At 46.2% G+C, this 72,089-nt stretch overlaps 1 long non-coding RNA gene across 1 annotated transcript; it reads left to right on the forward strand.

The window, feature by feature from the left end:
• Positions 1–8,798: 8,798 nt before the first annotated feature.
• On the forward strand, positions 8,799–54,998 carry LOC146860655 (uncharacterized). The gene is made up of 3 exons (XR_014979194.1): positions 8,799–8,921; positions 12,763–12,838; positions 54,152–54,998. It is a non-coding gene; the product is annotated as an uncharacterized LOC146860655 (long non-coding RNA).
• The last annotated feature ends 17,091 nt before the right edge of the window (positions 54,999–72,089 follow it).

The raw sequence follows: 72,089 nt of genomic DNA on the forward strand, positions 1-72,089 counted from the left end.
TGGCAAGTCCATTGCACATAAGTTGCACTTTGCCCTCAGCCCCTCAGAAAACCTTGACCAATGGAAAAACAGAGGAGGACTGGACCTGCTGTCTATGACCGCTGTGGTGATCTAAAAGACAGTGCCTGCTCCCATTTGCACCCAGGATTACGAAGTTGACTGACCTCCTGTGTGGCCAAATGGAAACCAGTCAATGAGAGAACTTCGCTGAGTGTAAAATTTGAATTTGATGGTTTTCCTGCCAATTCTAACAGCGTCAGTGGGATCTCGAACAATGTACAGGAGACTTCAAGAGGACTTTGTCAGAGACAGCCTTCTACCTTGCCCCGCTGGAAGATTTCTGCTTCCAAAAAGTAGACTAAGTCCAAAGGTAAGTTTGTGATCAGGTCCTTGAACTAGACTTAGGGCCTGATTCCAAATACGGCGGTTCCAAGAATGCCAATCCCATGGTAGCGGTCTGACCACCGCCTCCTTGGCAGTCCAACTGCCCAGTTACAAGGTTGGCGGTCGGACCACCACAAGCCTCATGCAAGACCACTGTCACTGCCAGGATCCTGCATCCAGACGGGGCAGTGGGGAAAGCGGGGCTGAATGGTAGCGATGCCGATGCTGGCACTGCCTTGCTGATTACACCCTACTTTTCCTCCAACCTTTTCATGGCAGGGACATGAAAAGGTCGGTGGAAAGGCAGGTAGGAGGCCCCAAATAAGGTCCCAGGGTGATTTTGCCCATTGTGGGTTGTGCATGGGGCATGTGTTGTGCCTCCCTACATTTGCACACTTGTGTATGCATTGAGTGCCATGTACAACATGGTGCATGACACACAGTCACCCAAAGTACAAATGGTGCCACAACACCGCCAGCCAGATGGTAAACTTGTAATGCGGCGGTTGGGATGTCGCCGGCTTGGAGCATCCCACCCTTGGAGCTTCAGGGGCATCATGGTCAATTTCAAATTGTGTGTCGGTCCTGGTCTAATTACACATAGGCACTATGCTGTTTCTTGGCACATTGTAACCTAAAGAATTTAAAAATTCTTCTCTCCTGAACTCAATAGGATTTTTAGGCCAGATGTACGTTGGTAATTGTTTGCGATTACCAAATTGCAATTTTTTGCGATTTGTACTCGCAAACACTAATTTCTAAATGTGTCTTTGACACATTTTGTGATTCCCAGTGGGTCGAAAATAGACCTACCTTATTAATATTCATGAGGTAGGTCTCGGTTTGTGACCCATTGGGAATCACAAAAATCACAGGGATGGTGGCCTGATGGGGTCAGCTGACCACCATGTCTGTGATTGCTTTTCAATAAAGCAATGATTTTTTTTTTTTAAATGCAGCTTGTTTTCCGAAATGGGATGCTTTTCAAAAAGAAAACTGAAAATTTTCTTTTCATTATTTAAGAGTAGGGGTGGTCCGTGGGGCCATTGCCCGCTCTTAAAAATTGTTTTTTACAAACATCAACAAAGGGGATAGGGTCCCATGGGAACCCCTTACCATTTGCGAATGGGTTACCATCTAATTGAAGTAGGCTGTAAAATGCAAATGTTTTGCAACTGCATTTCGATCCCAAAACATTCACACATACTACTGCAATTCAGTATTAGGAAGTGATGCCCTAAACATGCCCCTTCCTAATACCGCATCTCAAACTCAACTTAAGTAAGATTCAGTAATAGGTTACCAAATCCCAAATTGGGCCTTTGTACATTGAAAAATACCTTTTATTTGTTTGTAAATGGCACTATTCTGCGAATCGGGTCGTTTGCGAATGAAAAAAAGTTTGTACATCTGCCCCTTCATCATTTTGGTGTCATTTCTCTTATACAATGTTTCTTGATCTTCAGATGTTGGTTGTGGGAGTTTTATCGTATTGTGTTTTGACTTTCTATCTATTTTGATATTGTTAAATACTTCACACATTTTCCTAAGTTCAGCCTGTCTTGTCTGTTGCATGGCTACCATGGTTTGAGACTGTTTAAATTAATGAAACTGTGTTTAACCAGCAAGATTTTGGGACTTATTACTTGGATAGGATTGTACATTTCCCAACTAATAACCTATTTTATTACAGGCGTTCAAAAGTTAACTTGAGGCTAGCTAAGAATGTTTGTCCTCAAACCAGGAACTTTGGGCCCAACTTAAAGTTTTGGAGACAGGGTACTCCATTACAACTGTGGTGGGGTATCCAGTCTGCCAAACCCTTGTTCCACCCACTCTATTTCGAGTTGGGCAGACTGTTATCTTTCTGGTGGCAGTGCCCATTCTGGATTGGCAATCGGAACGCTTAGGGTCTCACTGGAGCGGGGAAGACTCTTAAGTCTACATCTATTTGTAAATCTCCATTCAGAAATGTTGAATAAAAGAAATCTGAAGTTTACTCTTAGTGTATCCATGTGAGTAGATCCGTACATGCAAACTTACTTTTGCAAATCTTGTCCGTAGTTGCTGAGGGTCTAAATTTGAGTGAACTCCACAGAGTTCTGTACACTCTGGTGTTCACTAACAATCTAATATTGAAGTGCTCAGTCCTTTAAGGAAACCATCTCTTAAGAAAGTCTGGTAATGTTCACAAGGTAAAAGTGATCAACCATGTTTTAAACACCACTCACTACAATGTGTCCAATGCCTTTAATAATTAGATAGGGTTGATGCTTTTTTAGAGACTTGGACATCTTCAGCAACCTCAGTAACCTAAATGTTGTAGCCTTTCAGAAATTATACTTTAATCACCGGGATCAATAAAGGAGGCAGGTCCACTGTGTAGAACAATGGAGAGTCCCACATCGTTCTCAGAAGAAGAAGGAACAAAGGCTACTGTGGAGCTAATAAAAGTACTGAGCCACTGCCCTCCTGAATCTTCCTCAGCACCTTGGCCAGGAGGGGTAATGGAGGAAATACATACAATAGCCACTAGATAGGTAAAGCATTCAGTGGTAGTGCTTTTGGACGTCTATAGATGGAGAACCTGGTGTGGGTGATCATCAGATGTGGACTAGGTTTCACCTATCTGTTTTGGTTTAGTGCTAGGTCATTTTGATTTCAATCCAGGCTACATGTGGTTAACCTTTGAATGGACACCTTACATTTGGTGTGTGTACAGTTATATTTAGACCTCGGGCAGGCTGTGGACTTCTTTGTTTGCCTCTTCATCACATTTGCCTCGAAATGATAATATTTTCAACACTTCCACCACCAATCTTATTTAGCCAGAATCCATCCAGATGCAGAAGAGCTACTCAACCTTTTTGCATGTCTGCTACCCATTCTGGTAGCTGGTGTGGATGCCAGTTTCTGTGGGTTGTCTGTATGGGTGATCACGTCCGCTCACTCTTGCTTTTCTTCTTTGATGGCAATGAATGCAAATAAGGCTTTGATATAGATGTCTCTGGCTTGGCACATGTTTGTCACATGTCTCAGGCAGAACATTGCATGAAGTGTGATCCTTGGTTCCTTTGGGAACTTATTTCTTGACTTGTAGAATTATAATCTGCCAATTTTGCTCTTATTTCCTCCTGTTGAGAGTCATGCATGGACGTCGCCTTGGGACTCACAGGCTTCTTGCCATGCAATCCACAGAAGAAACAACTCAAAGTTAGGACTAACTTCGGAAGCGAAACCTGTGTTCAGTTCATCAATGGCAGCTTTGTAAAAGGCCTGGGCGTAGTTCGCGGAGTTTTACTATGTGGAACTCAGAGAAGTTACAAAAAACTCTGCGAAGTTCCGCAAGTGGCACAGTGCAGTGCGAACTGCAGTTTGTGCTGGTATTCCTGCCACTCGGGTTGAAATTCTACCCGAGCGGAGGCTTGTGCTCGCAAACTAACCATTCGCGATCGCGAGTGGGGAAAAAACTCAGCTGCACATCGTGAAACTGAGTTTTCTGCGCTCCGCGAGTTCAGCGGAGTGTGGAGTGCAGAAAACTCCTGAACGGAGCGAAGTTCAGCACCCAGGCCTACTTTATAATCATCATTGACACCTGTGTTGGGGATGATTTTAAGAACTTTCTTCCATGGCAGTCTCTCACCACAGCAATAGTCTCTACAGTGGCAGTAAAAAGCAAGCTCAGGCAGGTGGTCCACATTTTGCATTGCATACCATTGTAGAATCTTAAGGTGGCACATTTTATCAAACCCTGAGGTTGATCAACTGTAGACACCTTACTGGTATTTGGGCCTTTTTAGAGACTGGAGAGTACTGTGGCCATCTTTCTGCAGTAGGCCATGATTTCCACAGGAAGACCAAAATATTCAGAAGCTAAAATTGCACCAGCTCTTCCATATATTTTTTTAAGGTAGGCAACAATGTGAGAGCAGCACAATTACGTACCATGGAACTTGTGTTCGTTGGATGTGCACATACCTTGTATATGACTTGAGAGTTGGGACTTTAGGTATCTGCATGTTTTGATCTTTCTCAAATGAATCAATGAATGCGAGGTCAGAGCTTTGTCAAAACAAGGCCAATGCTCCCATCGAACATGCTATTTCAGTCTAACGTTCTTGCATTTGTTTAGTGGGAGGTCCTGGTAAAGCTCTTCTTATGAAAGTGATGGATAAGCACAATTAAACAAGCAGCCCAGATGAATGTAACAAAGAACCACTAAGCAAGGACTAATAGATCCAGTTCAAAAGGGAAAATAAATCTCACGACTAGCTTCTAATTTGCAGAAAAAACTCCTTCAGGATAATATAATGCCTTTGACATCTACAGCTGGATACTTCCTAAACGTTGCACATGGAGACTTTTCTTCATATAAGTCCTCTTTAGCCAAGAGCCTTTGTGGGTCAAAGTCGTCGAGGATGCTACCCAAGGTCATAAAATAGCTTCCGTTTGGACTCGTGGTGCAGATCCGGACTGACACTGAAGGGTTTTCATTCCCAGTTGCATGTGGCAGCAAGTGTTCACCGGCATTGAACAGAGGTATTCGCAAATCGAGAAAGGGGGCAATTGCGATAAACTTAGACCAAATCACTGCCATATTTAGTGCTACCCCATCTGAATGGTAACAAACTACAAGCTGCACATACTACTATTGCAAGGGGCAGAGCATATGGATTCTGCAACTCCAAGATTATCAGTTCACTGTAAAATAGTGTCCAGAGCCTGAAACCCATCCAACTACCTATTGTGAGCCCCTCAACTAACTATTCGGTGGGATCAAGCAAAAGACCAGACCAGGGATTGTTGCGGACACCTTTCTGCTAGTGGCAATGAATATGGATGAAGTGATTACTGAGACATCCCTAGATCAGTACTTTCAGCAGGTAAACCCCAACCTGTCAGTAGAATACAGAGAAAAACCTTCTGGAGAGAAACAATCGACATACCCCTGTTCTGCGACAACAGACGTCAGCTATTCTAAATGCATGACATTCTGACAAATCCCTGAGGAACACAACATCCAACTGGCCCACAATTTTCCCCAAAGAGAGACAAGAGCAGGGCAAGGATGAGAGAACACATATGGTTTCCTGGACTGGACCAAATGGTGGAAAAAGAGATCTGAAACTGTCTATTGTACATGTCCACGAGTGGCATGCATCGCTCAGTGCCAATGACAGTCAATACGCTAAGATGAGTACCATGTGACCTTATCAGTGAAAATTTCTGCCTGTCGACAGATACAGATACGTCACTGCTAGTGATAGTGGATGAACTATCCAAATTCTTTGAAACTGAATTACTGAACACCACCGACGCCGACACAGTTGCACTCTTACTCAGAAAAATGCTACCCACTATCGACTGGCCTTCGAGCTCAAAAGCGAATACGGACCTCCATTACAGTGTTCCAATGCTTCTTAAATAAATGAGAGCTTTGGCATAGGACCATCATGCCCCAATGTCACCAAGCCAAGTGCTTTTGTGTGCTTACACAATGATTCTCAGAAGAGCCTCTGAACGTAGTCAGGTTGTTGAGTTAATCGCCTACGGGTTCCTGGAGCAATACCAAAATGCACCTCTTATCACTACTAAAGTAGCCATGTCCTCTTGTTTAATTGGTCATTTCAGACTCACCCACCTTGGAGGTGATCTTTAGCTTGAGTAGGCCGAACCTGAAAATGCCAGGTGAATGACCATATAAGTAAGGGGAAAGTGGGCAGAGTATCTTTGGCCAATGAGTGTTAATTGACCCCATTCTCACACTGAAATCACAAGGGCACATTTCGTACACAGTTTTAAACCCGTTGGCTGTTGTCGCTAAAGCAAAGGGCACCTTGGAAGGTCGATGGCAAGCATACAGCATAAACAGAAATGTGTCCGCATTCAAATAATTGCCAGCAGCTGAGGATACAGAACCCTGGGAGGCGAAGCTAATAAGGGACCATGGACTGCTATCCCAAACTTGGAGTGCCCAATTCTGCACCCCTCACAGCCTACTCCCTCCATTCCACCAGGGAAGGAAGCCTGCATTAGAGAGATAGTCATCATCCCTCATGGGATTCTCGGTCCCTCTTGTACCACATGCAGGAGCTTGAGCCAAATCAGTGTCCCCATACCACCCGAGGCACAAGTGAGCACCCTCCACTCACCACTCGGACTTTGCCACCTGAACTATGATAGCCCTCCTGATACTTGGCCTTATTATGTCGGTGGGACTGCCACTGACAGGCCGTCGGTGGCGGTCCCACCGGCATCCAGGATAGCGGTCCAACCGCTGCATTATGATGCAGTCGGTCAAACCGTGGTGGTTGGAGGGACAGACCAACACCTCGGAGGGACAAACTGATGCCTCGGAGAGGCTCAAGGAGCCCTTCAGGGCATCGGTCGGACCTTCTTATCTACAATGAAGATGGTGCCTGGGCAGGCACCGCCGTAGGGATTACGACGTCCATTTCCCACAGTCTTTCATGGAAAGGCTACCAGAAAGGTACTTCAGGGGTCCCAAGCAGGGCCCGTACCCTGTGGGCCTCGGGGGCACATGTGGTCCCCCCTAAACATCCTTGAACTGTGTGCCAGACACCAAATGGTCTCTGGGCACACAGTCCACGGATGTTTCAAAACATCCCTTTTTCTATTACGCCTTGTACTGCAGCCCTGTTCTGATCGCCTAAACGGCGGTCACATCCTAATCTGGCAGGTGGGACCTACGAATACGTGTCCGGCGATCCCACTCCCCCTGCGATGGTGGTCGGATGCTTGTCCGACCGCCATCGTAATAAGGCGCACTGTTCTTAACGCCCACCAACTGACATCTTAGAACATGACCTGCTCAACTCTATTAGGTAAGGGAGGTTATGTGCTGGATGTATGTACTGTCATTTTGCATTGCTGACACCCCAATACCAATATGCAAGCCTGCAGTCTGAGACATGGCCCCTGGGCTAATATGATAAACTTTCCCATACATTAGCCCAAATGGTGGCAATAAAGCTTTGTAAGTAACCACTAGGCCTGGACGAAACTTCAATTACGCTAATTTCGTAATTTCAGGAATATTTTATTATATTTGTTATGAGAAATTCTTGAAATTACTCGATTACACCACATTGCTTTACAACGCTGCATTCATGGCAAAATGATTGCGCAGAAGCTCAGAAAAATGCAAATAACCAGAAAGCAAGCATTGTTGTTTGCTGTACTTGTGTTTTATGCACTATTCTATATCACAAAATGGTTCTTGCATCCACAATGGATGAGAGTACACATTTTGCGCCATAATATAGCGCTAAATGCGGTGCTCACATTTTGCATAATTATGCTTGATTTTGTGTATTTTTCCCAAAATGTTGCTTAATTAGTAGAAACAAACTGTGCAAACTTTGCACAACCCTAGTGACTACTCTGTGCTCTCCAACTACCACAACCACAGGACGCACAGGAGAAACCGTAGACCAGTGTTTCTTAACCTGTGGTCCGGGGACCGCTAAGGGTCTGAGAAGCCTAAATAGGGGGTCTATAACTGTTTATAAAATTAAATAAAATTAACAGATTTATGAAATATATATAAATAAAGAAGCAAATTTAAATTTGGAAATTTCAAAAACGTTCTGTAAATGTGAAGGAATTTGAAATTGGAGGCAACAAATTAAGCTGGTATCCCCAGATTGATTTGTGAGAGCAGTGCAAGTGCAATAAACAGAATGTACTTTTCATGATAATTCACCTCAATTAAATTTAGAAAAGCTCCACCTGTCTCTTTAAAATGTAGATTTTTTTATACTTGTGAATTAAAATCTTTCAACACGTGTGTATTTTCTTGACGAATGTTTGATCTGTATTTTACTTGTATTGTTTTGCATGTTAAATCATCGAAAATGCTTAGGCCTGGGTGCCTGGCTTCCAGTAATGGCTCAGTGGGGTTCCAATAATGATGCAGTGGGGGTCTCCGGGTTCAAGTAATGACTATGTGGGGGTCCACAGAAGTCAAAAGTTTAAAAAACTCTGCCGTGGATGCAAGAACATCGATCAACAATTGATCTCCAGTTTCGAAATTTGGGTGAATTGAGCTGTAAAGTTGCTCGTGCTAGTGCAGTCATATCATTTATTCAGATGCCAGCCTGGTGTTTAAGGAAGAGGCTTCGTGATTTGTCAAGTGCTAGATTGGCAATATGGAAGAAGCCACCATGCCAAGCTCGTTACCTTCTATCTGCGCGGCCTGCTTGCCAGCTTCCTCCGTTCCAGGGCCCGCTGCCATGTCTCCTGCCTCGAACCAGACTGTGTTCTTTCTCGCTCCCATGACTGAAGTGTGAAAGTCCGGGGGCTGATAAAACTGACGTGTGGGCCTCAGCGGCGGAGAAGCCCGGCTTCCAGCCATTGTTTTCCTGGTGATATTAAATTTGCTGCTGTACAGCTCGGAGGCGACGCACATTGCTGGGTCTTGACCAAGGAAGCGAGGGAGCCGCCAAGAAAGGGGCCCGAGCCTCGATGCGTTGTAAGAGACGAAGTTGCAGAGCCATGATGGAGTCTCCTCAGAGGTGAGACACTGCCAGTGGGGGTGGGTTTTTAAAGATTTATTGCATGAATCTCACTCCAAAATCCATCTCTCTGGGCTGTATACACCTTATAACGTGTATACCTTCTGCACTATGGGCCATATGTATCAAAGGCTTGTGTCGCTTTTGTAAAACGCAGCGGGGTGCAAAAGCGACACAACCCCTAAGATGCGATTTATCAAGCCACGCAAGGCCATCTTGCATAGTCCTGAGTGGCTTGATAAATACACAGTAACACAACACAGCGAAAATTGCTGCGTTGCATAGCTCTGCTACAGGGAGGCGTTCTTTGGGTTGTGCGTCAGTGTTCCCACACAAAAACCATGGATTTTGATGCATTCCCAGATGTACCATAAGCGTTAGACCTGTGAATGCGTTAAAACTGCTATGCATCCCCAGGTGAGGTGTAACGAGGAGAAGTCTCCTTATTTGTCCTAATTAGTCCCTCTTTCTATGTGTGCTGTATTCTGCAGCACACATAGAAAGAGGAAAATGCCTCTGAGGATTGTTTTTGTGCCGGAAGGTGCCTCTTGCTGTTCAAAAACAATCCTCCTGACAATTCAGGCACACTTACTATGAAGCAAGAGCGCCAGCGTTGGGGCCAGGCAGCACACTGTGCACCAGCGCTGGGAAAGGCAGGAATGTTTTCAATATGGTGCATTTCTGCCCTATCCCTGTCACACAGCGCAGCAAGATGACTTTCTACGCTGCGTGACACATTGGTAAATATGCTCCTTTATTCTTATGGCTTGTATACCGTGCATACTTTAGGGATGCTGTGTTGCTGTGTGGGGAACCATCTGAAGAACATTGGACATGAAATCTTCTACAAAAGCAATGATGGATGAAATTGCATGAATATTTCCTGTAAAATTTCGGAAAGTTCCACATAAATTTTGCGTGATTTCATATTTAGAGTCAAATGTGGTAAGATGGTATCACACATAACTTATTTTACATGAGCACACACTAAATAAGCTCTTGCGAACTATCAGCAGGAGACTGGTTGGAGCAAAAAATGTGGCTTGGTGGGATATTTTCTGCGGGAGCAAGTCTCATGCATGAATTGTCGCTAAGTAAGGGAACCCGCCAGATCCTGGTTCCAGCAGCAATTTTCCATTGAAACATACTGAATTTTTCCTGATGTTATTTTACGACACGGGGACATAATGCAGCAGCTCCCCCAGGTTGTGTGCATTTTGTTTAGAGCAGAAACCTGTAGGCAGTGAGGGCGCTTTCTTATTTTAACATCCAGCTGGGCCATAACAAAGGCCTGATTTAAAGGGCCATCAGCCCTCCTTTTGTTCAGGTATCATCATAGCTTGGAGCCATCTGGAACCTAACTCTAGATGCGAATGCTATGAAAGGAAACAAAGGCGTACAACTTGTTATCACTTCACAAGTACTAAAGATAAACTATGATCTGGAGGCATGGTTTTAACTTTGTTCAACTCCCTTTATAAGAGATGTACTTATACTGTAAGAATGTGAGATTTATCTGTGTTTGAGTAATTACACAAATAATGATTTAAATGGCACCTACTATATTTTTTTATTACATTTTTTTTTAGTGCTACTCATTCCAGCGAAGGGTCTCAGAGCGCTTCACATCACACACAGATGCACAATAAATCATGCAAGTGTGTTAATCAATGTACCGGAAATGTTACATAAGACAATGAGGGTTACAATGTCTAGAAATAACATACTGTCCATACTTGTAGACAATATATGTTAAGAGTGAATGGTTGCAAGAAACACAAAGTCAGGATATAAAACATAACCCAGTGATTGTAGTTGTCTGTACTAACAATATTTATTTTTTCCTGAAGAATGATTTCTTTGCAATCTTAGAATAACAACAAAATGAGAAAAAATACAAAGAGGATCTAAACCCATGACTTACAGTTTGCCTGCAGCACCTTGATGCCATAAATCGATTTTCCTGCTACATTAGTAGGCTTGCAACTTATGAACTGGAATTAACAAAATGACCTCAGTGTCAAAAGCAGTAGCCCATTTACGTGGCATATCATCAAGGCCATGCGATAATTATCGCTCAGCGCTCTTAGAGCGAGGATAATTATGGCCGGCTAACTCAGAATTTTATCGCGGAGATAGCATGCTATCAGCAACACTTATTTCCAAAGCGTTAAAATTCAGAGCGCAAGCTGCCAATTGTGAGATTATCGCTGGAAATACAGCGATAATCACACAAGGTATGGCGAAAGCTTGCTGATAGGGCAAGGCATACTTAGCCATGATATCCACCTTACATAGGATATCATGGCTAAGTGAGTTTTGAAGCAGGCGTAAGGAAAGTAGCGATAACAGAGGTTATCGCTACTTTGCTTTTCGCTCTGCAGGTTAGCGTGCTCATTGATAATTGGAGGAATGTCGCTTAGCGACATTTCTCCAGTTATGTCAGGGCAGGAACACCCACTTTGCATCTCATTAGAGATGCAAAGATGGGTGTTGGGGGGAAAGGGCGATAATGCAAGGATTCACGCGATAGCGTGACCTTGCTGATTAGGCGATAAAATTATCGCCGCTTTCCGTCCGAAAATGGACGCTAAAGCGGCGATAATTTTATCTCCAGGGCTTGATGATATGCCCCTACCTATCTAAATAAAATACAAATCTGTCATATGCATGTTACACAATGTGTTCTGCAGCAGGGCCATGAACCCTCTGTGCAACTTTATGAGTCAACACTTTGGCTAGAGAAAACACAAAACTCCCAGAACTGTGTTAACCACTAGAGTTATCTTCCTGCTATTATAATCCACTCACAATTTCTGGGCAAACAGTGATCTCTGCAGCAGGTGTTGTAACCCTATGAGATATCTTATAATGTAGCCCCTCTTTGTGACCAGTTAAGTAAGCTAGAACAGATTTGCTTTCACATTTGTCTTTGTTGGCAAATACTTTGCAGCTGATATATATATATATACATTTTTAAATAAATGGGTACGTTGACTGTCCGACTCTACGCCCTTTGTAACTCCACCCCCTTTCTTCTTGCCATACCTTGACCCTCTATTTTTGGTTTGACTGCTTCCATGCAAAAATTGTACACAATTGCGTATTGTAAAATATAAATTAATTGTAAGAATTTCACATAGCACCAAACTTGGAAATTATGCAGATTTCTCCTGCCAAATTAACATTTCTCCCAGGCCTATATAGATGTGTGAGCTTCTCACACTGGCCATGAATATTTGGAAATAGAGGGGTGTTAGACCTGGCTTTTCCAGCGGGTCTATCCACAAACATTTTGCTTTTTGGCCTCTTGTTTCTGACCTGTTTTTGTTGGTTTTATGACTCTGGGCACTTTACCACTGCTGATCATTTCTAAAGTGCATATGCTCTCCGTGTAAATTGTGTTTATGGATTGGTGTTTCCATGATTGGCCTATTTGACTTTCTACCCAGCGTCTAGTACAGTGCACCGTGTGTGCCTAGGGCATGTAAGTCAAATGCTGTTAGTGGGCAGGCAGCACTGATTGTGCCACCCATGCAAGCAGCCTTTTAAAAGGGTCTCAGATCTGCCACTGAAATCAAGCTATCCTGGCTGATGAAGGGTGAAACCCTGGAACCGGACCTAGGATGCTTGTTTCCGGTCCAGGCAGGACCTAGCTTGGTAGTTTAGGCTGGACTGTTCCCATGAGGTACAGGGTCAAGACTGATTTGCATATGGCCAGGTCTATGGCATGGTGAGAAAAAGAATGATGGATTCAACCCAGATCTCTTGACTGGGGGTGAATGTTTTGATTTGTTCTGCATTCCGTCCTTCAATTGTGTGTCTTTTTTGATTGGCTTAGGGGTGCCGGCGTGCTTTCTGGTTCTGCGACTCGTGCGGAAAAAAAGCAACGATGGAGAGATGACGGCTGTGAAAGGGTAAGAGGTTTTTAAAATATAGTTTTATTAAATGCCCCCAACCCCGCTGGATTTCGGGGCCCATTCGGAGATGGCTACGGGTGCGTGGAGCAGGAATGCTCCCGCCAGTGGCGTAACATAGGCCCCACAGCCCCTGGGATGCGAGGCGGCTCAAGCTCCAGGGGCCCCCCTCAGCAAAGTCCCTTGGTGGCTTGAGAGCTTCTGATTGAGTCCAGAGGGGGGCCGCCTCTATGTACTTTGCAGGGGGGCCATCCTCAATCTTTGTTATGCCACTGACTCCCGCAGCATTCTGGCTTTATGGTGTTGTGATATCTACCAAGAAACTGTGATGTGCCGGATTAAAACACAGGGTCAGAGTCGGAGACTCCCCATTTCCCCGCATGTTTCGACCAATGAACACTCACAACATCTGATCTGAATACCTGATTCCCTCATCAAGAGGCCCCCATAGAGCCTGGAGATCCACAAATAGAGCAGAACAGAAGATACAGGAATACATGTCCTGAACAAAAGCCATGCCTTTGTGTCCAGGGAAGCAAACCCTTCACAAATACACATAGAAGGCACGTGGAAATACCAATGAATATCCTCCGAAGGACACTCACACGTGATCTGGTCGAGCCATAGGGCGGTGCCTGGGACTCCGGCTCAGCGGCATACTGTGCATCTGACTGCATGGACTACTTATGCCACCCTGGGCCATGACCGACAGAGGGGCCTGGGAGAAGGTGGGTGCCAGGGTGACTTGACACTGATCTATGGCCTGAGCTATAAATTATATTGAATAAACTTTCCATCCTCAAATATTCAATCTCCTAGAAGAGGACACTCTAAGCCACAGTCACTATGGTGAAAAATAAAACTTTACAGGTTACTCACCAGGGCACCCTCAACAAGTTTGCCACTTCAGTCGGTTTCGCACACCGATGCCCAATGTGGAGGTCCACAGGATCCAAAAAAGCACAGCTGCATTCTACAGATCTCATATTGGAAGCTGCACAATCACCCAGAGAAGCACTAGAAACTAATATTGGAGAGGTGGGATTGGACATGTCAGGCAAGACCTGCGAAACGCTGTAGAGAGAATGAGTGCAGCTAAAACCAGGGTGGCGAGGACACACTCAAAGATATGAAGCAAAAACTTACCACCCTGATGGAAGTAGCAAGGACACTGAAGATGAGAACCAAGGATGCTGAAGGATGCACCAATCTTCGCCTCCTCGGATTGCCAGTGGGAAATCGCAGCTTCCTCCTAGAGCGGTGGATACATGAGTGGGCCCAGAGGATAAGCTGTCCCTATGCTTTTGAATAGAATGTGCCCACTGCATGCTGACACCAAGACCACTGTCTGGGGCCATGCCGCATCTGATCAGAACCCACATTCTCTTTTATAAGGACAGGGACAAAATCCTCACTGCCACTAGAAAGATAGTACATATGGAATACAACTCACACTGGATAATGATCTTCCCAGATTTTACAAAACAAGTCCCTTGAGAAGGTAAAAAAGAAGTTAAAAGCCAGTGACCTGCACTATATGCTAATCTACCCTGCCCCTTCTTCTTTCAGAACCGCAGGAGTCTAAGGAATTGGTGGAGAGGCCAAAAATCCAAGGCCTCCCCATTTCATCCCCCCAGTGGAGGAAAGAGTTTGTGTAGGAAAGCTCTCTTTCTGCATGGTTGCCCCTAACGTTTTTGCCAGATACCTGATGCAATTTGACTGAGTGTGCCCTGGGTCCCCGCCAATCAGGTCCCAGGGCCTGTGCTTTCCTTAAACTGTGCCATTTTTTCTGCAACCGGAACAACTCTGGCTTACCTATAAGTCCCTTGTAAGGGGTACCTGTGGTACCATGGGCATGGTAGCCAGAGAAAGGTCTCTGAGGGTAGCATGTATTATGCTACCCTCAGAAACGTCTCATCATAAACAGGCACCACTGCCATTGCAGCCTGCATGATTTAGTGCAGCTAAAAGTGAAGAGTCAACATGGCACACATCCCTGTGTGACATGTCTGCCCAGCACTGCATGAGGCCTAGGTACTTCACCCTTAAGGTAGGGGGCAATATGTCTCATGTGAAGGCCTATCTGCATGAGCAGACAGGCTCCTACAATATCTAAGGACATTCTCAGTAAAGCCATCTCGAGTATATGGTCTGGAAACAGGTCATTACGAGTTTCCTAGCACCATGATGGCTTTACTGAATCCTGGAATGTTTGGTATCAAACATCTCAGAGTAATAAACCTGCATGGATCCCAGTGTCAGATCTATTATTCCCTGCACTCAGGGGTCCTATATAGAGGGGACCCCTGAACCAAACGAGCCTCTGGTGGGTTTCTGACCACCAGCATGCCACCGCAAGACAAGTTTCTGGACTGCTGGAGTGGGAGCCTTCGCTCCCTGGGCCCAGCAACTAAGCCTTTCCTGGGCGGAGGTGTTTACTCCTCCCACAGGTCAGGAAGAGCCATCTGTAACAGGGGGCTTCAAAAGCCTTGCTGCTTTTGCAAAGCAAGCCCCAACCTCTCCGGCTACCAGGAGCAGGCCCCCTTCCTGTCTCACCCCCTTTTCTGGCAGGAAAATGAAGACCAGCCAAGAAGATGTGACCACCTCTGCCAACCCCACCCCTCAGGTGGGGGAAGGGAGGTGAAGCCCACTCTTGCAGATGGCAGGCAACCTCTAATCAGTGATAGGGATGGTGCCCACCCACCCCCACGTGGGGTGAACGCCCTATGGGTCTAGTCACCCTAAGACTGTAGCCCATTGACTACTACCTCGAGACACTTAAAACACCCCCTAAATACAATATTTAGGGGGCAGCCCTGAACCCAGAAGCTAGATTTGACATGACTAAAGGACTGAAGAGCCGTACTGCAGAAGTAGAGGACGACAACAACGGCTTTGGCCCCAGCCCTACCGACCTGTCTCATGCTTCACGAACCTCTGCAAGCTTAAACAGCTGTGTCCTGCAGCCATCAGCCTTCAAGAATCCTGGGACCTGCCCTACCTTCCTAAAAGACTCTGATCTCCCGTGGACACTGGATTTGTCCAACAGCAACCCAAGCAAGGATTCCAGAATCCAGTTGGCACCGTGAGTCCTCACCACTCGGCACCCAACGCCCATGGCCCGAGTCCGAGTGTTCCAACACCCCAGCGAGGTCCCCCCGGCAATCCTGACCTGGGTTCCTGCATTGGACAACCTCCTCTGACCTGTTCCTCAACACCTGCAGCCTCATCCTGAAGGGTTCCCCTGACCGCAACCGGAACCAGTGAGGAGAGCCCAATACAAAAATACATCCCTGAATTCACAGCCCTTTGAATCGTATGGTTCCCGACCGATGGTGTTGTGTCCAGCAACTCTTCAACTTCATCCTCCAGTCATTGGTGCCCTTTGTCCAGTCTTCTGGCTCCAGTCTGCAGTCCTTTGATCTCACCTTAACCCCAGGAACTTCCACCCCCCGCCCCAGAACTGAGTGACATGCTTGTGAGCATCCCCCAACCAAGATGCCCCTTTGCCCCATTGGTTAACATTGGCACCCTGCACTCTGCACCCGGCCGCCCTAATGCCGCTGGTGGTGCACCTTGAGTGCCAACCTGAACCTTGGTTCTACCCCCCAAAACTCAGTTACCAAAACTGTTTACTTTATATGCAAACATAACACTTCGTTTTTCTGCATGGTGGGTTTTCTCTGAAAAATATTCTGTTGAACTGTCTTGTACTACAACAAAAGTAACTTAGTGTCTTCTCAAGAGTTAACCTGCTTACTGCTGTACTGTAATGTTTAAACTGTGTTAGGGGTATGTTGCATGACAAACAAGGAAAGTAACTACAAAGTAACTAAATAGTAATCAAAAATAATTTCAAGTATTTTAAAGTGCTCACAACCTATTTCTTTGACAGAAAAGCGACTTTTATGCCTCTACAAAACCAGTACACACTGTATTTTGCAAGATATCATTGTATTGAAAGTATTACTTACCTGCTACTAAGTAAGTCTTATATCTAGACATAAAAAAATAACACAGTAATAACTTCTTATACACTACCCTCTGATAGGCCTGCTCAACCACACTGACATAAAAGAGAGTATGGTATTATCTATTTTAGCCTCTGCTATTACTCTGGGGATCCCCTAGACTTTGTGCACACTATACCTTACTTTGGTATAGTATATACAGAGCCAGCTTCCTACAAACCCATACTCAAAAGAGCATCAACGGCCCTGCAGAAGTAGAACCAGATCACAGTTATGTGCAACTGGAAGGCCACCGATGTTGGACTCAGAAGACATCACTGACATTAGAGGAGCAGACTCCCAGACCAGGCAATATACAAGTCAAGAGCCTCATCCTATTGTAGATGAATCCATACCGTAAGCTGATGCAATGGACCAAAACTTAACCATCTAAATGCAATACTGTGGATGGGCCTTTTCCACTCCCCCCTTTTTTATCTTGCACAAGAAACAGAGGGGCCATATTTTATTAGAGTAAACCCGTTCAGAGCCCAAAGGCCAAAGTACAACTCCATTTTTTGAAAATTGTCATTTTTTATTGTTGTTAGTAAGACAGGTTTATTTTTGTAATGTTTTTTTTCTTTTCTTATTGGGAGATTGATAGGTTTGGAGGTGTGGGGGACTGGTGTGGGGAACATTCTTACCTTCTTTTCACCAACCGACCAAGCTCAGTTTTAGGCTGTAGCTCATGACAAATTTACTGCACTGTTTGAAATGAGGGAGGACACGTGGATACAAACAGAGGGAATAGCCTAGACTGTTGACACCAATATCCAATGGACCAGATGAGGACCCCAAAAGTTGACCCTTTCATGGTGGCTGATACCACTGCTACACGACCTATGGGCACAGTGCGGTGTATCTCTTGGTATGTTAAAGGACTCCTTGATAAGGTAGATGAGGAATGGTGCTAAGTACTGAGAGACAATACTGGGCAGATATCTTATTGTTGCAAGAAACACACCTAATTGGAGAACTCTGCCCATGCCTCAAGATGTGACTTCAGTTCACTGGAATATAAGGGATATGGGCGGGGATAAAGAGAGGTAGCAATACTAATACATAGCCACATCCCAGTGGTAGTGGTATTCACATGGAAAGATGGAGTCCAGAGACACCACATTTGTTTTTTCTCTCTTTTCCCAATGGGAAGCTACACTTATAAAATGTTACAAGACAGCTCCAATTTTATCATATGGGAGAGATAAGCCTTACAGCAGTGAAACACAAATGTAAAATTATTTCACCACCAGGACATGAAAAACTCAAAGGTACATGTCCTACCTTTTAAGTACACTTCGTCCTGCCCTTGGGCTGTCCGGGGCCTACTCTAGGGGTGACATGTGTAATAAAAGGGAAGTTTTGGGCCTGGCAAGTAGGTTAACTTGCAAGGTTGACATGACAGTTTAAAACTGCAGATACAGGCTCTGCAGTGGCAGGCCTGAGACATGTTTAACGGACTACTTATGTGGGTGGCACAATCAGTGCTGTAGGCCCACCTGTAGCATTTGATTTATAGGTGCTGGGCACATGTAGTGCACTGTACTAGGGACTTAAAGGTAACACAAATATGCCAATCAGGGATAAAGCAATTATTAACATGTTTTAGATACAGAGCACATGCACTTTAGCACTGGTCAGCAGTGAAAATGTGCACAGAGTTCTTCAAGCAGCAACACGAAGTTCAGTAAAACAGTCAAAAACAGGAGGTCAGAAGGCAAAAAGTTAGGGGGAAGCATGCCAAGGATGGCAGGTCTAACAATGGGGATGTCACCAGAAGCAGACAAATGAAAACATTTACAGACTTGAGAGAGGAACATGGGCTGGTTGCTACAAAACCAGTTCTATCGATACCTCCAACTCAGAGACGCACTCATGCCATATATAACCAGTCTCGAGGAGGTCTCAGAGTTCAGCCCTATCGAGGCGAACTGGTGATGTCCAAGAGGAAAGTGTCTCAAATATACAAAACGTTCGTGAATACTTCACATGCCGACTACAGTAAACTCAGGGAGGCATGGGAGGCAGATATCGGTCCCTGGAACAGGAGGAATAGCTGTTTGCACTTATGGCTCCATGTGAAGCCTCATTTTCAACTATGCTACATCTAATACAGCTGCATGACCTTTATAGAACATACCTGAAGACTGAACGACTATTGAGGCTCCAGCTGGGGCCGGAATGCCTGAGAAGCAAGGCTGCCATTGAGTATTTCATACATTCTAAATGGACATGCCTTGCTCTGGAGCCCTTTTGAGCAGGGATTTTTATTACACTCTAGAGAATAATGAAACGACCAGTAGACCAGAGCCTAAAAGCCTAGTGCCTAAAATTGACTCTATTTGAAGTGAGGGCTTCACAAGGTACGAGCAGTTGCTCCTGAGACATAGTCTAACACTGAGGAAAAGAGATATCCCCAGAACTGGAGGACGCAATCCCATTCAAATCTAGATGTGTGGAAATGGGGCGTTGATAGACGCTGTATTCTTGAAATCCCACTATAGGGGGGGCAGGGGGTTCCCCAAAACATAAACAAATACAGAGAGGCTGGGAAGAGTACTGCACAGATGAGAATAATGATTGATTTACACCCACTCTTGGCTTTCTTAGAATTACATCAGGATGGACCGCCAAATGTGCATGCATGGTCGACATGCTAACACGATGTGTTAAACATTTCTGTACCTAAAAATCCAGTAAAGACATTTATTAAAAAAAAAGAAGTCAGCTATTAGATTACGTTTCTTGTGCGGCCCAGAAGGATCCAATTGTTTCGACCAGCCACTTCTTCGCTTATAACATGGAAAATAGTAGGTGTCACGTTCGGCTCTTTAAAATAATGATTGGAATAGAAAGTGCCCTTTTTTAATGGCCCGTTTGTGGAAATAATTTAGCCTTAACTATTCGGATTTCAGAACATTGGTAACAAAAAACATTGGAACTTTAAGAAGTCACTTATACTTGTAGAAAACAGAGAATTAAAGGAAACATTGAGCACCCAAACAGCAAGCCTCATCGCCCAGATGAATAACATCGACAAACCCACAACTCGAAGTCCTAATGCGTATCACTTCGCGATGACCAATAATGTACCTTTCAAAGTAACACAGTTCCAAAATAATTACCTTAAAACGGATACTGCAACGAGGGAGCAACGCGCAGCCCTCGGCCCCTAATGAACTCTTTCAAGGGGGGAGATGTTAGTTGGAAATTATTTCAAAACTCTACTGACCAGCTCAATTTACAAGGCTTAACACCTGGATGCAAAGTCAGCATGGGTCCCTAGAGTATTCAGAAGGATTGAGTAATCTAATACGGAATCTAACCAGTGTACATTGTTTTTTTGTTTTTCACAGTTGTTTTCTGTTAGAAATCACGGGTCAACAGGCACTCTAGGTACAGAGTGCCTTTGCTATGCCATAGTGTGTTGTGTAGTTCCTAAAAATACATTGGATCTGCGCATTTGTTGGACAACATAAACTAAGGGATTGGTTTCTAGACTGATTCCGGACACCCCCACAGGATATGTCAGCCTATAGACCAGCTAGCCCCAGTGCCACTTTAAGCCCACTAACCTTACCAAGGAGCGAATAGTTTCTGGCAACCATCGAACATGACAACCCTTGATCCTCCAGGGATCGTGGAAACCGTACAGTACTTTTCCCTCAGTTAATCATGCTCACTATTTCTCAAAGGGATATACAACAAGCATTTGCAATGCAATAGGTCTTGCATTAGCGAGAGTTTAAGCTATTGTCATTGTAAATGACAATGCCTTTTAGTCATGTTTTTAAAACCAAAACAGAAATACAAGGCATTGTCATTTAAAATGCCAATAGCTCAAACTCGCGTAAATGCGAGACCTATTGCAGTGCAAATGCTTGTTTTATTTGCGTACAGTGCGTACATTCTTGGGCAAATTACTTCTCACTGTTCCTCAGTTACTATGTGAGCATATAACAAGTGCTACATCAATAAGTATAACAAATTAACTGTATCTTGTCACTGTCAAATGTTATGGGCTCTGTTTTCAAACCTATTTGCATGTGTGAGTTTGAGTAACGCATTTGAATGTTACTTTTTTCCACATAAAATTATTTACTTGCAGGAAGTGTTACTTTCAGGGCTGAAACTCCCTGTATGATTGTACCAGTCTACAAACTTAGGGCCATATTATCAAGAAACGGCGATAACATTATCGCCGCTTTAGCGGCAGGAAACTGCCGCCATAGCGGCGATAATGGGCTTGATAATATGCCCTTGTGAATTCCCATAGAAGCCCAGCTTCTGGTGTGAACATGGGCTTCTATGGGAATTCACAAGGGCATAGTATCAAGCCCATTATCGCCGCTTTAGCGGCAGTTTCCTGCCGCTAAAGAGGCGATAGTTTTAACGCCGACCTTGATAATATGGCCCTTAGATACTTAAGGGCATTTCCCAAGTGCTCTCAAACGCCCTTTGCACCATGGAAATGTATACCTGACAAAGGAAAACGAAGATTTCTTTCCAGGGTGGAAAGGTCCCCCTCTCAAAAAAGCTGTGTGGGGGAGCGGGTTGGAGGTGGGGGTGGAGGGTGGTGGGGAGTAAGAAAATGAGTTTCTCCAGGGTTATTGCCCCTCTGAAGAACAAAAACCAGAAAAATACATTTTAACAAGCATATTTGCACTTGTTTTGCAGATTTTTGCGTGAGCAAGTATACACTTGTTAATTTGCTCATGCAAAAACAAAAGTCACAGTTTGCTAGGGGTACACCTGGAAACCTTCAGCTTTGCAGGTTGCCTTGCCCTATTTTATAAACTTTTTTTTAACCTCATCGTAGAAATACTATAGAGAGGATGGATGTGTATGACGTGTGAGTGTCAGTTTACAGTATACGGGCACTGAGTGTGTATATATGTTAGTGAACTTATAACACAACTCTACACACAATAATCATGTATGAAAATTACAGCTCAAGGCGAAAAGCACAACGATCTCCTCTTTGTTAGTTAACCTACCTGTTCCACTTTTCTTCCACCTCGGTCATACCTCGCTATTTCCTGTGTTACATTCGTGGATTAGCGCTGCTTTGGGATCTGCGATCTTCTCAGCACTCTCCAAAACACTCACTCATTGACAGGTCAGGCATCTCTCACTGCCAGATGCCGCCCCCGATTTCATATTTCCTCTGCTGACAGGTTATAAAGAGCCAGTATGCGATGCAAGACTTGTGAAGTAATGCCAGTTCACATGTGTATTAGTAAGATAATATCTGGCTGCAGCCAGCTGACTTGGCCAGGTCAGGGGAAGCCGTGTTTGATGTATGTGCAGGGGGAGAGAATGAGAGGCCAGGGGTACAGGAGGAGCAGTTTCATGGGACATTAATAACAGCGGTATGCAGAAGGCCTATGAATTATTCCTCTATCCCAGAATGAAAATAACTTCCATGCACTGCTGCTTTCCAGGCACCGCTGCTTCCATTGAAAAGAACAAGCAGTTCCAAGCCAGTCAGACTCACAGGGTCAGCGCTGCAGCTGCCCAATGCGTGTGTCTCTCGCTCACCTCGTGACCGGGGCTCCACAGACCCTCAGAGAGAGCTTTAAAAGCAGAAGCGCTGCGCTCAGCTCCGCGCATGACAACATGTCAGAACCCAACAAGGGCAGCCGCAAAAGTGAAATCGGCCTGCGCGGTAAATCGTGCCGCAAATTAATTAAATAAACAAGCGCGGTCCCCAAAGTGAAAGAGGACCACACTGCAAATAACAAAAAGAAAGTGCTTACCGACTTATGGAGACTGTGTAACGCCACAAATAAAAGATCTAGTCCTGATGGGCGGTCACAAAAGGAGACAGGGCGGTAACAAGGAGGGACTAAGAAGCCTCATATTGAATCGGAAGCCAGCGTTTACCAAAGACAATGCCACCAGCCAATGAAAAATAAGGGCGGGGCTTCCACTCTACTTCTAAAACATACCCTACTACAGCATGCCTCGCAGAGCGAGAAGCGCAAGCGCTTCAACGCTAGGCTCAACCTAATAAACATTGGGGACGTTTTTAATAAGCATTTATTGAACCAGCGTCCTTCTAGTATAAAACATGTTTTCTGCGACAATCAATAGACAGAAGCAAATGTAAGAGATTACAAGCACCAACAGAGTAAATAGAAGGTAGAATTCTACCATGGTGCGAAAACACAGATTATATGCAGGCATATAAACATGACAGTAATAAAGCGTACTCCTATGATGCAAAACCCTACCTAAGTGTACCTAGCATGTATGTGATGTGAAGCCAACAATCCTGCAGGGAATAGACAACCCCATTACCTGATGGGAGAGAAAAAATGATCCCGCCTTGGTCACGAGTTGGACACCCCGCAAGCGATGTCAGACCGCTACTTGCTGAAGCCTCAGCGTGCAGGGACCTCCATGTCAGTGTCAATGTAGAAGTGTCTCCTCTCCTAGCTGGTGAAGGTGTGTTTTTCTTATACCAGGGGGTAGCCTTGGGAGTTCTACCTATATCGATATGTTATGATTGCGATTATGCAAATTAACCTAAATCAATAATTGCAATTATGCAAAATAGTCCTGTCGCCCTTGGATGAAAATAGCTATGACTTTTGTACAGAGTATGTAAATCCTGTTATGAACATCATGGGCAAGGGATAAAGATATGATTGTAGGAATCCTCATGCATAATAAATGAGGCTAGTTTCAGAGAAACTAATCGACATTTGTTCAGCACGTAACTGGGTAAAAGGTCATTGCTAGAACCGTTATTCAGGGAGAGGTAGGAAAATGTAGGTAAAAGGTTTCTTTACTACTTGGGCCTTTCTTGGGGAACATAACAAGGGCTCATGAATGACGGTACCGAATATTGTTAATGGTGCGGTGAGTATAAAAAGAATGGACACTCACTTTCAGTAAAAGACATAACCTCCATATCTGTCTACATCCACGTGCTTACTTTCACTGTTCATGTAGGGGGTCTCACTTCAAACCGATGTATGGAAATCGTTGAGTGCAGCAGGTGTGTGAGCACCATGTGCACGGCTCATTAGTCCATGTTCAGATGCTAATACTCCTTGTTTGCTTCTCCATGGTGTGCAGATGTTGGGGGGAAAAAACGGAGCTGACAACCATGCTTGAAATGCGTGCAGCCAGGGGGAGAATGATTATGTCGACAAGCATAGTGCAAGCGCTGTGCAGGGGAGATTATGTCACTGCTCCTTACTTGTCTGTCCATGGTGTACAGACGATGGACCCCAAAAAAAGCATTGGCAAAAAACAATAGGTCTCACATATGCAAGAGAATTTGCCTTTACCAATGTGTTTTAGCCATGTTGCACACCAGCGTGGCTGCTGTTCAGCATGGCTAAAAGTTTGTGGCCTAGGGGAGAGTGGCGCAGAGTGGAGTAGCATGGAGAGGCGCAGAGTAGCGTGGAGTGGAGAAGAGTGGCGTGTCGTAGAGTGGAGTGTTGCATGGTTTCCAAGTTTGTTCATTTATACCATTTTAACTTCAGCAAGTTGCATCTATTCAATTTGATCCTTTCTGTCTTCAGAATACACCTTTATTAGTGCTAGCTTAATCTGTGTGGCCAAATCACTGGCACAAAATAGCGCTATCACTAATGAACGCGGGCCTGTAACCGGTGATGTGGCCTAAGCAGCAAAAGTCAAATATATACGCACAGAGGTGGTCAATGCACCTGGTTCATCAAACTACCCAGATAGCTGCTGGGAAATCACTTTCTGTACTAGGAATGTTCAACTGAATAACACCATGTGCAACAATTAAACTGCAAATACCTATAGGAGAAGTGCTATGGTGTATACCGAGGTTGATGCACATGAGCAGTTACACTTAGAAGAATATGTAATAACTCAAAACGTGGGCTTTCTGTAAAGAACATGGCAGCTACCTGTTAGAATCGAACCCACCAAAGGAGAAAACTATTGATTTCCTAACTCCTGAAAAGACTGCAAGAGAATAAGTTCTACTCTGGTGGTGAGACAAAGAACAGTACAGTAGAGACATGCAGACGTTTTCAGAACTGACCACTCTGGCTGCGGTTCACACCTTCCCAGCTTATTTCTACCCATACCTGGAGTGCCCGCTGCCTCTGGACAATCGACCAGACTCCAGGCACATTTCGGATTAGGAGGCAGAATCAACGAGCATGTCCCTCGTTTGAACACAAACAACCTGTGCAGCTGTCACTTAAACAAAGGTCTGAACAGAACATAGAAGCAGTGTCAAGACAAGCCATGGAGAAAACACAGCAAAACGCCTTTCTCCCTCGGATGAATGTCAACAGGTCTGACAATTACATGTCCTAAAACTCGGCTCAAGCAGCTGAACAGCTTCATGCTTGGGCAGCAGAATGGCTTATGTGATTAAACGAGTTGAACAAAGTGAATTAAGTATGTGGGAATCGTGTGGCTCACTTCCTAGGCATTCCAACAAAGCACTCCCTGGCTCCATATTTGACAGCGAGTCCCTCACCCCACATGAATGCATGGGCAAGCTGGAGGCCCACAGACGAGCCTTAAAAAATGCAGAGAGCAGCGGGTCAGAGAAGCACTGGGAGTAGAGACAGAAATACAGGTGCGCGTGAGGGGCAACAGAAGCAGATGGGCGAAGCAGTCTTGTTCAGTGCGGAATGAGATTGGATGCACAGAAACACACAATGCTTAAAAGCGAAAAAAGGCAGGAGTGCAAGAAAATCATGCAGAAAGACAGCTGAAAAACAGAACACTCATGGAGTGTTTCACAAAAAAGAAACAAGATTAACAAGTCCTTAAGAAAATGAATTGATTTTATTAGTGCCTTGTGACCACTGTTGGGTTTATATGGAATTTTATTTAACCAGTAGAAATTACATTATGTGTTCAGCAATGGGACCGCATCAGTGATGCATGCAACTGACGTATGATTCACATGCATGGGGAATGAATGATGAAATGGAAATCTATTTGTGGATTGGAATGCAGGAATAAAATGCATTTCAGTGACATAAGAAAGCACTATACAGGGTTGAAACAAGATATCTCCAGAGCGTGTGCACTCCGTAAGGAGCAGGCACGCACACAGTTGTCGCCGCTTGTGACCTTGGTGTGACACAAGCCCCACCCCCGTCTTGGAGGGAAATGCCATGGCTGTGGGAGGAGTTAAAACAAGGGCTCTGTGAAGTGAGTGCGAGTTGCAGGGGCAGTCTGCACTTGGAGTGGGGAGATAGCTTAGGACTCGACTCCTTCGGGTGTCGGTGTGCGGGGGGGGTGGAAGTAGGTGGTGCTGAGATGGTCCGAGGCTCAGGCTGTTCTTGGGGCTGCTCTGGGCGCTGTGGCTCTCGGCTGAGCAGATTTTACCTGTGTAGGACTCAGCATGTCTCTTTACTTCAGGTCCCAGGCTCATGTCCTTGTCCCACAGGAAGTTGTTGGGGGCTGAGGCGCAGGATGGGCTGCAAGACAGGATAAAGTGGCGCCCATCAGAGAAGATAAGAATCTGTGAAAGGAGCTCTGTGCAGGGGAGATGATGTTAATACTGCTTGCTTGCCTCTCCATGGTGTGCAGTTGTTGGATCCCAAAAAAACACCTGGAACCCACAAGCACGCTTGAAATGCATGCAGCCAGGGGAAAAAAGATTATGTAGACAAGCACAGCTCAAGCACTGTGCATGGGAAATTATGTAAACTGCAAGCAAAACCTTTTTTTTAAAGTGCCCCAAAAGTGGATGGAAACAGTACTTTGGGGATGGGTACACTGATAAGAGAAACACAGGAGGAACAACACGAGGAACAACAGGAAACAATATGCTGCACCCAATAGAAGTGGAGGAAAAGTAAGTGGCAAACACAGGAACCAATGAAAAGCAAGGGGGCAGGATGTAAGTCCCTTTAAAGATTTATATTAAATACAATAGATTTCACAAGCACAGCGCAAGTGCTGTGCATGCGAAACCTAAACATAATATGGCAATAAATTCATTTTATTGGCGTTTTATTTTGCACCTTTGCTGCACTCGCATCGGAGGGGCGAGGCTCCTCTGCCCTCATGGAGGAACCGCCGCTGCTTGGAGAGTGTTTGAGGGTAGCTTGATCTTTAGTAAACTAGCATAGAAAAAGATGGCCTAGTTTACCTTTTCTGTTGTTTTGGGCCAATAGAGTCCAAAGCTCTAATCAAATTTGAATTGCATATTTATACAATTGTGTATCCAAAGTCATCAGCAGATCGGATTCTAGGAGAAACACATGAGCCAGAGCCTGAGCAGGGGCAATCCTCCAGTTTCAGGACCCAGTGGGAGGTAAAGCTGGAGAAACGGCCTTGGGTGACTTTTGAAAGGAACAGGAGAAAGGGACACAGTAGTGGCCGACCAGGGATCTGGGACAGGATAAAAGCCAGATGGTTAAAAAAAAAAGATATCTTGAGCAGTACTTCCCAAACTGTGGGTCGTGACTGCACCCAATAACAAGCCTATATTTTCTCATAATATATGTATGTTCAAATATTGAGAAAGAACTTACAAGCAATTTATAATGTCATTTGGGGGTCTAGGGAACATGCTGCACAAAACGTAAACACCACTCACATTTAGTCTTGGTTTAAAAAATACTAGCAGTGATTTACAGCATTGAGAGTGGATGAGACATTTCTATGAGGCTTTGGGGCACGGAAGTGGAATCATGTATAGTCCTTATTGTTTTCGAATTTAAATACACCATTTTTACAACATTGTGTGCAAGTATATACTACGGGTGGCTTAAACATCTAGAGGCTCTGGGTGGGAGGCGGACTTTAAAGAATGAAGAGATAGCCCTGATGTGCAGGGGGAGGTCGTTCCAGGCTACACGTGACATGGTCATTGCCATGGCACTATTGGTTTTCAAAGACGGAGCAACATGGCTAACACTGCCTCGCACCAATACTCAGATACTGCGTATTCAGTTGAAAGCTACACCATTAAATCCAGCAACTCTCTCAATGAGACCTTCTTTCTGGCGCCTCTGTGCGCTGTAACATCTATGCCATAGTCTGAAGACTGGCCTACGATCTTGCTCGCTGTTGCCAAACTCAGCAGCTGCTGCTAGCAGACAGGGGTGGTGAGACGGGGTGGGGAATGGGAAAAAAATAGGACTAACCTGAAATGGACAGATGGCCACCTTTCCTAAATCCTCATCATCTTGAGGTCTCCAGTCCCGAATGGCAGCAGCAGGAATCACCCGGGCACACGGGTTCTCCTGAGCCAATCACAATGGTGCAATGCAGCATAGTGACCACACCGTCATCCGCTTCAGTCAACACGCATACACAGACATCACCCAAAGATTACACTGACACTTTATTTGTGGGTGAAGAACTGCTGCAGGTTTATTTCATACAACACAGTATGATAATAAAATTGGGTTATCTTACGGGCGATCCAGGGCAGGCAGCCCCTTGCTGCCCGCCCGCCTGGTGAGCCAGCACACACGGTGGGTCGATGCCCGGCAGTGTGGCACATAAATATTTGCAGATCATCCACTGGGTCACGTGATCTGCCTCCTACTCCCGCCCCCTTCTGACAGGGGCGGAGCGTGTTGTGGCCACCCCCGGTTGGTCAGGCCCCCCAACCGCCCGAAGGACTAACGGGGCGCCGTCGCGGTCTTCCCAGAACCCCCTTCGGCTCCTGGACCTTGGCTCGGGCACCCTTACTGTGCCGGACAGGGGTACCCTTACTGTACCGCCTGTCGCAGGGGTACCCTTACTGTACCAGTCTGCATCCAGATCGCCCTGTAACTCCGCCACAGCTCTGGGGAGGCTACCGTCGCTGCCAGAGCCCCCCTCTCCTACCAAGTGCTACTGATGTCCCTTGCCAGCCAATGCCTCTTGTACGTCCAGGAGGAACATGTCCATGCCTACCCTGGACAGGTGCACCCCGTCAGCCTCATAATACCCCTCAACCCTTTCTTGAATCAAAGCATGTCTGATGAAGCCATGCCCCTGCGCTCCAAGAATTTCTGCATGGACCTATTAAGCCTCCTACGGGACCGCTCTACCGCAGCCGGGGACCTGGCCCCTCTCCAAACCCTGCGGGGGACGATTTCAGACCACCAAACCTCACATGACCCCACGGCTTGGCTGATGGCCTGTAAGTCAGATTGCATTGACAGTAGCAGGGCCCTCCTCCCCCTGGCAACCAGGTCATTACCCCCCAAGTGCAAGATGATAACATTGGGCTGGACCCCTGTAACTGCCAGGCGCTGCTCAATCATGCCGCGGGCTTCACTCCATTTCATGCCCGGGGAACCCAACCACACAAGCTGTGTAGTGGCAAAGTTCTGCGACCAGTTCCTGTGGGCTGCCCAGCGTTCCATCCTCGAGATGTAGGAATGGCCTACCAACCATACCCGGGAACCTGCCAATAAAGCGATGAAACGGCCTTTAGGTAAGCTTATCTTTATTGCACACACAAAACGATGCTTCATGACAATGGACAGAACAAAAATTTGGAGTGGGAACAACGCTCCGGGTTGTGCCACAGCATTACGGACGGACATACTTCTTGAAACAGTCCGATTCCCAGCGGCCTACCCCTTTTACTCCCTCAGGGCCCAAGCCGGCCTTGGCCGCGGAAGTAGCAGCACCAATCCTAAAGGAGTGCGAGGAAAACCTGCGCCCGCACCCCGCTAGACCGGCTCTTGCCAGTAAGGCTCCCAGCAGACGCTCAAACTGAAATTTAGTGAGGGGGGACCCGTCCGCGTGAATCAGAAAGGGACCAGGGGATTCTGGACGCAAAGCAAGGTATTCCCTGACCCAGTGAACTGGGCAATACCTGTTATCCCCCAAGGTCTGCAACACCACTGTCTTCCCCTTCCCCAACTGGTCTGTTTTGGATCTGCGGATACGTAGCTCCAGTGCTGTGTTGAGGGTCACATCCGCAATCCCCAGGGCGCAATTAGACCGGTCTTCCTTAGATTTGGCCACCAGCTCGCTGACCCTGAAAGCGCCAAAGAATGCCAAGCAAAAAGCTGTGGAAAACAAGCTGGCCTCAAACGGTGAGAAAGTCACCAGGGGCAGCACATCTAAGAGGAGTTGGAGGTCGCTGTATTCAATGGGTGCCCTAGTGTCTGGTTGTCTGACCTCCTCCCTGGCCCAGCCCTTCAAGGCCGCCCTGATCTTGGATGATCCCGCGGGGTCGCCCCTACCATCTAGCTTAGCTTCGTGGCGCACCGCCGCCAAGTGCCCGCTGACCCAAGAGTGCGATCTGCCGGTCTCCCTGGCCCATACCACAAAGGCCTCCACCTGATCTTCCGCCCCTAAGGCTGAGGCACCCAGCGCCTCTCTCACAGCCCTGAAAGTTGCTAGCTGCGCGTCGTATTTCCGCCGTGTCGCCGGCGCCAGGGACCTCTCCCCCATCTTCCTCAGTCTTTCTCCCACTGAAGCAAGCGCCAGAGGTGGTCCGGGAATGGTGTCATCTCCGCCCTCGCCCGCGGCCAGGCCTCCCGGAACCGGAGCCACTGAAAGCGAGAAAGAGCATCAGCTGCCACATTCCGCACCCCCGCGATGTGCCGTGCCCTACACTCGACATTGCTGCGCAGGCCCTCCCTGACTAATTCCCTCAGTAGGCTCAGGACCAGTGGGCAAGAGGCAGTCGAGCCGTTGATGGCGTGGACAACCGCCATGTTGTCCGACCAGAAGACAACCTTCCTATTGCTCAGAGCCGCCCGCCAGAGGTGCAGTGCTACCACAATTGGGAAGAGCTCCAACACTGCCACATTCTGCGTCACCTTCTTCTTACGCCAAGCATTGGGCCATCGCATCGCGCACCATTCGTCCCCCAGAATCACACCAAAACCTTCCCTTCCCGACGCATCCGAAAACAAGCAGAGCTCCTGACTGGCTATCCAAGGGGCCCTCCAGATCACCGTCCCGTTAAAGTCCCTAAGAAATTCCGCCCACATGGCGAGATCAGCCTTCAAACCTGCGCTCAATCTTACAAAGTGGTGCTTCCTGGTGACCTTAGCCGTGGCCCCTGCCAGTCTCCTTGAAAACACTCTGCCAGCTGGAATCACTCTCGCTGCAAAATTCAACTTGCCAATCAAGCTCTGGACAGCCCCAAGGGTCGCTTTGTCCTTGCCCTGCAGCGCCTGGATGTCCTGTAACAAGCCCAGTACCTTCTCAGCGGGGAGCCTCGATTCGCCCTTTACCGTGTCCAGCTCCACTCCGAGGAAGGTCAGTACCTGCGCCGGGCCCTCGGTCTTACCTGGGGCAAGGGGAACACCCAGGAAATCTGCCAGCTCCTCAAACCGACTCAGACCCACTGCACACTCATCCGACCCACTCGCGCCAAAAAATAGGAAGTCATCCAGATAGTGGGTAACCTGCGTGATCCCGTGTAGTTCCCCCAAGGCCCACTGAAGGAACGAGCTGAAGGCTTCGAAGTAGGCGCAGGATACGGCACAGCCCATCGGCATGCAGCGATCATAAAAGAACTGCCCTGCCCACTTGAAGCCTAGCAGATGTTGACTAGCTGGATGAACCGGCAGCAAGCGGAATGCGGATTCAATGTCCGCCTTCGCCAGCCACGCCCCCCGCCCCACTCTCCTGACCATGTCAATGGCCATGTCCAGGGAGCAGTACACTACAGAACAAAGACCCTCGTCCAGCCAGTGGTTCACCGAATTTCCTTCAGGGTAGGACAAGTGGTGGATCAAACGGTATGTGCCCGGTTGTTTTTTCGGCACCACCCCCAGGGGGGACACTAAAAAGTTGTCCAGGGGCGGGCTGCTGAAAGGACCCGCTATCCTACCCGCTAGCAACTCCTTCCCCACCTTTTGGTCCACCACTCCGGGCAAATCCCTAGCTGATTTAAGGTTCCTAGCATCCCTAGACTCCATCGGCCCATTGTAGGGAATCCTGAAACCATCGATAAACCCCCCCGCCAGGAGCGGTCTGTCCCTAAGCAGTGGATACCTCCTAATGAGTGGAAGGATATTTTCCAGGATGATGGGTGAAGGACCTTTGACAGGGGCCATGTCGCTCTGTGGTGAGCCTTGGAAAGCGGGGTGCATGACTGGTGTGGGAGGGCGGGGTGCTGTCGGCGCGCAGGAGACAGAGGAGGAACTGGGCGAGAGAGCCCCCTAAGAATGGTGGTAAGCCGCGCCCCCCGCCCCCCCGGCCCGCCTCCCGCTCCTCGCGATAGGGGGGTTTCTCCCAAGTGGGCGTAGGCCTCGCGCGCAAGGCGGCAAAGGGGGGAAGGCTCCGACGGGCGGCCACTAGAATGCTGCCCTGCTGATGTCCCCTTGCTTGGGACGCGGGCAGCGGCATTGTGATTGGTCTGTTCGCCGTGGTTCGGCACTGAGACGGGGATAGGGAGGCTTTGCATGTTCCTCATCAAGCTGTGTAATGCAGCCTGGTGGGGAACATGCAAATTGTTTAGGACTGCTTGGCCGGCCTAGGAGGGCCTGCCGAACAGTCCTGCGCACTTAGGGAGGGCAAACCACTTCTCCCTCTGTGCTGCCCAGCCTCACCCCGTGAGCCAATCCTTACATAAGAAAAATACAATCATAATAATGAAACGTTATTATCATTGTATTTTTCCTTTTGAACAGTGGGTCAGCGCTCCTCTGCCTTAGTGGTGGGCCGCCACTGGCCAAACTGGAAATCATGCAGGCTGGGGCAGCATACTGGGTAGCTATGTTAGAGGTAACCCCGTTACTGCACTTGGTGTAAGTTAAGTGACAGTTTCCCACTGACATACATGATGCATGGCTTTGACTCACAGCCTTGGGAACACTTAGGATAGCTATGCGCTTTAAAAAATCAAGATAAGGTAAGTATTAAGAAGAATCTATGGGAAATAGATTACACTTACCATTATGTAGCTCACAGCGTGGGTGTGTGCGTGTCTGTCGCGTTCAGTAATAATGCCAAGATATTCTTGAACTAGTGCATGCATTTTAAAAAACAAGGCTTCATGAAATAGGTATGTGCACACAGTTTAATGATCACGCGTATTACTACGAAACTCAGCAGTACTCGGCTGGGTTTTAATGGGAACACCCCCAACCCAAGGTTTACTTCCAGGACCTGTGTTGCATTTCAAAGCAGCTGTCTCACTATTTGCGCTTGAAGTGTATGCGAGGGATGCTGAGAGGGACTGAAGAACGGGCATTGTTTTGCAGAGCCCTATGAAAGCCAAGACTGCTGGGCCCGGGAGGAAGCACAGGAACCCCTCCCCTACAAAGCCGTAGGGGAGGGGATGTGGTCCGTTGGCTAGACTGCCGCCTTTGGTGCTAGAACTCACGGTTCGAACCTCGGGGCTGCGTCCACATCCTGTGATTCTGGGCAAATCACTTAATCTCCCCGTGCCTGAATGTGTAATGTAAATACGGTGCTCGTGTAAAGCGCTCCAAAACCTTCGGATCGAGTTCTCGCTATATAAATATGCATCAAAAAAACAAAGTTTTCTTAATGATTGCGGTGATGATTGTTGCGATTAGACTGCAGTATTCCTGAGGGGCGTGTAATGGGACGGTATATCAAACGTCTGGGACTTTTCCATAGTTTATTCTGAAAGGAAGGAGTTAACTTTGAATCTGTCTGGACAGTTGATAGCAGGGTTTTAAGTGGGATGAAAAAAACTAGGGCTCTCTCAAAGGGGTGTGGCCAGTGTAATTAAGGGCGTGGCTTAAAAACTGGTCAGCTAAAAATCTGTGCTTAGGATAGTGTGCCGCCCGACTTGCATTTTGCTGTTTCTGTCATTGGCTCATTGCATCCAGATATATGATACAACAAGTAACATCATGCCAACAAGTCAAGACTATTGACTTTGTCAATGATTGTTAGTTGCATAAGATAAAAAAAGAGCAACTATGGCTTGTATACAGTGGTCGAAGTGGGGAAAAAAAAGTAGGGAAACTGTGGGCAGAGAATCAGAGGGCGGGAATAACCTGAGGATTGGATCAGTGGGCGGAGTTAGAGGTGTGGCCAGGATTGGCAAAACATCCCAATTTTTAGAATTTGTTTGGCATTTCACTGACCAGTGACAGCTTATTATGTTATGTAATACAACCAATGGATACACATGATTATTTAACGATTAATAGGAGTTATTGACATTAAAATAAATTCACAAAGTGGGATAAGTTTCTAATCACACAATGTCCCAAATATGCTTAAAAGTGGAAGCACAAGCCATTTTTTTCCGAGCCATGGAGTTTCTGTCATCAGCAATATACACAGAGACAATCAATTTTACGTGTGTAAATCACTGTATAGGAAATGTTACATAAGACAAAGGACTACAAGGTGTAGGAGTCACATGATAACCATATTAGTAGGCAGTATAGTTTAATAGTGATTGATCTGGAGAAACACAAAATCAGAATATACAAATTAATACCATGATTGGGGGTTCTCTTTAATAATCATTATTGATTTCTATCCAAATGATCACTTTTTGCAACATTAGGATAATCAAAGGCTTAGGGAAAAAACCATAAAGCTCTAGTTTATACCTTGCAGTTTGTTTGCAGCTCTTAGATGAAAGTTAATAGCTCACTGTTCTTTGTTAGGATTTTAACTTATAAACTGCAAGTAGCAAAAGGATCTTACTGACAAAAGCAGTAACCCACTGACCTATTTTAAATATGTGCACTTTGTGATGGGCATGGTACATTTTATTTGCAGCCGGCACATTAACCCTCTGCGCTATCTTTCCATGAGTCAAAACTTCCACTAGACAAAACTCCGATCTCGCTCTAGGAAGAAGTTTATTCACCGGAGTTATCATGAAATTTTTATTATTGCCGAAAATTGCTGTAGGCCAGGAAGGAAGCAGCAAGTGCTTTTAATACCATAATTTACAACAGCCCCCTCAACGCCCCCCCCCTCAAAGTCAGCACCCTTTGCAGTCACACGGGTCGCACCGCCCTAGAGCCGGCTCTTCTCAGGGGTCCTGTGACCTCAGTGACAGAGTCACTGTTGCTCTAGGGTCTGCTACTTCGTAGGCCTGCCCGGAAGACTGGAGGTGAACTTCAGTATGGATTGTTGTGGGCAAGCCTTCAAGGTGAACCCACACTTGCACATGCTAGACAACAGGGCTTTTCCGGGGCCTTGTAAGGTCTAGCATGGGAATGTGCTCCCTCAGGGGGAGTGGTCTGGGGGACTGTTCATGAAGGCTGAACCTGGTTCCCCAGTTCTAAATTAGGCAGCTCTGCCCCCAGTGCTACATCCTCTCCCCCACTGAACACCATACTGCCCCACTGAGAGAAATTCACACTGCCTTCAACTACAATCCAATTTGACCTGCTATAAACAACTGGATGCGCCTCAATTCAAATTACGCACTAGGCAAGAGCAATATGCTGCCTAAAGGAAATAGTAACAACACCCTGGAAAAAGCAAACACTCATAGGGAATGAAAGAATAAATAAAGCATGTGAAATGTAAGCAGGAACAACATGGTGAACTTAACGCTTTTACATTTATGCAGAAATCAACAAGTATTTTTGCCTGAAAACTACAGGGCCCAGAAAGGACACATTTCAATGTCCACTGCTTATATGCTTACAAAACGTAAGTAGTATGGTTTAAAAAGACCACATTCGTGAAGCCAAAGCCGCCGTACATATTTTGTTTTCCAATCCACCCATCAACCAGGCATGGCAAACTCGGTAAAGTGACGCTAATGTTTTTGATGTTTGAATAAAACCAATCTGGCCACTTTAAGAACACTCCATCTTGCTTTATTTAGTTATTGATTTTTCATATTATGAACCCTTTTATTTCCGCGGCTGCACTTTGGAATATAAAAATGTCAAAACGGCATTTCCAACAAAAGTTGTTTTATTTTTTGCAACCATTTCACAGCGGAACAAATGAACGACAGGAAGAAAGAGAGGGTGAGAACCATTTCTTGAGTCACGGTAAGTGAGGAGGAGTTAGACAGAGAGGGAATAAGGGTAAGAAAGAGGGTGGGTGACGGGGCAGCTGCCAGCGGCAGAGCAGAAGCGGACACCTTCCTTGTCTTGTCTGGGCAGGAAGCAAGAAACGGAGACCTTTTCCTTCTCTGCTCCCCGCCCGTCCGAACAGCCACTAATGCCGAGCCTTTTCTGCAGGCCTTGGATATTTCTTACGTTCCCGGGAGGCATGTTCAAAATATAAAAGTAGGGGAACGGAATCTATAGAATTAAAGAAGTAGGGGCATGCGTGCCTGCCGACCCCGCCCACTTCAACCACTGCTTGTGTATATATATTGAAAAAGCTTCCACTTAAAGCCCTGGTAACACCACCGCAGTGTTGCTGCTCCTGAGTTTCAAAAAGAGAAGGGAAATCAAGAGAGAAAATGAATCTCTTTAAAGGATTTTTCTTCCCCTACAACGCTCACCTGGCATGACTCATGCCGTAACTTCTCCACTACTTAGAAGTGAGCTGTGTGAGTGAGCACGCGCGCATCGATGTGCCCTGCTGTCACTGCAGTCCGGAAAAAACACGGATCACCTGTGCCAGGGCACAAAACAGAGCCAGATAGAGACCCGTTTCGAGGCCCCCTTTAAAAAACTGCCGGTACTCTGCACTGGTGAGACCCGGCCCACTTAAAGCCCTGGTTGAAGTACGTTTTTACCTTCTGTGATCGAGATGATTGGCGTCTGTATACAAACATTACGCGAATGGCAGCCCGCCTCCTGGGTTGTGTGGTCATTGCAGCAGTGTAAGATTCACATACAGATTTCCCTGGACTGCGCTGACAGATGTGAGCACCAAGAATGGCGCATGACCCTGTAAGCAGAACACACTCCGGTATAAAATAGCGATACAATCACAGATAAACCTATAAAGGGGATGAGGGTTGTTATGTTTTTAAATTAGAATCCAGGGCTATACCGGTTAAGGAATTTGAGTGCCTTTTTTCTACCTTCAGGAATTTTACTCCATTGCAAAAAATATGTGTGTGAGCTCGAAAAACCAAACCCAAGAGAAATCCACCACTGCCCACGTGCTGTTGTTGACTGTCTGCAACGTACCACGCTTCCCTGGCAAGGAACGAGCCATGTCAGGGTTTTGTCTAAGGGGAGAGAGAAAACAGCTGTGATATGCGACGATAAGCGGCAGCCATGATAGGGCTATGAGGAAGCAGGAAAACATACGGTAGGCCCGGGTGTTTGGCCGCCTGCCTAGGCCCAGGCTCTGTCTGAGAATATTTCTTGTGTACATTGTGTCTCAGACAGTTCCGGATGTGGTCCACGGACCTTCTGGAACAGCCCTTGCCAATGGATGTTCCAGGTGTCCCCTTAGTGAACTGAGCGAAATGGAGGGAACGTTCTTGGAGGCTGTTCCGAGCGTTCATCAATGGAACTGTGGAGTGTAATCTGATAACAAGGCTCTGGTGGAATGGATAGGATCGGCCTGGTCTCGAATTCTTAGCTACAGAACAGATGCTAAGGCAGCAAGGCACAGGGACAGGTTTTTGGTCGTTGTGCATCAGAAGTCTAGCATGCACACAGCTCTCGTTCCCTAGGTCCGTGGGTGAGTAGTGTTGTGTCGCTCCACAGCAAAGGATTACGACACGCCGATAAGCTTTTGTACTTCTTTATTTATTTATCTGGTATACAGATCGCACGTCCGCCGACCTTCTTGCTGTCTCACTGCCCTCGTTGTGTCCGTGTGTGTCCCCACGCCCCCTGACCGGATGTGGTGTCCGATGACCTTCCTGGCCATCGCCCATCCCCAGGTCCTAGTGTCCACTTCCAGGACACTACATCTTCCCCCTGTGTCACAAAATGTGATGACAAATACTAGCCAACTCTCAGACATGCGACATCTTGACGAGCTCTAGTTATTATTAATGTAAGGTGATATGTACAGATGTGACACATGGAATGGTGCCCAGAGAGATGTATCACATTTCTTCTATCAGTCTCTTTGGTCTCGTTATGTCTCTTCTCGGCTTTGTCTCCAGGTCTAGGTCTTCTTTTGGCCCTGTGTTGCCTGCTGGACCCATTCCATAGCGCTCCAGTTTCTTTGTCTCTTTGGTGCCTGATGCTTGCTCTTCGTCCAGTTCTTCCTTTAGACCTTTGAAGTGTGAACTGTTTCTCGTTATTCGTTTGCTTTCCGATTCTGCTGTAATCATTGTTCCTTTTTTCTTCGTTATCGTCAATGGTTCTTGGGCGAACAGGCTGTCAGATTTCCGTTGCTGTTTCTGTTGCACTACGACAGTGTCTCCTTCTTGTAGTTGCGACCTGGTGGCGTGTCGTTTGCTGTCCGTATATTCCTTCATCTTTCTCTTTGCCTCCTTGTCTTTGTCTGCTATGTTCTCGTGCCATGATGCTGTCTGTCCTTCTACTTGCTGCAGCCTCGTTCTGCTTCTCCTCCCAAGTACCAGCTCCGCCGGGCATTTTCCTGTAGACCCATGTGGCGTGTTTCTGTAATCTCTCAGCATTTGGCATAGCGCTTAGCCCAACGATATCTGTGACAGCTTCGCTCTCTGAACTGCCTTCTTGATGTTTCCCATGAACCGTTCGACCATGCCATTGGCCTGAGGCCACAGTGGCGTTATCTTCCTGTGTTGTATTTCAAGGTAGGCCATGAACTTGCGGAATTCGTCTCCTGCGAACGGGGGACCATTGTCTGTCTTCAATGTTTCTGGTGAGCCCCACGCCGCAAATATATAGTCTATTATTGGTAGAGTAGCTGCTGCTGACGTTGATGATACTGACCTCACAATTGGGAATCTGGAGTACTCGTCCATTATCACCAGTAAGTAAGTTCCTGTGCCTAGTGGTCCGAAGAAGTCAGCTGCTAGTGTCGTACATACAGCCCTTGGCAGCTCCGACGTATGCAGAGGTTCTTGCCTTGCTGGCTGGCCTGTTGTTTGACAGAGGTGACAGGCTGCAATCGTGTTTTCTACTAGACGATCTAGTCCAGGAAACCACACCTTCTCTCTCAGCAGCTTGTTTGTTGCGACGATGCCCCTGTGCGATTCATGTGCGATGCTAACTACTTGGCGCCGTAGTGAACTTGGCATCACTATCCTGGTGCCTCGCATTTTCATTCCGTTATTTGTCTCTGACAGTTCCCCGCTTATCTTCTGCAGTGCCAGCATCTCTTCTTTGTTTACTCCTCCTTCCCACGTGCAGTTGTTGTTGACATGTCTCCACCTTTGTTGTCTCATCATTTCTCTGGCCACTTGGAGAGGGACATCTTCCTCAGTTCCTCTCTCTATCTCTGCTAATGTTATTGGTGCTGGTGTATTTTGTTTGAGCACGAAGTTTAGGTATTCCTCTGCCACTGACGCCTTTTCCTCCGCATGTGGTAGTGGATGTCGTGACATGTAGTCCGCCGGATTATGTTCTTTCCCTGGTTTGTGGACAATTGTGAAATCGTAGTCCATTAGTCTGATGGCCCAGCGCTCAATCCTTGGTGGCATCTTTGCCGCTGGGTTGCCATATATTGTTACCAGCGCTTGGTGGTCCGAAATGATGGTAAACCGCTTCCCGTACACGAACATGTGGTAGTGCTCACATGCCCATACCACCGCTAAGCTTTCTTTCTCTGGCTGTGAGTACGCCTTCTCGATATCTGTCAGGCTTTTGCTAGCGTAGGCAACAATTTTCCTTGGTGACTCTTTTCCTGGCAGGTGCTGTGCTAGTATCGCTCCTAGCCCTACTGGGCTTGCATCAACCGTCAGATCGGTGCAGAGCAGAGGGTCGAAGTATGCGAGGTGCTCCACAGTCATCACTGCATTCCTGATCATTGCATTGTTGAGACCATATGAACTTCTGTCCTTGTTTTGTTAGTTCTCTTAGCGGTGTGCTCACCGTGGCAAAGATTTGTATGTATCGGGCACAGTAGCTTGCCAGGCCCAGGAATAATCTTATTTCTGCTACATCTGTCGGTGGCTTTGTGTTTTGTAGTGTCTCTACTTTGCTGGGATCTGGCCTCATCCCTTTTTTTGAAAATATGTGTCCGAAGAATACAAGTTCTTTTCTCCCTAGTTTGCACTTTTCTCCGTTCAGTGTCAGCCCTGCCTGCTCTAGCTGTTTGCACACTTGCCTTAGGGCACCATCATATTCTTCGTCAGACTTCCCGAATACTAGGATGTCATTGCTGTAGTTAAAACTGTTGTGTACTGGCCGTATCACCTGTCTTATTGTCTCTTGGAATATTTCAGCCGCTGACGAGATACCAAAACTTAGTCTTTTGTACCTGAACAGTCCTAGGTGTGTGGAGAAAGTTGTTATGTAGTTCGACTGGGGATCCAGTTCTAGTTGGTGATAGCATTTGCACAGGTCTAGCTTTGAGAACCTGCACGCCCCTGTCAGACGGCTTATCATGTCATTCAGATGAGGCCCCGGGTGACGTTCTCTCGAGATGGCGGTGTTCGGTATTCTCATGTCCACACAAATCCGTATTTTGGAGGTGTTCTTCTTCGGAACTGCCACTATCGGTGACACCCACGGTGTCGGACCGTCTGCAGGCTCTATTATATCTTGCTGTAGTAAGTTGTTTATCTCTTCCTCCACTTGCGGCTGCAGATGAATTGGCACTCTCCTGTGGTGCTGTGCCACAGGACTGACTGCTTCCTTTATGTGTAGCGTAATCTGCTTGCCTTTAGTTTTCCCAGACCTTTAAGTATTCCTTGATATTCTTGTAGTATGTTGCCTTTTCCCGTCATGTGATACGTCATGGCCAGTAGCCCCATGACCTGTGCTGTGACATTGCTCAGCAAACACGGTGCTGGAATGTCCCCTTTCAGCACGTGTATTTCTTCTTGGCATGCCAAATTTTTATATGTGAGAGTCTCAGTGAATTTTCCCATGTTTTCGACCGGTTTCTTTGATCCCCATGTGAACACATCGACAGTCGATGGTGACAGTGTTGGCTTTGTTTCCATTTTCATGTATTCTGACATGCACATTATGTTGCATGTTGCTCCACTGTCGAGCACGAACTTCGCTCTATGGCGTCCGACCTCGATGTCTACTGTGGCTGTCTTTTTTATTTGCTGTTTCTCCACCAGCTGGATGTGTTCTTGTTGTCTTCCATCTTTGGGCGCGTCAGACATGAGTATAGCCTCTCTTCTCTCCCTGACGCTGTCATTCCGTCCGACTCCTCGGACGAGCCTCTCTCCGCCGTCTCCATGTGTCGGGCGTGTCTTGTGCTTGTCATCCTGGTCTGGCTGTTCGCCCCCTCTCACTCGTGAACTGCCTGCTCATGCACGTACTTGCAAAATGGTTGTCTCTATTGCATTTTCTGCATTTCTGGCCCATGGCTGGGCATGTACCGATGTGCGGAAACTCAAGGCTACACCTGTAGCACGTGTTGTTAGTTTTTCTTGTAGGTGGCTGCTCCCTGTTGTCATTTCTTTTTAATTTTTCCGTGACCCGATGCGCCATTGCCATTCCTTTCTCTTTGCCTATCTGTATTTGCTTGGCATGTTCCGTGGCCCGTGCTTCTGTGCGAGCCATCGTTAATATTTTCTCAAGTGTTGTTGGTTCCTTTAGAATGCGTGCTCTGAAGTCTACCGACTGACACCCTTCGATGAGGCGTAGACGTATTGCTTCTTCGTTGTCAAACTTTTCGAATTCGCAATATGTCACCAATTTCCGCAGTCTTGTCGCAAAATCATCCATGCTTTCTTCTGTTTGTTGGCACGCCATGTTGAACGTGTACCTCTCGAAGTCGATATTGCGTTGGGGGTCGAATTTCTCTGTGAGGCATGCTTTTGCGCCTTTGTAGTCTGTCGTTCTGTCACTCGGGAATGTCAGGAGCAAGTCCTCTATTTTGTCCCCCGCAAGGTTTACAAGCAGATCTAGCTGTTTGCTTTCTACAACGTCTGTTGCGCGCATGTAGCGTTCCAGTTTCCGTATCCATCTCTCCCATCTGATGCCTTGTCGAGGATCCGATGTGCTGAATGGTAGCGGCCTGCGAAACACAGCTTGTGTGCTCTTTGAGTCTTCATCACTCATCCCCTTTTTTTCTTTTTTTGTGTGTCCTCAAATGAAGTTTGTATGCCTTTCTTTGTTATTTTCCTTTAATGCACCTTCTTTGCCCTTCGTTTCCTCTTTTTTCCCTTTTTTCCTTTGTTTTTCAGGCTTTTTCCACTATTGCCTGACTTAAAAACGGCCGCCGTCTATCTTGAAAGCCTATTGGCTCGTTTTGCCTGACTCCAAGATGGCCGCCTATTCTCGCGAGAGTTTGTTGAACTCACACGCGCGAGATTCGTATTTCCCTCAGCTCTTCAACCGCCTCGCTCCTCGCGCGCTCCGCTTACTTCAGTTTCTTATCGCCGGGGTGGGCTCCCGCATCGATTGTTCTCTCCGCTGGCACTCCGGACCAGGGTGGGCTCCTGGCTCCGAGTTGGTCATCGCGACTCGCGACTGGGTGGCACCGATGTTTTCCAGTCGGCACTCCGGACCAGGGTGGGCTCCTGGCTCCGAATCAATCATCGCAACCGGGTGGGCTCCGTTAGTCGCCTCGACGCCGATCCCGCCTTCATCGGCCAGTTGTCGTGTCGCTCCACAGCAAAGGATTACGACACGCCGGTAAGCTTTTGTACGTCTTTATTTATCTGGTATACAGATCGCACATCTGCCGACCTTCCTGCTGTCTCACTGCCCTCGTTGTGTCCGTGTGTATGTCCCCACGCCCCCGACCAGATGTGGTGTCCGATGACCTTCCTGGCCATCGCCCATCCCCAGGTCCTAGTGTCCCCTTCCAGGACACTACAAGTAGCTCAACCAGTCCAGGTGTTTTTCTTTGCATTCTGGGACTTGTCGTCCTAATTTCTACATTTCCTGTTATGCAAAGAAAAAACTGGTATGGCTGTCAGTGAGCGACTCGTGTTTAACTGGCAATCTTTGGAAATGGCCCAGCCTTTCGGGATGTATGACGTTACAACGCACACTTTTACAACGCATGCACTTACAACGCATTTTTTACAACGCATAATCCATTACAACGCATGACATTACAACGCATGACACTACAACGCATTTTTAAAAAATACCTTTACAACGCATTTCCATTACAACGCATACTACCATTACAACGCATACCATTACAACGCATAATATTAAATTACATTTAAGGTAAGTATTAGATAGTATAGGGGTAAAAATTACTATTCTAACTCCAGGGGGTGCAACAGTAGGGTAAGTGTTGGATAGAATAGGGGTAAAAATTACTATTCTAACTCCAGGGGGTGCAACAGTAGGGTAAGTGTTGGATAGTATAGGGGTAAAAATTACTATTCTAACTCCAGGGGGTGCAACAGTAGGGTAAGTGTTGGATAGTATAGGGGTAAAAATTACTATTCTAACTCCAGGGGGTGCAACAGTGGGGTAAGTGTTGGATAGTATAGGGGTAAAAATTACTATTCTAACTCCAGGGGGTGCAACAGTAGGGTAAGTGTTGGATAGTATAGGGGTAAAAATTACTATTCTAACTCCAGGGGGTGCAACAGTAGGGTAAGTGTTGGATAGTATAGGGGTAAAAATTACTATTCTAACTCCAGGGGGTGCAACAGTAGGGTAAGTGTTGGATAGAATAGGGGTAAAAATTACTATTCTAACTCCAGGGGGTGCAACAGTAGGGTAAGTGTTGGATAGTATAGGGGTAAAAATTACTATTCTAACTCCAGGGGGTGCAACAGTAGGGTAAGTGTTGGATAGAATAGGGGTAAAAATTACTATTCTAACTCCAGGGGGTGCAACAGTAGGGTAAGTGTTGGATAGTATAGGGGTAAAAATTACTATTCTAACTCCAGGGGGTGCAACAGTAGGGTAAGTGTTGGATAGTATAGGGGTAAAAATTACTATTCTAACTCCAGGGGGTGCAACAGTAGGGTAAGTGTTGGATAGTGTAGTGTAATATTATGCGTTGTAATGGTATGCGTTGTAATGGTAGTATGCGTTGTAATGGAATGCGTTGTAAAGGTAGTTTTTAAAAATGCGTTGTAGTGTCATGCGTTGTAATGTCATGCGTTGTAATGGATTATGCGTTGTAAAAAATGCGTTGTAAAGGTAGTGCGTTGTAAAAGTTGCGTTGTAAAGGTTGTTCCCCAGCCTTTCGCCTATGTAAAGTGCTACTTTACTTCCCCCTTATGTTTGTGTTATATAACACATATACTTTAGCCTGTTCATTCTTAAAAGAAAGCACTACATGATGCTCTGATTAATTATGTAGCACAAACTACAAACTGATTTCCTCTGCATGTCACCATGGGCGCACATTTCCTGTCCTGGACTTTTATCTAGCAACCCGGGTATTGTTGTACTCGGTTGCATTAATGTACTTGATCGCAATATTTTAAAAAATGGAAACGTCGACTGTCATATAGTGCCCCCCATGAGTAGTCTGTTAACCTCACTCTGGCCCCTTTCACATCAGAAATGAAATCTATCTCAACGATACTCATTATGTTGACATCTGAAGGCTGACCCTTCAGGTTGGCCCTTCTCTTATTATCACCTGTGAGTTTAGGGTTACACATCGAGCTGAAGAAAGTATGATGCCAATGGTTGCAACATACATATTTTCTCAATAAAAGCTGACTTTTTTCGCCAACTGTGAAGCTGCCGAAGTTTATTTTATAAAAACAAAAATGCTGAAAAATTGCCGCTGTGCTGCAGCTGGAATATTCCCACTGTCACTCATGGCTAGGAGTGGTAAGTTCAATGTTGTGCACCCTCTATTTTCCCGCTGCATGGAAGTTGGTGGCGTAAGCGGTGAAAGATCATCTTCTATAGTTCCTCATTCTTCTAAAGATCTGAGGAGTACTTTCTGTGGTGGGTCCTATTCCTGCCTGGGTCCTAAACGGTGAAACACGGCGCTGGGTCTTTTAAGACCCTTCTCAGTTGTAGAAGTAGCTCAGAACTTGGTTGTTCACATTGTCGCTATAATATTAATTTTCTCCCCTTAGTTTACACCCTTACAATGTATTGACCTAAGGTCAACAACACAATAACATATTTCAATAGATTAAGTTGATTTCCAGTCTCACACAGAAAGAAGTCTTGTTAACATCTGCCTCCAAAATGTTTGTCTTACAAATACCTTATAGTTCATCTAAGAATCACGGGATCTTGCACACCCAGGTATTGACACATTTTACTGATCGTTTGCGAGTACTCCGGTGCTCACGTGGGTGCTGGCCTTAGAATCTTCTACGTCTAAAAGGGTTAGCTCCAAGTCCTCTCCTAAGTGACCTTGACTAGACACAGTGCCTAGTCAAGTCGTGGTTCTTATACCACTTTCTTAAGATATGGTTTGGTCTCCCCCTGGGGCCCATTGTATATTGTGCTATTTACTGTCGTTTTAGAACTGTAATATTGTGCGCCTTGCTCTCTAATCTCATAAAGAGGTTAGTAGAGATTGTTTAGTAATAAATACATATATGTTGTAAATATACCTTGTGTGGTTCTCCTTTCATTAGGTTATAATCTGGTAAACCAAGCTGCTTTACATTCCTTCGAGATTTAGCCTGAATGCTGCTCTCCATAGCTACCACTAGGATAGCTTTCAATAAAGGTTGTCTTAAACCTAATCATCAATAAGGGTTGTTTGGACTGGTGCAAGGTGACCACTATAACTAGTGGACAGCATATACCAGGCCAACTTCTCACATCGGTGTGCAGCGGTTGGGATTGAAGCTTGCTATTGCTTTACCAGATAATCTCATTGAGTGACTAACTAAAAACCACTATAGGTACACAGGTACATATAAATTAAGTCTAGAATACAGTAAGTTATACTGAACTTAGAGTTGTGTGTCAAGGGCTTAGCACACCCTTTCTACAACTCAAGAGCGTTTAGTAGTTCCCACTAGGTTAGGTAGGTGCAACACCCCACAGCACTAGTATGTCTTCAAGCGCAGAAGCCAGTGGCTCCTTGCTAACTAAGTATGACTATCTCTCATTGCAGGAATTGAGAAATATGTGTGCATCTAGAAGATTGAAGACAGGGAAAAACCTAGGACTCAACGCCTCATAGAGGCTTTGCTTTTAGATGACCTCAGAAAGACCCCAGGGTCTGATGAGGCAGGCAAGTTGGGTGGGGAAGCAGAAAATGACTGGACTGGACGTGAAAACATCCAGGACCTGGACTCTGAAGCTGACCAGGAAGATCAAGAGGATTCTAACCTGGACAATCCAATCCTTCCTGAAGGTGAAGGTGAGGGAGAAGGCCTTAATGGCCCTCTCTTTACCCCACCTGAAAGGGTTAACAGTTTACCAAGTTCCTTCTCAGGAATCTCATAATTCTGGTACTACTGTAGGGACCTCTGTTTCTAATAGGACCTCTACCTCTCATAAAAGGGAGTCCTCTTATGACAGAAAGTGCAGACTGCTTGACTTTGAGAGAGCAAAACTCAGAATCAAGAAAGAGCCGCTGGCTTTAGACAGGGAATCCCTGGAGCTCCAGAGAGCTTCACAAAGATTGGGGCTAGAGCCCCATGGTGGCAGCAACAGTGTCCCTAGAGGTAGAGATCATACACATGACCATAGGAACCTAAACAAGATTGTCCCTCCCTACCAGAGTGGGGATGGCATCCACAAATGGATAACTGCACTTGAGAGGGCCTGTAAAGTACAGAGGGTCCCTCTGGAGCAGTTGGCAGCAATCTTGTGGCTCTCCTTTGCAGACAAAGGTAGAGACAAGCTCCTCACTGTTAGAGAAGAGGATGTTGATAATTAAAAAGTTTTGAAGAGGGCACTGATTGATGGGCTTGGCATAACCACTGAACAATACATGTTAAAGTTCAGAGATACCCAAACGGCACAGACTCAAGGCTGGGTTGACTTTGTAGATTGTGCTACTAAGGCTCTGGAGGGCTGGTTACTTGGCAGTAAAGTGTGTGATTTTAAAGGATTGTACAATTTGATTATGAGGGAGCAGATCCTTAATAATTGTAAAAATCAGCTGTTGCATCAGTATCTGGTGGACTCAGATCTGACCTCTCCCCAAGAATTGGGCCAGAAGACAGACAAATGGGTCAGAACCAGGGTGAGGCAGAAGGTTCAGAACCAAGGTGGTGACTCCAAGAAGCAGGATTCTAAGAACTCTGATAAGGGTGGGGAAAAGGGTGAAGACCAGAAGTCTTCTCAAGGGCCCCAAAAATATGCAGCTGGTGGGGAGTCCCAATCTAACAAAGGAAAAGGCCAAAAGAAACCATTGGACAACTGATTGTCCCAAGTCCAAGGACTCAACTCCAGCCATCATTGCCCCTAAGGCAACTGTTCCCCCTATTTCAGCTCCCAGTGGTGGTACTCAGATAAGGGTGTAGTAGGGTTAACCCTGGGATCTGAGATGGACTCTGGCCTAGTCAGAGTTCCAACTCAGGCTGTACTGATCTGTGATGGAGGCATGGATATGGCCTCCTTATTTGAAAGTCCCGGTAATCTTGGCAAATACAGCCAGCAGCCTTTGATAAATGGAAAAGAGGCCTTGGTATTCAGGGACACACGTGTCACATTGGTTACAAAAGATCTTGTTGCTCCTGAACAAATCATACTTGGTGAGATGTACCAAGTGACCAATGTTAGCAATGTCAGGACAGACCATTCCTTGTCAGTTGTTAATTTCACCTGGGGAGGGTTAACTGCCCCTAAGAAGGTTGTGGTAAATGCAGACCTCCCTGTTGAATGCTTGCTTGGCAATGATTTAGAAACTTCAGCTTGGGCTGAAGTGGGACTCAGGACTCATGCAGAAATGTTGGGAATCCCTGCAGATGGGCTTGCTATGACCAGGTCACAGGCAAAAATGTCTAACACTGAACAGGCCCTGGATCCTGGAAGAATGGACCAGGCGCCTTCCAAGAAAAGGAGCAGTAAAGCGGATCGGTCTCTTGAGGGGGATGATCTCAGTCCTGAAGAAGGAACTGTCCCAGAGGAGCTTGAACCTGATTAGGTTGAGTTCTTGGGGACAAGGGACCCTTCCATGGCAGATCTGAGCCAGGAGCAGCTGAGCTTCCCTTCTATTGAACCCCTCAGAAAGCAAGCTGCTGATGCGTCTGCTGGGAATGCTAGTGGAACCCATAGGATCTACTGGGATGATGGACTCCTTTACTCAGAGTGTAGAGACCCCAAGCCTGGAGCTACCAGGAGGTTGGTTATACCTCTGAAGTTTAGGGACTTCCTATTAACACTAGTCCATGATATTCCCTTAGCAGGACACCTAGGCCAAAACAAGACTTGGGACAGAATTGTCCCTCACTTTCATTGGCCTCACATGTCTGAAGACACCAAGGAGTTTTGTCGCTCCTGTGTCACCTGTCAAGCCAGTGGTAAGGCAGGTGATACCAAAAAGGCCCACCTGATACCACTACCTGTGGTGGGGGTTCCCTTTGAGAGGGTTAGGATTGATATAGTTGGTCCCATGGATCCTCAAACAGTATCTGGGCACAGATTTATACTGGTGATGGTGGACCATGCCACCAGGTATCCAGAAGCTATTCCCATTAGGACCACCACAGCACCAGTGGTGGCAAGGGCCCTACTAGGAATCTTTTCCAGAGTGGGTTTCCCTAAGGAGGTAGTATCAGACAGAGATGTAAACTTCATGTCTAGTTACTTGACTGCTATGTGGAAGGAGTGTGGAGTGATTTACAAATTCACCACCCCCTATCATCCACAATGCAATGGGTTAGTTGAAAGGTTCAACAAAACCCTCAAGGGCATGATCAAAGGTCTCTCAGAAAAGCTTAGGCACAGATGGGACATACTTTTGCCCTGCCTTCTCTTTGCCTACAGAGAGGTTCCACAGAAGGGGATTGGTTACAGCCCATTTGAGCTTCTGTTTGGACATCCAGTTAGGAGTCCATTGTATCTAGTGAAGGAGGGATGGGAGTTACCTCAAACAGGATATTGTGGACTATGTACTTGGTCTCCGCTCCAGGATGGCTGAATACATGAAGAAGGCAAATAACCTTGAGGCTAGCCAGGAATTACAAAAGGCCTGGCATGACCAAAAGGCTGTGCTGACTGTGTACCAGCCAGGGCAGAAAGTATGGGTGTTGGAGCCTGTGGCCCCAGCAGCCCTCCAAGATAAGTGGAGTGGCCCTCATACCATAATTGAGCAAAAGGGAGAGGTTACCTACCTGGTGGACCTTGGAACTCCCAAGAGCCCCTACAGGTTGCTCCATGTCAATAGGCTCAAACCATATGTTGACAGGGCTGACATGGGCATGCTCATGGCTACTGATGAGGGACGGGAGGAAGAGAGTGATCCACTCCCTGACCTGCTCTCTCAGATCCCTGGTAGATGATGTAGCCTTGGCAGGCAGCCTCACTGTCCAGCAACAAACTGATTGCAGAACTTTTCTCAATCAGTTTAGACATATGTTTTCACTGACTCCAAGTCATACTACTTGGTGCACTCATGAAGTGGACACTGGGGACAGTCTGCCTGTTAAAAATAATATTTACAGGCAACCTGACCATGTCAGGGACTGTATCAGGGCTGAAGTTCAGAAGATGTTGGAATTGGGAGTTATTGAACCCTCAGATAGCCCTTGGGCTAGTCCAGTAGTCGTAGTGCCTAGACCTCCCACCAAAGATGGCAAGAGAGAGATGAGGTTTTGTGTAGACTACAGGGGTCTCAATGCAGTCACTAGGACTGATACCCCTCCAATCCCTAGGGCAGATGAGCTTATAGTCGCTTTGGCCTCAGCCAAGTTTCTGAGCACATTTGACCTAAGAACTGTCTACTGACAGATCAGACTAGCTGATGATGCAAAGCCAAAGGCAGCATTTTCTACCCCTAGTGGGCACTACCAATTTGTGGTGATGCCCTTTGGTTTGAAAAATGCACCTGCCATATTTCAAAGGTTTGTGAAAAAAGTCCTTACAGGCCTGGAAGCCAATAGTGCAGCATGTCTAGATGATATTGCTGTCTTTAGCTCCACCTGGGAGAATCACCTGCTCCACCTAAGAAATGTTTTGGAGGCCCTGCAAAAAGCAGCCCTAACTATCAAGGCCACTAAGTGCCAGATAGGGCAGAGTCAGGTTGTGTACCTGGGCCACCTTGTAGGTGGAGGCCAGGTTCAACCATTGCAGAGCAAAATCCAGACCATCATGGACTGGGTTGCTCCAACCACCCAGACTCAGGTCAGAGCTTTCTTGGGTCTGACTGGGTACTATAGAACATTTGTCAAAGGTTATGGATCCATAGTGACCCCTTTGAATGACTTAACTTCTCAGAAAATGCCAAAGAAAGTTCAGTGGAAAGTCAGCTGTCAATGTGCACTGCTCCCATTCTGCAAAGTCCTAACTACTCCAAATCATTTATTGTTCAAACAGATGCAACTGAGTTGGGGGTAGGGGCTGTGTTATCACTAGGGGTGGGCGGAATTTGCTTAATCGCGTTACGCAAATCTCCGCGAAACGGTAAAAAATCTCCGCGAACATGCAGAAATTCCGCGAACACGCGGAATTGCTTGTTCGCGATGCTTTTTTCCTGTTCACAGTTGCTGTTTGCGTGCTCGGGGAGAAATATCTCGCGAACACGCATTTTGAGAACGCGAACAAGAAAAAATTTCGCGAAGTTGCGGAAAGCAGAATTTTGGGCAATTTCGCGTTCTCCGCGGAACGCGAAATTACCGAAATTCCGCAAATTCCGCGAGCGGAACGGAATTTACCGCCCAGGCCTAGTTATCACAATTGAATGATGAGGGTCAGGATAAGCCAGTAGCTTTTATTAGCAGAAGGCTGACCCCCAGAGAGAAACGTTGGTCAGCTATTGAGAGGGAGGCCTTTGTTTTGGTTTGGGCTCTGAGGAAGCTGATGCCATACTTGTTTGGCACTCACTTCATTGTTCAGACAGATCATAAGCCCCTCTTATGGCTAAAACAGATGAAGGGTGAAAACCCCAAACTTTTGAGGTGGTCCATTTCCCTACAGGGGATGGACTATACAGTGGAACATAGGCCTGGGAGTAACTATGCCAATACAGATAGACTCTCCATATATTTCCACTTAGAACATGAAGGCTCAACTGGTCAAGGTTAGTTTAATGTCCTTACGTTTGGGGGGTTGTGTAGGAGAGTAGGACCCGCTTCTTATGGTTACCCCCACTTTTTGCTGATGTTTCACTGTTTTTCGACTTTAGTCTGGCTGGGATCCTGCTATCCAGGACCCCATCTCTATCTGCTTCCTCTCTAAACTGATTGCATGTACTTTAGGTACACCACAGATTGGATTCTGGGGTACCATTATAAGTCCTTAGTATATGGTATCCTATATACCCAGGGCATATGTACCCCCAGAGGCCTCTCAGGGGCAGCAGCATGTATTATGCCACCCCAGGGAGACCATGCAAAATGACACCACAGGTCTGCTACAGCAGCCTGTGTAAGGTGGTGTATGCAACCTTTAATTAGATATAGGTTCCCTATATCTATCCATATCACTACACATATAAACCTATCAGTCACCCCTATGGCAGGCTTTATCAATCCTGAAGGCAGTGTGCTGGATTTTATGTGAGAGGATGCCCATGCATGAGCAGAGCTCCTCTGCAGCCTTCGAAACCTTTATTCCGGGGTTGTTTGTGATGCAGCCAAGCCATATACGCTTAAGTGCATTATAACCTCGCGGTAAATCCTAATTTTGGAATGGCTGCATGGAAGCATGTTGTGTTTGGTGTCAAACACCTTGAAATCATACCTCCCTGCCAGTAACTGGTGGGGGAGGTATGATTCCACCCTACTAGATGGAGAAACATGACTTCACCGGTACACCCGGTACCAGCTTCACAGAACCCTGGCATCACAAAATGGATGCTGCCAGCTACAGACACAAGTCTGCCCTCCTGCTGCTGGATGAAACTCCGGCAGGGGAGGCTGGACAATAGGTTTCCTGTCACAGGGAGGTGTAACCACCTCCCAGACAGGCTTTAGTGTATTGGGGCTGGGTGGGTGCACTCCAAGAGTGCTTTGATGTCTGCACTGGGGGCACATTTGGTGTCCCTGTGCATAGTCCAGCTCAAACCGGTTGCAAGGGCTACCAGCCGCTGCTCTGGTGTGAAACTAGACAAAGGACATGGGTGTAGTCACCCCTCTGTCCTGACCCTCCCATAGGTGGGTCCCCAGAGTTTGTCCCACCCTACTTCCTTGGGTATAAAGTAGGAACCCCTGGCTACAGGTCTTTAGATTTACCTCAACGAAACTCTGCTACAGAAACCAAGTACTTCGACTATCTACTCTACGTTGGATGACTGAAGAATCTCCCTTGGAGTAAAGGAGTTACTCCCTTGCAAGGCAGGCACCTGAAACGCATCTGACCGGTTTGCATCTACGCAGCTCCTGAAGGACTCTGAAGATTTCTGCAACATAGGAGGTGGGTTCCCGTGGTCTCGGAGGTTGATCTGTGCTCTCAGCAATTCTGAGGTCCAAAACCCTCGTGGAGGACCGTGCAACCTGAACCCCTGGACACCGTGCACATTTGCAGCAGCATATGCTTATCAGCGATCACCGACGCTGTACTTTGGGCTACTTAAAGTTCAGACCCCGAGCAGTGATTCTACCAAAGATTACTGGCCTACACTCCTCAAGTGTCTCGTGGGCTGGTATTTAGTTATTCTTCTCGAGGTCCCTTCGCGATCCCTTGTCCGTCGACTAGTGGGTCCCTGAGAAGGGTACTTTAACTTTCAACGGCCTTACCGGGTTGCTCCAGACATGCCCTGACTCTCCATCACTTGTGGAGTCCACAGGACCTTGCTGGTTTTACTCTCACCGCGTGGGTTGCCGTTGCCAAGGCTTGTTGGCCTCCAATCCGGACACCGACCCCCCAGCACTAGACATCCTTCGTGGGACAGCTCGCCTGCAGACTGTGGTCATCATCGACGCCTCCTGGTCCCCGTGGCAGTGGAGTCAAGCTTCACCTCATCATACTTGAAACACCCGACATCGGTGGGCATTAGTCTATCGTGCCCCTGGTCACTGGCACGTGACCCATACTCTGTCCCCTCTGCTTTCAGGTTTGTTTCATCTTCGATCCAGGCTTGGATCACACCAGACACTTTTCCTTTCCACGGAAGCAGCACTTTGCAGCAACTCGCTATTGAAAACAGCGAAGATTCCCAACACCATTTGACAACTATGCACCCAGTTTCCATGGGTTATGCAACACGAGTACTCCGGTGCTCATTGGTTCTGGCCTTATAACCTTCTAAGTCTAAAAAGGTTTGCTCCAAGTCCTCTCCTAAGTGTCCTTAATCTTTAAAATTCCAACCACGACTTTCCCATAGGATTGTACAGAGCTCACGGCTGTGTTCTCACACTGCACGTGTCCCCCGTGGGTCCCGTGTCCCTACCGTGGGTAGTTCCTTGGGGTCCCAGCGATTCTACGTGCTCTAGGCACTGTGTCTAGTCAAGTCGTGGTTCTTATACCACAAGTACTCCGGTGCTCACGTGGGTGCTGGCCTTAGAACCTTCTACGTCTAAAAGGGTTAGCTCCAAGTCCTCTCCTAAGTGTCCTTGACTAGACACAGTGCCTAGTCAATTCGTGGTTCTTATACCACTTTCTTAATATATGGTTTGGTCTTCCCCTGGGGCCCATTGTATATTGTGCTATTTACTGTCGAATTAGAACTGTAATATTGTGGGCCTTGCTCTCTAATCTCATAAAGAGGTTAGTAGAGAGTGTTTAGTAATAAATACACATATTTTATATATATATATATACCTTGTGTGGTTCTCCTTTCATTTGGTCATTCAAGAGGTTATAATCTGGTAAATCAAGCTGCTTTACATTCCTTTGAGACTTAGCCTGAAGGCTGCTTTCCATAGCTACCACTAGGATAGCTTTCCATAAAGGTTGTCTTAAACCTAATCATCAATAAGCGTAGTTTGGACTGGTGCAAGATGGCCACTATAACGAGTGGACAGCATATACCAGGCCAACTTCTCACACTTATGAAGTGGAATTGTAAGCAATGTGGCTTCAGAGAAACTAATCCTGCACTGTCACCCAAGCAACTGTATGTCAAAAGTCATTGTGTAAGAAAGAAGGCAATTTAAGAAACGTTTTAGTCTCTGAGCAATGGGTGGATGGTGCTAGGGTTCTCGCCAATGAGGTCAGGACCCAATGTTGTGATTGACACGTGCCTCCCAAGTGGCTACACCCAAGAGCCACTGGTTTAGAATAAACGATTTAGGCCTAGTGAGCGGTCTGTGACTAATAATCAGTAGTTAGATTTTGGATAATAATTCCTAAAGTCCAAAGTACTTTGATAAAAAAAATAAAAATGAATAAAATCAAATTTAAAAGGAATTTCTAATGCTAACAACAGGCTGAATCAAATAGTTCCCAACAAGCGGAATAACCAACTGTTTTTGTGTTCTGAGCAGGTTCATGGAGCAACGTGTTCCCACGTCCAGGAGCACATGTGGTGGTGCCAGTTCCCTTCGATCTTGAGATGGCACATCCATTGTGGAGCAGAAAAAATAAAATCACAGTCCTGACAATCAGGAACAGGACCAGAGGAAGACCCCCAAATTTGCTTCAGAACATGGAGGGAATGAATGATGGACTGACTCTGAAGACTGTCTGGAAGGTCCTAACCAAACCAGAGCCTAAGCTTTTAAAAAGTGTGCTACCCCACAGTATTAGACATGTTAAAAGTGCACCAATTCTCCAAAATGTTGCGGGAAATAAGTGCAGAATAAGGACTGTATCTCCAAAGAGGACCTCTCAACTTGAAGATCAAACGTTTCCTTTGCAGATGTTAAAGCCGTATCTTCCTGAAACAGTAAGGCTTTCAGTCTGCTCAGGGCATCAAAGTGCATGTTCGAAAGCTTTATTGAAGGCCAAAGCGTCACCTCCATAACTGTGCGGGTAAGTGGAAAGAATACTTGTGTACAGCAAGTGACCACGGAATAAACTGTGACAAGATAGGCTCTGCCTGGTCTCATACCGTAGCAACCTTGACTGTTCAACATCATTTAACTCCCATTCAAGAGTAATCTGAAATCCATACGGATCATGGCCGATGGAGACCCTTTGAAGTAGCAAGATAAGTTTGCTACTGATGCGTTACAAGCCCAATGGAGCAAAACTTCTTTGCACACAAAGGAACCATTGAAAGCATTCTCGTAGCTGGAACCACTGAGAAAAATGTCAGTTTCTTATTCTGACACCTGAATTTAAAAGGTAATTCGCAATTATCATGTACATACCCTTCCCCAATGCTTCATATCTGCCAACTGATGGTGTTCTAAGCCGTCTTGATAATAAAATGTAAAAATCGGCAGAGTAATGACCCCGTGTATTATCCAATCCGCGGAAGGCGTCTCAACAAAAGTGAAATGTGGCTTCTCTAATTTCTCTATGTGTAACATAGTGTATGTTGCATCTCGCCCCGCTGAATACGAGCGGAGGCGCTACTACGTCGCGCACTGTATTTTAAACTGCCACTAACCTTTTTAAAGTTTGTGCAGGTTCTGACTTGATTCCTGTTTCCAGAGGCGGGCTGCTGGTTTGGGCTGGTTGTGCTTGCGGGCTCCCAGCGGCAGCGGGCGCCATCTTCGGTGGGCTGACTTCCTATCCCTGCCCTGCCACTCCCCCACCGCTCCGCCCATATTTAAACGGGCAGTATGTGTCAGCGCAGCGGACGAGCGCAGCGGGCGCGACGAAGGCGCGCCGGAGTTGCGCCTGAGTTAAGCCCGTTTGCGCCCGTCCGCGGCTGGCCGGGGCTGGGGGCACGAGATGCTGCCCGTCCAACTACGTATTCGCCATCTCAACTTTGCTCGTACTGGGCCCCAGGTGCCATCGACCCTTCAGTAACTACTCACTTGATGCAGCTTGGTTTGCTCACCTCCCCTCCTTACCTTCCCCCCAGGATCGTATCACATCTAGCTTCGCTACCTACTATGCCTCTCTTCACTCCCCCACCACCATTTGTCCCTCTTGCTCCGGTATTTAACACTTCGGCCACACTCCTAAACACTAGGTCAGCGGTCAACCATCAGTACGAGCTATTCGATTACATCGATACCCATGAACCAGATCTCTTATTCTTAACAGAGACCTGGTTCAAGGCTGACTCCCTGCCCAATGTGTTAGCCGCATTGCCCCCTTCATATTCCGCCATTCGAGCGGACCGCTTAGAGGGCAATCGGGGCGGTGGAGTGGCCTTAATAGCTCGGACTGATTTCAGCTTTCAGATTCTCCCCTCCCCTTCTATTCCTGACGTAGACTACATTGTAGCCCGTTCGACTTTTCATCAGGTACCCCTCACTTTTGTTCTAATTTATCGCCCCCCCCAACCAACTCCCTTTTTTCTCTCAAGCATTCAGGCCCTCCTGGCTACTCTGGTGATTAACAACTCATCAGTACTAGTCTTAGGGGATCTTAATTTTTGGCCTAATGACCCTGCTGAGAGTCCTCAATCTAAAGAGTTCACCGACCTCATGATCAGTTTGAATTTCTCATCGCTTATTCACAGTTCCACTCACATACACGGCCACACGCTGGATCAAATCTGGGCATTGAATGTTCCGTCCACATCCCCTACAATATTCCCGTGCTCCTGGTCAGATCATTCCATTATTACCTTTTCCCTTGCTCTGGCCCCGATGGCCAAACCCCAGCGTCCCAAGAACACCTGGGTCAGGAAATGGGGCAAAACTGACATGCCTTCTCTCTGCTCGACCTTGGCCAAAACTAGTCCTGACCTTTCAGGCCTTGCAGCTACTTCCCAGCTGGCCGCTATTAACAACTGGCTGACCCTGGCGGGTGATGAATTCGCCCCCCTGAGGTGGCTCACAGTCAAGCGGGCCCATGCAGCCAATCGGTGGTCTACTCTAGATCTAAAAGGAAAGAAATTAGCTGCAAGGAGAGCCGAGCGAGCTTGGAGAAGAACCTACAGCCCCGCGCTAAAGACAATTTATCTGTCTGTTTTACAAACCTATAAAAAGGGCATTCTTGAGGCCAAAACAGAGTTCTATACGAGCAGGATAATGGCAGCAGAGTCCCACTCGAAGAAAATCTTCTCTACGGTCCATGAACTGGCATCATCCAGCAGAGCTACGGCCACTATTCCCCCTTCCCAGTCCCTCTGTAACTCGCTCAACGAGTTTTTCATTGACAAAGTTGCCAATATTAAACTCAACATCTCCCCGCCCTCCCCTACATTTGTCAATCCCTCTCCAAACCCCACGGCCCTTAAATTGAATACCATTCCGTTGCTAACCAATGACACACTTCCCCCGCTGCTTCATCGGGTTAAATCGGGTTCCCCCCTGGATTTTTCCCCAGCCCATATCCTCAGGGAAATCTATCTAGCTTGCCCCACCCCACCCCTGACTCTTCTTAACGACTCGCTCAGAAAAGGCATTGTCCCCAGCTCACACAAATCAGCGGTTGTCATTCCTATTATAAAAAAACCTGACGCCGACTCATCCTCCCCCTCCAACTACCGCCCTATTTCCCTTCTGCCCTACCTAGCAAAAGTTCTTGAAACTCACGTCACGACTACCCTGAGTACCCACGTAGAGGCTAACCATTGCCTCTCCCCTTGTCAAGCCGGCTTTCGCCCCCTGCACTCCACGGAGAAGGTAGTGATCTCATTAATGGACGAGCTGCGTGAAGGTATTGACATCAACCTTCCACAAGCCCTGATCCTTCTGGACCTGTCCGCCACCTTCGACACGGTGGACCACTCTATCCTCCTTAACCGTGTCAGGGCGGCGGGCATAGAGGGCTTGGCCTTCTCATGGCTTGAGTCCTTCCTGGCCGGGAGAGCCCAAGCGGTCCATCTGGCTGGCTTCACTGCGGCCTCCCGTAAGGTGGAGTGCGGGGTCCCTCAGGGCTCATCACTTTCCCCTCTTCTATTTAATTTATACATTTACCCCCTTATTTTTATGTTACAACAGCTGGAGGTCACGGTGTTTAATTACGCCGATGACCTCCAGCTAATCTTCAACCTTTCCCACTCATCTTCATCCGCCCAAAATGTCCAGACAGTCATGACGTTCATTCAGGATTGGATGAACTGCAACCACCTCTAACTCAACCCGGACAAGACCGAGCTGGTCTTGACCGGAGGTGGTTGCAGTCCGTGGTCTCCCTCCTGTTGGCCCCTGTCACTTGGTGTCCCTCCACTCCCCGTACCTAAAGTTAAAACTGAACTCACAACTTTCTGTTCATTCACAAGTTGGTTCAGTGGTCTCTTCCTGTTTTTTTCCCTTAGAATAATTAGGAAAGTCTCCCGCTTCTTTTCTCCCTCTGCTTTAAAAATTATTGTGCTGGCCATGGTATTATCGCGTATCGATTATGGCAACATAATCTATAATGGGGCTCCTGCCTCTGCGATCCACCGCTTGCAGTTGGTGCAGAACCAGGCTGCTCGCCTGATCCATGGCCTACCTAAATACCATCGGGCCACTCCATTGCTCAAAGCACTACATTGGCTTCCGGTGAGAGAGCGCGCCCTTTTCAAACTTGGCTGCCTCACTTTTCAGGCTAGGTCGGGTACTGCCCCCGAGTTCATATGCTCAGCTATTAAGCCCTACCTTCCGGGCAGAGAACTTCGCTCCACTCATATGGCTCTTTTAGCTACCCCCCGTTTTAAGAAACAGAGGTCTGGTGGAGCGAAGTTCGCTGTTCTTGCTCCAGTCTTCTGGAATTCCCTTCCTGCTGCTCTTCGCACATCGCCTTCCTATTTACAGTTTCGGAAGGATCTCAAAACCTTCCTATTTGTGCGAGCTTACACTGCCTAGCCCTTCCAGCTGCTGCTGTCCACTGCATCACACATAGCGCCATGAAACCACTTGGTAAAAGAGCGCTCAATAAATGTTTTTAAATTCAAATTCAAATCTGTGCATGCCACGAGTATTTGCTGTTTCTTAAGTTGGTTGGGAGAAAACAGGCTTGTGGCATTTATATGTTGGCATGGTACATGACCACAATGAAGTGTCTGAAGTGTCCAACTCAGTAGCAGGATTGATAGACGTTACGACTGCCCATGTTGTATTGCAGAAATGTCATGTTGCATAATGTCTATAGCCGACAATACTATGTTGCCCAGGGAGTACATTCAATTGGACAAGGTCGTCATGCCATTGTCAACTACTGCTAGAGCCATTTTTAGATTAGCCCTGTCAATCTTGCGCAGTCTTTCAGCAGCTTCCAGCTTAGAAACTTTCCATATTTCATTGTACATTGCATACAAGAAGCATTTTTGATGTGGTTTTTGAGAACCTAGCAAGAAGCCCTGTGGGTCCAGGTAATCAGAAAGAAGGGACAAGTGTTGTTTCACCTGGGAGAATGTTGAGGATTTTAGCCAATCAAGGCACAACTTCCCAACACTGTAAGTTGTCACCACCTTCGAGTGTTCTATCTGCACATAGCACAGGTCAGGCCTGATGATCTTAAAGCCCTCATTGTTACCCAGGATCCATGCTTGACATCTGTTCGTATCTAATGGCCAAGCTAACATTCCCTTCCAACTGGTGTCTGATGAATTGTGTGTGCCATTGTGTAGCATGGTGTCTAGTGTTTCTTCCTCGTATTTTGTAAACTGCTGCCAGTTTTCAAAACGTGTGAATGTGGGAATGCATGGTGTGATCAAATATGTTTTCTTAGCAATACCAAGGCATGATGTTTGTTGCTCAGTTTTGTTCAGGAAAATTATCTGTTGCGGTATAAGGCATGCTCTAAACAACGCTTTATTCCCCTGAAACTTCTCTTGTCCCCAGTGGCTTAACAAAACATGAGGGAGCCCCCCTGCAAGATATACTTAAGCGGCCCCTCACACTCACATCAATAGGGGCTGAGGGTGCCCCTCCAGTATGGGTAAGCCTGGGGCCCCACTGCATCATGGGGACTGCAGGGGCCTTAGTTACGCCTTGCTTGTCCCCCAAATTCATTTGACATCAATAGTGTCCCTCCAAAAGTCGAACTCTTGTGTGGACGGTTGGGAAAGAACGGAAGCACAATAAATTATTTTGGTGTTTGTTATCATATTTTTCTTTGCAGGTGATGGTGCAAGCTTATAATAATAAAACACTGGGTCTTCTGTATTACAACCCGAAAAATAAGCAAACTTCTGCGCCAATGGTTTTGAAGTACCCCATGGTGGTGTGTGTCAATGTTCCCATTGTGTGTAATTTAACAGTATGCAGAGTACTTGCTTTATGCACATAATGATGACCATAATGTTGGAAACAAAACATTTAATCATAATTAGATGTGCATTCATACAGTTTATCAGATGAAAAACAGTAAAATGTCCCAGATCTTCCAGCATTTTATGCACTGTATCAATATCCTAATCATCAGAGATAGTACATGGGGTGATGATGTAATTTAATGATAACTCAAACAAATATGGAATTTGTAAAAGTTCTGTAGGGTCCATACACGTCATACACTACCCTATCCCAAACAATCCCTTCAGGAACTGGATCAGCTGAAATGTTCACCAGGGAAAGGTCTCTTCGTGCTTTGTTTTATGAATAATGTGGATTTAGAACTACGTTAACCAGTTGTACAGCAGAGCGTTCTGAAAAATAGTGTCCATTTAGAAGCAGGAAAAAGACTGTCACAAAACCAGTCCAAAGGACCAGGGAAAGTAAGGCAATTGTAATCCAAAGATGTAACCATGGAGGAACAAAGTATGTCTTTTTAGTCAGAGATAGAAAATCCACAGTCTCATCCGAAATGGTAGCGGTACTGGTGGATCAGATGAATATGAGGAAAAGTCATCAAAGTCGATGAAGTAGCCAGAGGCAGTCCGATCTATTTTTGGTTGCTCTGCAGGTTTTGTAGAACTGGGAGATGAGTATGACCTGATCTGTGGTACATTAATGTAAACAAGATTCATGTCAGGATTTCAAATCGAAATCTGTGTTTCTGCACTAGTTGATTGTACAGTTGTTGTGGCAGTAAGAGGTAGAAGAGATACTTCATTGTTGGTTACTTATATCTCCCGTTGGGGAGTGGATGCTTCTTCAGTAATTAAAGCTTCCATCGGAACTTCCTGTATGGTAGTGAGAGGAGACAGGTAACTAGACAGGAGCTCATGTGGCCACATAGTGTGGTTTGATCAGATCAATGGAGACAAATCTCTTGATTCTGCAGCTGGCAAGAGGTGGAAGAAGTATAGTTCTGGTACCTCCAATAGGGGTGGGCGGAATTTGCGGAATTAACCTTCGCAAATTATCGCGAGAATGTTTAAAATTATCGCAAACAAGCAGAAATATCGCGAAGATGCGGAAGTTTTTTTCCGGCATGTTCGCGAGATTTTCTGCATGGTTGCGGGTCGCCAACTTACCCATGTGGTTGCTTGCGGGCGCGGCCATCTTGTTTTGAGTTGTTCTCGCGGTGCATGATCGCGAGAAGAAAGACGTGATCGCGCGACGCATGACGTCACTGCGGGCGCGAACTGTCGCGAGACAGCGCAAATGGCTAAAAACAATACAACATCTCATGGAGAACGCGACCGGATCAAGAAAACTTGTCGGCGAACGCAGGGATTCAGGTAAGGCGATCGCGCGCGCGCGAGAATGTATCATTTTACAGCGCGAGCAAGAAACAAATTATCGCCAAGCTGCGGAAACCGGAATTTTTGACATTTTCGCGCTCTCCGCGGAACGCAAAAATGTCAAATTATCGCAATTTCCGCGAACGGAACGAAATTTTTGCCCAGGCCTAACCTCCAATGGCCAGAACAGGTACAGGCTGGGCCAAATTATTTCTTGTCCGCTATTTTCTTCCTGACCAGGAGCTGCCGGCACTTCTATAATTTCACCAGTGGCGGTGCATTTTATTTGAACGTTGCTTTGTTCATCCCATGAACTGATTGGTTCCAGCACAACAGCCAGACGTTCATGTAGATCAAATGGTGTTTCAGCCGCCTCTGTGCTGGGGCTGTTGAGGTCTGGGACCCACATGTTTACCCCAAACAAGATTTCATAGAGAGTACGATTACCCAGGGATTTCTCTCCCACTTGGATTATGCCAATGGCATATTCCCTTAATAAACTCCAAGTGGTGCAGAATGCGGCTGCTCGCCTTTTGGGTGAGATTCCCTTAAGGAATAGCATGCAAGACTATCTACGCTCTCTCCACTGACTTCCTATGAAGGCTTGGATGATGTTTAAATCTCTCACTATTGCCCACCGCGCTCTTCACGGCCTGGGGCCACTCTATTTGCAGAAACGGTTCTCCTTTTATGTTCCAGGGAGGCTCCTGCGTTCCTCTGCACTTAGGTTGGCAAAGGTTCCTTGCTTCCGCCCACACCGACTAGGTGGTGCGTCCATTGCCGTCCTGGCGGCCCAGGCTTGGAATGCCCTTCCGCTGGTGCTTCGCAGTGTGGAGGACCTGGTTGCTTTTAAAAAATTGTTCAAAACTTATCTTTTTGTCTGAGTTTTGTTATGTCTTCAGTTTCCCTATGCTCGCGCCGGGACACTCCTTGGAGTAGCTGTGCGCGTTAGAAGATGAGTTAACATAACATTTCCTAGGCAGATTGTTAAGTGCCATTTGGACCCCATATAGATGATGGACCCAACTGAGACCTGAGCATTTTTTCTTTTTTCTCTCCATGACCACATTTCCCTCAAGATGGTATGGGGAGGAATATCACAGGGTCACACCCAAACTTCCCATAACATCTTTGTAAGCCCTGGAGGTGAACACCAGACGTTGGTCGTAATGTAATGTGCCAAATACGTATCTCCTGATAAAGACTCACAGAACCTTTATAGCAGTTCGGGCAGCAGAAGGCCGCTGTGACCATACCCACAGGAATCGAGAACAGAAATCTACTGCAACCAAGATATTCTTGTAAGCCCCATCTGATGACAAAGGGCTGCAATGGTCCAGATAAACACAAGCAGAGGCTTGTTTGAAATCAGTAGAGGTGTCTATGGTGAATGTGCCATGGTGGAACCCTTTATCTGCTGGCAGATGTTGCCTTTGAGGACAAAGTTCCTGGCCTGTGTGTAGAGGCCTGGTCACCAATAGCGTTGCTGCAAAATTGAAATTGTAGCAGCCATCCCTACGTGTGCAGATGCAAGACCCTCATGTGCAGCTCGAAATAAACGTAACCTGCAGTATGAATTTGGTATTACTCTATCCTCCACTTCAGGAATGTGATCAAATGATATGTTTGTGCATTTAACTTGTAGGAGCACCTGAGTGGAAAGGAAAGCCTTTTGGCAGGTGGGTGTCATTGCGTGCAGCGTTGAAGGCCATCATGATGTTTCTGTCTAGTCTCGTACTTGAATGAGCAATAGCAGTGACTGCAGCAGTTTGCACTACTGCTTTTACAGCTTCATCAGCCATGGAATTCCCTGTAACATGTACGCCAACACATTGATGACTCAAGGTATGTATTAAATTAGTCCACGGCAAGCAATCTTTGAGCTTCGCCACCTGTTCCCAAAACACACTTTTGAATATCTGAATACATTCTAGCTCTAGTAGTGTAGATGATCATTATAAGACTGGACACAATAATACGAATTGCACACTATTAGTGTGGGGAACCTGGGTTCCGTATTCTCCAATGCCAGTATAAGAGCCCTAAGTTCAGCCAACAGTGCAGTGCAGTGCAGTCTCCAAGTGACTATGTGTAGGTTTTCTCGGGATGGAATTCTCCATCCTGCCTGCACCCCTTCACGGCAGTGCACGCTACTGAATATTGGTGCTTTGTCCCTACGGCAGGCTGTGCAGAGCCATCAGTTTATGTAATATAATCATACTGATCTAGTGGCATTATTTTGGTAGGCAGAGGACATTCATGTTCGTACTGCAGAAAGGCTTGTGTTTTAGAGTCAAATCTGTAGTCTACCTCTGTTGTGGTGAGTGAGTTAGCCCATTGTATCTAACGTGGAGGTAATGCTTTTGCATTTGGAATGCTCACTCGCTTGGTGGCCTCTGAGGTCTGCCATAGGGTAACAACAATAATTTGCTTTCCCCGAGCCAGTGCTCTCTCCCTCACCACAGCAGCCTTTACCGCTGTCAGTTTTTTCTCAGTCAGTGCAAAACACATTTCAGCATTGGTGTATAAATGTGATTTATATGCAATCGGTACAGTGTTACCTTCATTGAATGCAACGTAGGTGTACTCTGATGCCCCTGCAATTACGTGGATCAACCAAGTTTGTTGCGTTTACACATGTATTTAAATGTTTTGACGCTAGTATGTCAGCCTGTACTGAATGTAATATTTGTGTGTGTTCAGTGATCCAGTGTGTGCCTGAGAAAGCTGGACAAATAAAAATGTAGAATAGTTTAAACTGTTCTGCGTAATCTGGAATGAATGTTCTGTAAAAATGTAGGAATCCTAATATGGATTGCAACCTCTTTAACGTAGTCAAAGATTGTAATAGCGCACACTTCTCTAGGAAATGAGTGGCAAGCATCTTGCCTTCACTTGACTCGTATCTGAGGATCTGGACAATGAGGTGGGCAATCTTTGATTTTTCAAAGGTGAATTTGTAGCCCATGTGAGAAAATACCAGAATTATGCGATCCACTCTTGTCAAGTGTACTGAAAGCTCATCATCAGTCAAATATATGTCATCGACATAGGACAATGCCTAGTCATAAATGTTTCGTAAAAGTTCTGTTACTCCAGCTGAAAACAGCCCAGGGCTATTCTTATATCCCTGTGGCAATCGTCAGAATTGTCTCTAAGAATCCAGCGTTAACCTCGGGCATAGTGTGCGTAGCGGGGCTACGCTGAGGTCCACGGAGTTGCAAAAAACTCCGTGGAACTATGCTCCGCTACGCTACGCCACCTGCCTCCCCCCCCTATTATAACAAGTAATTAAACATTAATAAAAAATAAATGTAAAACCACTTACCGGTACTACGGCATCCCCGGGCTGCCCTCCTCCTCTTCCTTGCCATCTCGCTAATCCTTGTGAAAACTGCGCATGCGCGCGTGCCCGCAAGAAATGCTAAGGCGCCGGTGCATGTGTGTGCGTAGTTTTCACAAGGATTAGCGAGACAGCGTGGAAGAGGAGGAGGGCAGCCAGGGGACGCCGCAGTACAGATAAGTGGTTTTAAATTTATTTTTATCAATGTTTAATTACTTGTTATGATAGGGGGGTGGAGGCCGGTGCTGGCCAACTCCGCTCCGCTGCAGAGTGTGTGGAGATTCCGCACACTCTGTGGGCAGAGCGGCAGTCACCGCCCGGGGTTCCCCAGTGTGCTGAATGCGGTCAAATACCTGCTTCCAGATGCTATATTTTGGCAGAAAAATCCATTTGAGATATCTAGTGTGGTTTTGCTTTTTTCCTCACTATGTTGTTCAGTAATGCTGTGCTGTGCATGTTTTGTACTGCTACTGTGCGAGTAGCTGTGTTTAAATATTTGTAAACTAATTCTAGACGATATGAATGATCTGGTTTCATCATGGGAAACAAGGGGTTATTCATTGGAGAGGTGCAATTTTCCAGTACACCCTGATATTCAAGTTGTTGGAGATTTTCCCTAACTTGTTTTTTAGCCTAATATTTAATGGGGTATTGACTTTGAAGTTGTGAGGTCGACATCAGTGGTATTTCATGATAAGGGAAACCGTCATCCCACCTCACATGGTTGCAGTAGACGCAGGAGCTAGTGTTTAAACCCACTCCCTGGCATATGAATGTTTAACTGATTCAGGAACGAAGTCAGAAAAAGCAGGTAAAATTACTGTTTCTCCATTTGGACAACCCATCACGAATTCAAGTGGCCAGCCCTTTTCGGCCAAAAGAATATCGAAACCATTTGACAAGTTCTCCCAAAAGAGAACATTAATATTCCTTGGTATGTCCCCATCCAGCTTGAATTTTATTTTGTAGAAACGTAGTGTGATGCTTACCCCAGTAGCCGGTGTTTCCACCTGTATATATTCACTCCTCACTACTGCCAGAGACAATTCATTAAGTTCCAGTGAACTCTCGTGACCTCTGCCACAGTGTCCTGCTTGCTCACTTCCAATTCCTGGCTCTGAAGTGGTGTCCTTAATATCTGTGGCATGCTTGACCTAATGTCCAGCTACCTTCTTCTTTTTGAATTGAGGTTAGGATGTTTTAGGTTAGTCTTTCTGTTTAGTGATGTAATCAGAGGAGCATTGTGAGTCCTTCTTCGGTTTCACGTGCTCCTCCAATCTGCGCTCTGACTGTCCACCTCTCTCTGAATGTTTTACAATTGACTCCTGAAAGGAGCGAGATGATCATGTATCAGTATACTTATACCTGTCAGGCGGGTTAATATTATCACAGTTGTGCAGGCTAGAGCGCTCCTCAGTGGCTTCCTGTTGAGCAGACCCACCCCTTGATTTAGTTTTTTCTTATTATTCCACTTCTTCTTTGTAGAAGACTTGGTGCTATGCTTTGAGTTATCCTTTTCAGAATTTCTCTTTAGCTGTAGTTTCTCAGGTTTGACTCCCAAATTATCTCTACCTAGTGTTGTTTAGGTCTCTTCAATAATTTTAAGTAATTCATGCTCCGGTTGACCTGAAGCCAAATCCCTCAGATGCTGGCATACCCCCATGCTGCTGCTTCCCCTTTAATGTTACTCAACATAATGGCAGATACTGCAGCATAATTGCCAATCAGTTTCATCCCCAAATCCAGGGCAGGCGCTGCTCCATACTCATTCCATTCAAGCACGTCTGGCAAAACAGCTAATGTAGAGGTACCATGTGTTCTGGGATATACTGCAGCAAAACTGTACCCAAAGTGGTGTAGTCTGCCACAGTAAGAGCCATCCCCATTGGCAATCAAATTGTTAAAATCCTGTGTTTTTCCTGGGGTTCTATTAAAATACAGATCCAGTGTAAGTTTCAAGATATTTATTCTGCTTCCAAACGACCAACTATACAGCTCGCCAGTCTGCGGTACAATAACCGGTCTCCAGCATTCCCATGGAGACCACAACGTTCCAGGCACGAGTTGACAAACTTAAAGGCAAAGAAAATAACAACACATCCACTTTACAATGGAAGGAAGAAAAGCAAGGACAAAAAAACAACAAATAAAAACAAAAGAAAAGAAGGAAATGTAACAACAAGGGGAGAAACTATGCATATAACAATGTGATCTAGTGTAGAACATATAGGCACATGCATCAACGTAGACTTTTGCGATTCATTAATTGCGATTATTAAGGAATCGCAATTAAGGAATTGCAAAAGCCTAAGCATGTAGGAATCGCTATATAAATAGCGATTCCTACACATTCCCTAATTGCGACTTGCAAATAGCGACTCGCAATTAAGGAATGCCGACCCATTCATTCCTATGGGCCTCCAGGCCCATAGGAATGAATTGGAGATTGCATGAGCAATTTGCGAGTACCAGTAGGTACTCACAAATTGCTCATGCAATTTCAAGGGTGCAAGGGTGTCAAAATGACACCCTATTGCACCCCTGAAATTGATCTGTGCACATATGTTGCACACACACATGCTCTAAGGGCATGTGTGTGCGCAACATGAAACTTTGAAAAACGCACAAAAGTGCATTTTTCAAAGTTTTTGCAAATTACCATGAAGTTCAACCTCATGGTAATTTGCTCCCCCTATTAGCGAAATCGCTAATTTTTTAACTTTAATGCATTGAATTTAAGGAATCTCAATTTGGGATTCCTTAAATGCAATCGCAATTTAAGTAATCGCAATTTAGAGATTCCTTAAATTGCGATTTTTGCATTTTGTATGATGCATCCCAAATGCAAAAATACCTGTCGCAAAGGGGCAGATTCTGAGAATCTGCCCGTTTGCGACCGGTTTTTCCTTTGATGCATGTGCCTGATTGTCTCTAAATTTAGTAGGTAATTTCTTACATCTCATTGAGGAGGGTCTACACAACTCATCAGTTCCACCACCACTACCATCGTGAACATTGATGTTAGAAAACCCTCCTGCAAATCTGACAAGATTTGACATACTCCAGGTACTATCAGCATTCACAGTCACAACATTTGTCTTAATAGCTGTAATGATGTAGGGGCCCATAAAGCCAGAAGTTCCCTTACTGCTATGTCTCGCTTTCTTCACAAAAACCTGGTCCCCAACATTCCATTTCTTCACCTTAACAGACATTTTAGCATCCTACCTCAGTTTGTACGTTTTTTAATAATCCAAAAGTCTGGTTCTTCTCAATTCATACTCAGTACCGCATTTGCTTTTAACAGGCAACCTCAGTATTTAACTTAGAGTTAGTCATCCTTCCTCTTAAATCCTCAAATGGAGACCTCTTCGTGATGTCATTGGGAGCAGTACAATGGGCCCACCATGTCTCTTTCAACACACTCTTAAAAGATAAACCAGATTCCTACGCTCTCTGTGCACAACTTTTAACCACCCTGCTCATTCTTTCCATTAGACAATTGGCCTGCAGTGCATACAGAGCCGTCTTCTGGTGAATAATCCCAAAATCTTTGAAGGAAACTTGCATTTCTTGTGACACAAATTGCACTCCATTATCAGTGACCAAGTATTTCGATACACCCTCACTCACAAAAACATCTTTGAGGAACCCAATCACTGTCTAGTGTTGACAACACTCACACACTTAGTCACAACCCACTTAGAGGTGTAATCTACCAAAAGGAGCACAAATCTTTCACATGAAGACATAGGTTTAAAAGGACCGATTATGTCCAAACCCAACTTAGACCACACTGTCTATGGAACTTCAACTGGAGACAAAGGAGCATGATTGGCAACAAGGGATTTATCATTGGTTGCACAGAGATGCTACTCTTAAACGACCCCTTTAATCATGTGGTCCATGCCAAGACACCAATATATCTCTCTTACACAAGCCTTGATGAGACTCCTACCAAGATGTCCCTCATGAGCAAGATTCACAATTCTGTCTCTCAAATCACGCGGTGGAACCACTCTATCGCCCCTCATGAGAGTTCCCTGACAAAAAGTCAAATCATCCCTTACTAACCAAAAGGGCCTCAAGTCTTGATCAAGAGTCTAGTCTTCAGGCCATCCCTTGGTGATAAAGAACTTGAGAGTAGAAAACACTTTGTCCTCAACAATGCTGTTTGACCACACTTCCTTCGACAAGGTTGGTTCCATGACCCCATTCACACTTTCACCCTCCTCATCACACTGTTCGCACTCCAAAGGCAAACGCGACAGTCTGCAGATTTAGTTGCCGAACCAAGAAGATACTGAACATGAAAATTAAAGTCCTGGAGTCATTCACTCCAACGTTTGAATCTGGGAGTCATGTGATCACTATGATGGCAATAGAAAACTTGCACTAACGGCCAGTGATCAGACCTGACTAAGAAAGGAATACCCCACAGTTTTTTTTTTTAATATCTCACTGCCCAGAACACACTCAAAGCCTCCCTTTCAATGCAAGAATAGTGTACTTTTGCATCTCTAAGTGCTCTAGACATGAAAGCGCCCACCCTATCTTCCCCTTCAACAACTTGTTGAGAGCACTGCACCCAAACCCTTGAGACTGGCATCAGTAGTCAGAATAATTTTGAGTATGACATCAAAATATCCTAAAGTCGGCATCTTTCCAATTTCAGACTTGATAGATGCGAAAGCTTTCTCACACTCTTGAGACCAATCGAATCAAAAACCCTTCTTCAGCAAAACTCTGATGGGCTCACCCACACTAGCAAATCCAATGACGAATTTGGAGTAAAACTCTGCAAGTCCCAGAAACGATCTGACTTGCTCCTTATCTCTGGGTATAGGTGCTTTCAGTATGCTTTCCGCTAGCTCCACTTTCAGCTGTATACCCTCTCCTGATATGACATGGCCAAGATAGGTAACGGATGTCACACCAATGTGACATTTCTGTCTTTTCACCGTGAGTCCCTTGTCACCCAACCTTTCCAACACATGCCTACAGTACAGTCCCGTGCTCCACATCATCCCTTCCATAGACCAGAATACCAGAATATCATCTTGGAAAAAGAGGACATTCGCCAAATCGCCAAGCACCATCTTCATAGTCCTCTGAAAGCAGGCCACAGCCGAGGCCAGATCAAAAGGCATTTTAAAAAAATGGAAAGCCCCAAAAGGAGTTACGAAGGAAAGTAGGTGTCTAGAGTCACGGTGCAACGTCACTTGGTGGTAGGCCGATGAAAGGTCTAAAACACAGAACACTTTTGCACCGTTTAACATAGTATGGGACTCAGAGATGTTCAGGAGAGGTTGACGGTCCACCCAAATCCATTCATTCAACCCTCCCAAGTCCACACACATCCTAACGCTAGTGCCACCATCCTTGGGTGCCAAAACCACCAGGACCAACCACTCTGATGCCTCAATTTCTTCTATAACACCTAAATCCAAAAGTATTTTAAGCTCCACTTTTAATGGTTCGACCATCATGTTAGGTACCCTGTGCACCTTATGTGCACAAGGCTTGGCCAACCTTCTTCACGACGATTCAATGTTCAAAACCCTTGAGAAGTCCTAAACCATAACCAAACACTTCAGGAAAATCCTTAAAATATTGCTCACCACTTCCCACATTATCAACCAACATAACTTGGTCTTTTGGATCGCTGGTGCCGGGGTTTAAGATGATGCCCATATCACGCTCTTTCGCCACATATACCTTTCCAACAGTTTGTCTGCCATTGAACTCAATTTTAGCAACCACATAGCCTAGCACTTTGATACGTGACCCCCCATAGCTGACTGGGTTGGTATCCGGCGGGAGCAGTTCTACATTACCCTTGCCAACACTTTCATCCCACTGTTTATTTCCAATCATAGTGAGAGGCGAACCTGAGTCAACCAACACCACAAATCCTCTTCCATTCACCTCAATATCACACTCAGGCATTACCACCTTCCCTGACTCCACCTCCCCATCCTTGTCATTCACTTGATTGAATGATGGTGCGTACTGCCTCAGGTGTATTCTCTGCCACTCAGTTCTTTCCAGGGGACCTACACACACGAGTATCATGTCACTTAATACCACACTTCTTACACACCAACCCTTTAGCATAACAGTTTGGACGGCTGTTGTAATCTAGCTAAGAATGTTATGCATAGAATTTGAGGATGTCATGGAATGTTAGTGGGGAATGTGGTCAGACAGAAGTGGGAGGTCGTGGTGAGAGGAGACCGTTGATGCTGATCTACTGTAACTCATAATTAAACAAGTTTTCCACACCTCTTTGTCGTGAGGAGAACCTACTTTCAACAACGGCCTGAAGCAAGCGTGAGGTATGGCGCGTGTAGTTACTCGAATACCGGTCAATTTGCTGCAGGTTTCCACCTTGAAAATTAGGTCAAAATAAAGTATAAAATGTTATTGATTCTAGGGCACGACCTCTAACCTCCTCAGTGCTATAGTGTCCTCAATAAAAAGAGTTAACACAGCTGAAAGGCAATCTTGTTCATCAGTGCTTGATGTTGTAGGTCTGGACCAGTAGGGGAATCGGTGGTTCACGATGCCTGTCCCCAATCAGGAGCTCATCACCAGTATTAAAATACAGATCAAGTGTAAGTTACAAGGTATTTATTCCACTTCCAAACCACCAACTATGCAGCTCGCCAGCCTGCCGTACAATAACCGGTATCCAGCATTCCTATGGAGACCACAACATTCCAGTCATGAGCTGACAAACTTAAAGGCAAAGCAAATCACAACAGGTTCCATATGGGGAAACATTGCTTCAAGCTAACTTGTTTTCTGTACAATCCAGAAGAGAATCTCTTCCAGTCTGATGGCAACCTTACCAATGACTGCATTTAGTGTTTGTGGGCTGATGCCCGGTGTAGCCAATTGTTGTTGGACCACTTGAACAGTCTGTGCAGAGTTTAGCGTTAATGCTTTCATAACAAACAGTGTTAAACATGTGAATATTAACATTAAATGTTTGTATATTCTACACAATTGTACTGCTGATAAATTATCGACATTAGGATGTGGTGTGTAACTGGCTAAGCCTGGTCATGTTGTTCCCTCATTTCTAAGGGGACCCAGTCTAACATTTTATGTGTGTGTGCTAGGGTGCCATTAAGCCAATTTCTATGTTCTTGACATGTGAAAGGTATTTCTAGTTCTTCATATGATGTGTAGTTGTTTGGAACTTCATCTTGTGCATAGTTGTGAAATATCCTTGTGGTGTTGTCTGCTGCTGGGAATGTTACCCATGAATAGAATACCCTATATGCTTCCTGAGCCTCGACCACTTAGGTTACATCTCCATACGCAAGTGTGAGACCATGTTGTAATCGTTTCTGAGTAACTGCAGTCTGTAATTCTCAGCAATATTAAGTGTCTCTGTTTCTGGGTCTGACATTGTAAATAATGGAATTCAGAGAAGGTAACACAATGGGAA

This window comes from Triturus cristatus, chromosome 3_1 (genome assembly GCF_964204655.1).
Source record: "Triturus cristatus chromosome 3_1, aTriCri1.1, whole genome shotgun sequence".
Taxonomy (NCBI): Eukaryota; Metazoa; Chordata; class Amphibia; order Caudata; family Salamandridae; genus Triturus; species Triturus cristatus.